Genomic DNA, 71066 nt, shown 5'->3' on the forward strand with positions numbered 1-71066 from the left:
GAGTCGAGGAGGATAAGTATCGGCTTGTGGGTTTTGCTCTCAAGGCCGAGGAATAAGTATCGGCTTAGGGGTTTTGCTCTCAAGGCCGATGAATAAGTATCGGCTTGGGGGTTTTGCTCTCAAGGCCGAGGAATAAGCGCTACCTATGCATTAGATGGTGTCTGTTTGATACAGATCTGAGTTTTCAACCTGATATTTAGTCATAGATTAGCGGATGCTGTGTTTTGGTTGATTTGGTCTGTTGTTGATGATTGTATTTTTAGCTTCGGCTATGATTTACTTCTGAGCTTTTTGCTCTGTTTGTAAGAGCTTTAGGCTCGCAACTTTTATCAATGAATGAGTATGATATGTTTCAAAATTTGACATTATTGGTTAACGATAATAAATATTTGTAGTAAAAGTAATTAATTATAGTAATTAACCTAACAACAAACACATATTAATTTGTAGACTTGAGTTTTTGTAATAAACACTGATTAATTTCAAATGAAGCGTTTGGAACAGAGTACCCAAAAATAAGAAATCAACTTGCAGTTATACACATAAGATCAAGAAATCAACTAATCTATAAGGAATAGAGTACCCAAATCTAAAATTTCATATTAAAATTACATTATTCAATGGAAAGAAAATACCTGGAGGCTGGAATTAGAGTAGGCTGTAGTGCCGCTGTGCCGCAAACCAAGAGAGACGAAGAGACCGAGGAAGAAGGAGAGACCGATAGAGGTAGTGGTAACGCCTCGAACCAAGAGAAAGGGAGAGACTGACGGAGAGAGTCGAGAGACCGAGAGAGAGAGAGACTAAGAGAGTGTGACAGATCGGAGTGAGGGGCTGAGGGCGTGACTGTGTGAGCTGTGAGAGAGTCGAGAGGTGAGGCCGTGAAACCAAAACTATTGCAAACTAGTTTGAGGTCGTGACTCGTGAGGGTGAGGCCGTGAGAGAGTCGAGAGATAGTGAGGTCAGGTGAGGGTGAGCCGGTGAGGTGAGGCGGCCATGAGAGAATGGAGAGGGTAGTGAGTAGTGAATGATGGTAAGTGACGCAAGTGCAAAGTGATGGCTAGGGTTATTGCGTTAGTCTACTTACTTACTACTTATGTGTATTAAAAAAATAATAATAAATACGGGTCAACCCACGGACCCACGAGTTGGACACGACCCAACATGTTTATTAAACGACCCGTTTAGACCTGAACCCGTTTAGACTCAACTCTAACATTACGTGTCGAGTTCGCGAGTCACGGGTTAAATTACCAGCACTAAACAAAAGTTATGAAATGGAAAGGTTGAACATCCTCATTATTTTATATTTAATATTTCCTATTTATCTAAACTTAAATTTAATGTTTGCTTTAACTTCTAATACCAAAACCAAAAGCCATTTATTTTCTAATATTATTTTGATTGTTATATATATATATATATATATATATATATATATATACACACACATATATATTGTGCTAATGAATGAATATTATGTGTTGAAATTTTAGAATCTTCCATAGAGTTGTTCCAGAAAAGCATAAGCTTTTATATTTTACACCAAAAGATTTTTTCAATTTAAATAAGATTTCTACGAAAATTAAATCGGATTTTTAAGTAAATTGATGATTCTACATTTTGCATGTCCACTAGCACCTAGTCTCTTCTCCCTTTATTTTATTTATTTCTTTTCTTTCGTTTCTCTCATAAAAGCTAAAGTTTCACTCCTCTCTCAAAACTCTCTGTACCCCTTTTCCTTCTCTCTTGCAATTTGGAATTGCAAGAATGAGCTTTTTATAATTGAAGCTTGCGGTCACTCTAGCCTCTAGAGCATTCTATTACTCACCAAATTTTCCTAGCTAAATTAGCTACAAATCACATTTATTTATTTTGACTATCAACTTTCTTAAAGCACCGCATGCAACACTATCATTTTAACTATTTACGTTTACTATTCAATTTAAATATTTTTTTTTCATTATTTGTTTATTCTTTCTCTAACATTTATATTTTTAAACATTTGTCTTTTTCAACGTTGCGGAGGAAATGAACAGTTGTGTTTAGCGTGAAAAAGAAATAAAAAAGTCAGAGTGAAAAGAAATTTTATTATTTTTTTGTGAGCAAATAATTGACTCACCAAACAAAAATCATCATTTTGCTAAGGCTATTGGGGAGGGTTTTCTTTTTAATTTTTTATGATTTTTAGGATTTTGGCTCACCAAAAAACTATTTTGCAGAGTTCAATATAAAATATGGCATGTATAAAAAAAAGTTAATGAACAAGCACCTGCGAACCATCAACAAACCTTTATTAGAATGCGAGTAGATTATGGAACAGGATCCTCTCCAGTCCATTATGGACTAGAGAATATTCAGTTCATGGCTAGGATTTCATTTGAGAAATCCTATGGCCACAAATAAAATACATATCCCATTAATAAAAAAAAATATATATATATATATTATTTTAAATAAAAAAAAAATTAAGAAAAAAAAAAAAGAAAAAGATGAAGGGGGTAGCCGGCCACCCCCATTTTGGGCAGGGGGTGGCAAGAGCCTTGGGGGTGGCTCGGCCACCCCCTTTGGGGCAAGGGGTGGCCGAAGCCACCCCATGGCCCTTGGGGGTGGTTCGGCCACCCCGAAGGGCCAACCTTTTTTTTCTTTTTTTTTTTTAACTTGGCCCTTGGGGGTGGTTCGGCCACCCCCTGGCCGGCCATTGGGGGTGGCTCCTACCCCAAATGGGGGTGGCCGGCCACCCCCTATGGTGGCCAGCCACCCCCTTCATCTTTTTTTTTTATTATTAATTTTTTTTTAATTTAATATATATATATATATATATATATATATATAGGGGTGTAAACGAGCCGAGCTTGAGCGAGCTTCCCTTGTTCAGGCTTGGCTCGTTTAAATTTTACTCGAGCTCGAGCTCGAGTCGAGCTTAAGGGCGAGTCAAAAAAATCGAGCTTGAGCTAATAATAAGTCGAGCCGAGCCAGCTCGCGAGCTGGCTCTTATATTTAATGTTTTTGTTTTAAATTTTTTTTTTTAACTTCAAGTACTTTTAAATGGCTTAAGAAGTTAGTTTGCATATGAGCATTTGCTTAACCTGACTAGTCGAGTATGGAGCCTGAGTCAATACAGCAAGGCATTTGGTTTCAAAGAGAGAGGATATGCATCATTTTATAGATAAGCAAACTTAGAGATTGATGTTTTTTTAACAATGTGGGACAAGTTAACATGTTGCATTCAAACTGCATTGGGACAACGCCACTTACAAAAAAATATTTTTTTAACGTTTCTCTCTCAATCCCCCTCACCAGTCACAACGGATCTTCCACCTAAACTCTCATTTCCCACTCTCTCACTCTCACTCACCAAACAGGTAGTGATAGTGTTTGGGTCTGTTTGATTCTTTAATAGTTTATACCTTTCGCAATCTCCCTCAATAGTTTCTGCTTGATTCTTCTTTCCTTTCATTTGGATATGTTCTAATTGAATCAAGGTCTTTTTAATGATTGCTCTCTCTCTTTGATCATGAAAGGTCTAGAATTTTTCATTCTCTAACGCTTAAATATAAATGCAATTTTAAAGTTTTAATAATTATGAGATTTATAATTAATTATTTATTACTTAGTTTATATATATATATATACACACACTCGAGCTCATACGAGCTGTTCACGAGCTTAGCCGAGTCGAGCCAAGCTTGCTTCGTTTAATATTCGAGCTAGGATTTGTGTTCATGAAGTGCTTCATTTAATATTCGAGTCGAGCACGAGCCGAGCTTATGCGAGCCGAGCTCGAGCTTGCTCGCGAGACGCTTCGCTCACTTAACAGCCCTATATATATATATATATATATATATATTATTATTTTTTTATTAATGAGATATGTGTTTTATTTGTGGCCATAAGATTTCTCAGATGAAATCCTAGCCATAAACTAAATATTCTCCAGAAGAGGATCCTGTTCCAGTAGATTACCTACTGGCAAATTAATTATTCATTAACCCCTCCATAATTAGTGCAATAATTTGATAAAACCTGAAAGAAACCCATCACATATCTCTCAATTTCTGAAATCATAAGTATCATAGATTCCACCTTCAGATAATTTAAGCCTTTTTGCAGAAACACTTCGTAGAAATGTGCGTCCATTGACGAATTGCTCTATAATAATAATAATAATAATAATAATAATAAAAACTGCATGTAAACAAGTAATAGTATTGAGTACCAAGTTAAACATATTAGACGTCTTATGTGCCAATTTGCCACATGTCAATTCTTACATAATTGATCTAAAATAAAATATTAAAAAAACCCCCCAAAGAGATCTATGCCGTCCAAGGGTGCATATGAACAAGTTTTCTATGAATTTCTAAAACCAGGCCGCCACAAATACAGGACAATGTGTAATATGTTGGCTTTCCCATAAGCAGATTGAGTAAATCTAGTCCAACTCGGATATTACGCATGCTTTCAACAATTTCCCCAAGTTGCCTACTCTAGGACAACCTATCTGACCAAAATCTTTAGTCCAGAAAACCTTTTGGGCCAATAACTTAAAGAACCGAGAATATAATATGGGTTGTTTTAGAAGAAATTGGAGGGCAAAAAAGAAAAAGAAAAAGAAGTATAGTTCAAACGTCGGTCAAGATTAATGAAGATACAATCACCACATATGCCAGAAAAAAGAAAATGGCTATCTGAATGAAGAACTTCGGATTTTCCCTCATGTTGGGGGATGTAACAGCCCTGTAAACCAGAAAACAATTTGGTTCAGAACAGAATCGAAGGAAATGACTGGTAATTAACTGATGAAATTGAATCTATGCTGCAAATGATGTTACCTGGCAATGCGCTGAGAGAGTCGGTGAAAGGGTAAACTCTGGATGAAGACGATGCCTGGTCCGGTTAGAACAGCTGTTACTAGATTCTCACCCTGCAAGATGGCAAACAAGCTTGGAAATTGGAAACAATTGATGCATTATTAATAAGACAGCTATGGGTATCAGTGAAAACGTAAAGATCAGGTACACTTTGAGACACCATATTCGCTGGGACCAACGATCTTCTCCATTTCAAATGAAATTAATAGTATCTATTTCATTATTAGTAAGACATACTAACATTAACATCATATATATCGTTAGATACATTAATTTTAAATTATGACCATAAAATTGATACTCTCCATTTCATTTGAAATTGAGAATCTTATTCCATTGGGTGGACCCAACCACTGAGATAGCAAGTTTTTGGGGGTGGGGGATAGTAAGTATTGAAGGGCTTGGTCAACCTTATCATTAAAGTCCCCCAGAGCCACCTGAATCTTCATCTTTAGATGCGGCCACATATACATAAGATGCTCATAAAAATCAGACGGCTTCAATTTAGTTTTCTCTCTCTCAACAAAGCAAAGTTGAAATATGAAGATTGATTCGGTTTTTTTTTTTTTTTTTTTTTTTTTGGAAGAGGAAATATCAACTACATCACATAAATGGGTTTTAACGAACCAAAAAATAACAAGGAAAGAAAAAGTAACAAGATGTATAGCAGAAACTCACCCCAAAAACAGCTCTTCTCATAGGACCATTGTACTTGATTTGAACATTGACAGTGGTTGTCAGGGCAACAATGCAAGATACATCAACAGCTAATACCTCACCCACTTCAAGAATTTTCTGTACAACTAGCCAATAGAGAAACCCATGGAGAATTAGTCCAAAGGGCAAATATTGGAGCTCTAATTTTGTTATTTGAACTAATTTTGTAATTTGAATTAGTCCAGGAAGTAGAGTAATCAATCAAGAAATAATAAGGCACAAAGGGAAAAAGGGGGGGGGGGGGGGGGGGGTTGGAAGAAATAAAAAATAGACAAGTTCTAACTTAGCCAAACACATGAGGCACAAGGAAGTACATTTGGGTTCATATACAAATACTAAGGACACGACTAATCTGTTGGAGGGATGAGGGTACAAGCACAGCCTGGTGCTCAATCCACCCAGACATGCCTTGAACTCAGAGCAGGATTAAAGGCCTGCATGTATCCTGTTCCAATTGCTTTCTCTGCGAACTCATGGCAGAGCCAAACTCTAGAAAGGCATTCATAGAAATTTTCTAAGTCTGTATAAATGATTCAGAAAATTCATACCAGATCCACCCGCAACTATGAATGCAAGTCCTTGGCCGGATAGCTTCTGCCTCAGAAATCCCTATAATAAACTTAACATATTATTTACCATTGAAAGAAATATTTAAACGTCTTCCAAATAGGTAAACACATCACAATTGGGAGACCAGTGAAATAATGCAAAGAGATAGGATACTCAAAATAACAAAAGACAAAAAAGAAAAGAAACAAAAAAGAAAAGAAAGGAAAAGAAACAACTCAACTGCTGGAAGGACTGCAAGAGGCCAATTAAAATAACAGAAGAAGAAGAACTCACCTCTGCACCAGTGATGATGTTACGTGCCCTCTGATCAACTGTATTACTGACCTTCACATCATTGATGGAGCAAAGGAATGCATCTGGCTGCAGATCATTTTAACTAAGTCACATAAAAGTACAGCTGACAGAAATAAAGAAAAGGAAAAGGTGATTATATCATAAGACCACCGGAGATTATGTAAAGTTGCTCACTGCCAAACGGTAAAATACCAGGAAAGGATTGCAAACTTAGCAGAGCAAAGAGGCAAGTAAAGCAAATAATTTGGCTCTACCTGACATAAAATTTCTCCACTGAACATTGCCAAATCAATCTGTAGAATAATGCCAGAAACATATGACAAGACTAGAGTTAGCCATAATCTAATAGAAAGAATGAATCTTCAGCATGCTGACTTAAAATGAGTAAGAAATTAAGTATTCACAGAAATGTGGTGTCTAAAAAGCACATACCGGGAGAATTCTCGCAAGAGAAGGTGCGGCAATTCCAACAAACCCATCACTTGGACCAGGATTACGAAAAACTATACTACTCACACTCTTCCCGAAAAGCCATTGCCACATACCTACTTCATTTTCAGGGGCATAAACATTTTCCATTTCAATGGACCCAGACATGAAGCACATGGAACCTACAAATTTTCATATATCAGTTGCTACACAATAAGCCAAGAAAAAATACATTTTATGATCTATAACTCAAATGAGAAAACAAATATAACTTCAGTCAAGAAAAGTTTTGTCAAATTTAATCCATAATCCATTCTAGAAATATAGAAGATAACTACTTGAGATGATAAAAATCGTAAAAGAGTTCCAACAAATAATTTTCAATGAGCTCTCCATGTCTTTGTCCCTATAGCAACAAGCCCCTGCTACATGGCTCCAACCCAGTTGGCTAGATTAAAGATGCAGAAGATGATCTGCTGGACTTTTTGTTCATATGGGATGCAAATATTGCTTAAAGAAAAAACACAACAGACATCTAACACAGCATGTGGACTATTAAGAAGAGCACAAAGAAGCATTGGTAACCAGCAGCCTCTCCTGAACAAGGTTTAGCAGGGGATGGAGATGCAAGTCCAAATAGAAAAAGAATACGGAGCTAAGAAAAACATGGAAACATCTCCTATATTGCCCTACAAAAGTAAGGAGCATTCGCCAATCCTAAAGAACAAACACTAAGGCAGTGCTGTGCATATGGAATATCACAAGGAAGAAATAGATGTTAGCATATATGCATTTAAATGGGGATGGAACTTATATGGCTCGAAGCACACCCAACTAGAGAGCTAAATGACGTAATCGCAAAATCACACAGTGAAAGTAGGAAAAAGGGAGGAGAAAGAAGCTAAAAAGGGGGAGAGAGAAAGAAGTTAAGGGGAGAAAAAGAGAGAAGAAACCAAGGGGGAGAAAGAGAGAAAGGAGAATCAATTCCACATACTTTTTATTCCATCAAAGTCTGCTTCCATTGGAGTACAAAACACTATTAAATAGACCAAAGACTAAAACCCTAATCTAGCGCAATGCCCATTTATTGAATTATCAAAAACATCCTTAACTCTTGAAAATTAAATACAACATAAAGCTAAATACTAATAAGACTAAATTAAGGTATAGACCGGCAACATGTGAAGTTGAGGTGGTCTTGATTTGAAACAAAGACCACCATGAGTCTGATGATGCGACGACTGCATGGGCTGATGGCAAAAATTGAAGGGGAAGGTGGTGTGGGATTTGCAAATTGAGATCCACCAACATCGCATGAAACTAGAGGCCGATACGTTCAACACAAAGCGCACAAAGAGTGGTGACTAGTGGACAGGTATGCGAGTGAGGACACCAAGACTGGTGGGGGGTGCAGCTGAAGGTTGTGACAATAGGACCATGACAGCGGCATTGACAAGATGGTTCCAACATGGGTTTGTCAAAAAGGTTGAGACTTCGAGTTGGATATGGTTTGTTGACCTTGCGAAGGGGATTTTCTAAGCTTTTTTTTTTCCTCTTTGAACTAGGTGGTGGATACCAATTGTTATCTGCCCCCATTGGAGTAACAAAATAGACTTCGAGGTGGTTTGTTGACTTTGCACAATTGTTATGGTAAACAATCGGGTTTGGCTTTGGCTCTGATACCAATTTGACGTAGAACCACATTAATCACAAAATCACATGGTGAAAGTAGGGAAAAGAGTGGAGAAAGAAGCTAAAAAGGGAGAGAAAGAAGAAGAATCAATTCCTTATATTTTTTATTCTATCAAAATCTGCCCCCATTGGAGTGCAAAACAAACTTAAATAGACTAACAACTAAATCCTAATCTAGGGCAACACCCATTTATTGAATTACCAAAAACACCCTTGACTCTAGAAAATTAAATAAAAAATAAATCTAAATACTAATATCCCAGATTTTTTTAAACAAATAATTGATCTAAGTTAAATAAGATTAAATTAACGGAAAATTTGTGTCTTGCCTCTTGCGTCTTTAAAATGAAACTTTAGCAGGATTATTGGTGCCTCCTAAACCCATTTGAAACTCACACGACAGTAGATAAAACATGTCACATCATAAACAGCCACAGAAATATAGATGATGGGAATGAAGGAATGTTATTTGTAAAGATTTTAACACAAGATCACAGAGCAAGCAGAAAGCTGCATGGTTACAGATTGCAAGTCCAAGGAAAGGAAATCCATTTCTGGGCAAGCTGACATGAAATAGCATATAAACGATAAGAATCCTTAGCATATAGGATGCAGAAAGATTAACTGCCAAATTGACAGATCCTATTCCTTTTTATCAGTACCAAAGTATGTAATAACACAAAGTAATGTCAACCAAACAGCTCCAAATTAAAACAGGGCTAGAATGTAAACATAGCCAAACCACGACTCAAGTGAAAACAACATGGTTATTAGAACCATTCTAGTCAGTTAAATGTTCCTGGCATACCTATTTTCAAATGGACAGACAAGCCCCTAATATAGTTTTCCTCACACAGGTGTAACAAAATCGATTGTATACAACTCTATGCACAGCCAAAACCAATGATGAAAGAGCATCACTGGATAAGATTATCCATGTCATCCATCATCAAGGAAAAGAATTATGAATGACTGACAAGATTAATTAATTATGGTCTCCACTCACAACCTTTTAATACCCATAACCAATCTTTCACTATATTATGTTCTTGAAATAAAAAAACAGCACTTCAAACAACAACAAATTGGCATCAAGAACTGACCAAGTCTCCAACACCATACTAGTAAAATCACTTAGAGAACTTCTTGTGACTACTTTAGTATATGAAATTAAATGCTTAAATTTATCCTTTCCTATCATCTTAACTCTAGAACTCCAGAACTCTGGCCAATCTTCTATCAAGCTTCCTCTTGCATTTCAGAACCCGTTGGCTAAAGGTTTTGTTTTTGTGATTGCGTGGTTTAAACAAAGATCAACGAGAGGTTTAAGAATAAGGCTTATATAGACCCCGGGAAAACAAGAAGTTTGAGTGCAAGTCGGATTCTGAAAAAATAACTTTTGGAAGGCGGCGTTCGGATGGATAAATGTCTCATTTGGATGCGGCTAGGGATTCACAGATTCATTGCTGACTGCATTCGAACATAGTCCAACCATACGTTCGACTGGATGATTCCACCGTTTGCGATCCTTCTCCCATTCGTACAGTGTCCGACCATGAGTTCCAATCGAGCAAAACTGTGACATCTTTGATTTTATGCCATTCAACCAACCACCAACCACCAACCATTACTCCAAACAAGCTATTTTGAAATTCACAATTTTACTCACTGAAGACTGACGTTTGAACCCTGTGCGAATGCCACTCCGAACAAATGCTTTTGGATCACTTCATTATGTGTATTGACATATGCCATTCGGACACAGTGTGACCGCCAGTTCAACTGGCCTCTAAAATTTGTTTCCTTTTGAAAGTGCCTTATTCGAACATCTACCAACCGAGACTTCGACCGAGCCATTATGGACCTCAATTTTGACCAAGTGTCTGAATTCCAGTTTACTTACCGACTTAACCTAACAAACATAGACTTACAACCAACTTCGTTTTGACATAGAATTTGCTAATAATCACCAATGGATAAGCATCAGAATTAAAAATTATTAGATAGATCTAAAAGAACAACACCTCCCCCCCAGGAAAGAAATTAGAAAAGAAAAGAAAAAGGAAGAATGATAAGCTAACAGGATGATGTTAGTTCTCTTTGAAATCTAACAACTACATGGAATTGACCATAAATTGAAAACCCATATTGGGCAACTTACCAGGTTTTGCAATGATCCTTTCTTGTGACTTCAACATTATCTGAAAATGTGCAAACCATAATTAAAATGTTTATGAGATAAAGATACAGAAGCAGAGGAATACGAAAAACAAATTTGCAAACTTTGGGATAATCATGCATATACCTGAACCACCTGAGCTTCACCACCCAAAATCTGAAAAGGTATCACAGCATCTTGCGGACTCTACAGTAGTACAATATCACGCATCAGATTATGCAGCATATTGAATATCAGCACACAAGACATCAAGGACCATCAATATTTGCACAATTCATATTAATATGAGAATGCCAGCTCCTTTGATCATGCCAGACTTCAAAAAAAACACAAAATTAAGCTTATATCAGGAGCAACCACCAATATCACATTATACATACAACCAATTTTGTAGCAAAGCATTCAATTCATAGTATATTATAGTTTACTATTGATCAAATTCACAATCTTTTCATAAGAATTAGGGAAAATTACTAAATCACTCCTTAAATTTTGGGCCTCTATCAAATCGGTTCCTGCGTTTCTATTTTTAGGGGTAATTACCTTTTGCCCCATGAACTACAGAGCATTGACACTTTCACCCCATGAACTACTAACTATAACACCTGAACCCATCAAACTACCATCTTATGACAAAAAATCCCATTCCGTCAGTCAAATGAGTTAAAAGTGACGGTCATGTGCCATTTTAAATTTTTTTTCTTCCACTTTTGCCCTCACTTCATTTTATTTACTTTTACAAATAAATAAAAAAAAACAAAATAATTAAAAAATTAAAAAAATCGCAGCCCAAGGTTCATCTTCTTCTCTTCCTCCTCAATCGCAACCCAGCAAACAAGAAATGCAAGAATCCAAGCAAACAAGGAACCCATACAGATTGGTTCCTTCAAATACATGAATGACCATTGCTTTTATCACTAATTACTAAATATATGCAAATGTTTTCATCTTGATTTGGTTTTGTTGTTTGGATTTGGATTTGGGCGGTTGAGTTTTGGAGATGGACATGGAGATTTGGAAGGGGGTTGTGAAATGGGTTTGTCGGCTTTGGGTGGTTGAGTTTTGGAGTGTGATTGCTTGGGAGATTGAGGACTAGTTGTCTCCATAACTCATATGGATTGGTGTTTGGGTTGAAGTGCAGCGAAAGAGAAGCGCAAAGTGGAAGAAAGCTTTGGTGGAGGAAAGGGGGTCTCTGGTTCTTGGGCAGGGGAAGCCATTGATGGTGTTTTGGAGCTTTGATAGAATTTTTTTCTGTTCTTTTTGGCCCTTGGGGGTGGCCTCGAGGGCCAAACGGTGGCCCTTGGGGGGTGGTCCGGCCACCTCTAAAGCCATATCAAAAAAATAATAATAATAATAATATTATATTATTTTAGTTTTTATTTATTTTTAAAATGTTAAATAATATTTTATTAATTTTTTAGAAGTGGGACACGTGGCATCTTGATGGCCCTAGGATGGAGGTTATAAGCGTCATTTTACACATAAAGATATTTTCATGTGTTGGATTACTAGAATGGAGGGTATAAGCGTCATTTTCACAGTCTAAGGTGAGGGCAAAAGTGGAAGAAAAAAATTTAAAAATGGCACATGATTTGCACATGACAGTTGACCGTCAATTTTAACCCGTTTGACTGACAGAATGGGGCTTTTTGTTATAAGATGATAGTTTGATGGGGTCAGGTGTCATAATTGGTAGTTCATTGGAAGAAAGTGTCAAGGCGCTGTAGTTCATGGGGGCAAAAGGTAATTACCCCCTATTTTTATCTTTTAGCTCCTTGAGTTTGTCTCCATTATCAAATCGATCCTTCAGCTCAATTCCACATAGTTTTCGTCAATTTTTCTCATGGAACCTGAATAAAATTAAAAATTATAACAAGTTGAAGAAACATCAAAGTAGGAGCTGTTAAGGGGTGGCTAGCCATGAGCCACCCCCGACCCTTGATAGAGGAGGTGGCTCATGACCACCCCGTAACCCCTCAGAAGCCTTCAAGCCACCCCCTAATTTTTTTGTCTTTCTTTTAGAAAATTGTATACTTGCAATTTTATACGGTTCCATAAAAAAAAAGTTAATGGAATCTATACGGAATTGGATGAAAGGATCGATTTGATAATGGGAACAACTTCAATGGGGCAATTTGATAAAAACCCAAAAACTCAGGAAGAATAATTATATTGGCAAATTGGAAAGTGTGCTTTTAATAAGGATAACCCTACCATCCTTTGATAAAAACATTCTTTTCCATTCTTTTCCAACTAGCCAGCCGACGCTCATCTTTTCAATAACACTGTCCCAAATATACTTGGCCTTATAGGAGGCCCCTAATGGAAGACCAAGATACTTCAAATGCATAGAAAAAAACCCTGCAGCCCATAATGCCCACCAACCCATCCACATTATCCACATTACCCACAAAAATTTAACAATAGCAGAAACCACAAACTATGATCCATCAAGCATAGATGTCTACGCTGATTGAGTGACTGCCAGAGCATGCATATTATCCTAATGAAATGGACAAAATTGACACATTTTGGACAGGGCGTTTAAGGAAAAGATAAGAAGAAAGGTTGTGTGCAACTAGAGTGTTAAATAGATCTTGATGTGGTATTACTTGAATGATTTCACCAAACATATATCAATTTAATACAAACTATAAGGAAGTTTAAGTCAGGGAGGTAAATAGTAATTTACCCAAAAAAAGATATACGCCAATTGATCCAACTTTTCCTTTAAAAAAAACTGACCGGTGATTCACCTTTATCATTCAGGAAATTTCAATTCCCATCATTGAGATCAGCATGTGCCGACTACACATTGACCATTAGACTGAAGCTTTCACAGCATATGCATAGCAAACACCAATTGCTTGGCCTAATTTCTCCTTGTTTGTTAGCATTGATCTCAAAGTACAAGACTTATCGAGCCATGCAGACAGCTATAAAATAATATTTTGCACAGTCCACACTCAACTCCAAAACCCCCATGATCTAAACACACGCGCACACACAAAAGACAGAGACCAAACTTAGCTAATGGTCTTACAAACTTACCTCCACCAAATTAAAACCTAACTAGCAAACTGATTGACAAATCTTCAATAATGCACATAAAGCAAATCGGATCAAACGCCAAAGCCAAAGCAAACCCCTAAATTCACATACAAATTTATAGAACTAGCTCCATTCAGCTACTGCGAGAAAGATTCAAAATAAAAGACATGAAATTCAGAATTTCTTTTCGTTTCCCTAAGTTTTCTCGGCAATCAAACAGAGAACACACCAAAAACAAACAAACAAACAAACCACAGATCGAATCGTGAAGAAACGGAGTGTGAAGAAGTGAATACCTGGTAGACGTAAGGTTGGAAAGGCGTTGAGAAAAACGGTGCAGCCATGGCGAAAAAACAAAGTACAGCTTTGTATTCCGAGAGATCGAACAGAATGAAATCGTTCAATTTCTTTCTCAGATTTCAATATGCTTCCATTTGTGAAATTGAAATCGTTCAATTTCTTGGCTTCTAGTGCAGGGTTTTGGTTGCCTTCGGAAACCAAATGGACACCAAATTACCAAAATAACCTTGACTGTTAAATGGCTTTGGAATTGGAGTTTCCCGGCATTTTACAGATGTTCAGTGGCGTTTTTGTCAAATTGAGTTCATTTTCAGGTTCAGGTTTTGTCTTTTACTATCTTTTTTTTTTTTTTTCCTGTGCTGTCTTTTACTTATTTGATTTAATTTGCAATTTGTTGGACGGAGTACACGTGGTAGTGTTTATGACGTGGCGCATCTCTGTTGATTGTCGCTCAACTATCGACGTGCTTAAAAATAACCCAATTTTTTTTCTTGTTTCTTTTTTCTCTAACCAAACTATATATATATATATATATATATTTTAAGAAAAACAAAAAGATTATGCTACACGTCCTAAAAATTTTCTCCAATTTTTTTTTTTTCCCTCACAATCCTATGTAATATATTCTTTTAAAAAATTTGTTATCATTTCGTAGGATCGTGACACATCATTTTTTAGAGTAAATTTTAAAAAAAATTTGCGAAATGTAGCATTCATCAAACAAATAGTATAAGTGAAACGACTCAATAAAAACCCTGATACAATTTAAAATTGGCCAAAAGGATGGCCTGAGTCGGTGATTCTTGGCATTCTTACCTCACCAGCCAAGAATAATAAGCTAACTTGGAAACCACAACAGGGGAGAGAGCATTTGTGGTGTCCTAATCGGAGCTATTAGAGCGGACGGCATAGGGTATATCGTGCGCATCTGGATATGCAACTAGAATGAAGATCTCCATAAATGAAAGAGGAATACCAACTATGAAGATCTAGGCATGAGAGAGCATTGGAGCCAAAAATATCGCATGGGACTCAAAATAGAGGGGCGGCGCGTGCAGGCAACGCGGGCCGTGGTAACATGTGGGGTGCATGCACAACGAAAGGGTTCGGCAAGTAGATCCATGGTTGATGAAGGAGAGGAAGTGGTGCATTAGGGTTGAGGGAGTGGATGCACAATAAATCTAGCTTTTAAATTGCTAAATTATTAAAAAACAAAAGGGATAACTTCAGAAAACCCCCCTGAAGTTCCAGCCGATTTGAAAAGACCCCCCTGAATTTCCAAAGCTCTCACTTAGACCCCCTGAACTTTGGTTTTCTCTCACTTTGGACCCCTTTAACATTAAACTACGTCGTTTTGGATGTTTTATACCCATTTTACCCTTCCTCAAAACTATGTCGTTTTGTGTCCTAAAATCACAACACATATCCAGTCCAAAACGACGTCGTTTTAAGCATAATTTTTTTTTTAATTAAAAAAAGTAAAATATATATATAATAAAAAATAAAATTAAAAAAAAAAAAAAAAAAAAAAAAACGGGGGTGGCTTCAGCCACCCCCTTGGCCAAAATGGGGTGGCCGGACCACCCCATTTTTGGCCAAGGGGGTGGCTACAGCCACCCCCTGGCCGATCTGGGGGTGGTCGAGCCACCCCCATGGCCAAGGGGGTGGTCCGGCCACCCCCTTGGCCCCAAAAAAAAAAAAAAAAAAAAAGGGATGGGGTGTTTTTGGGGGTGGCCGGACCACCCCCAAGGGGCTGGGGTGGTTTCGGCCACCCCATACCGGCCGTATGGGGTGGCCGAAACCACCCCCAGCCCCTTGGGGGTGGTCCGGCCACCCCATATGCACCCCCCGCCCCCCCGTTTTTTTTTTTTTTTTTTTTTAACCCTTTTGGGGGTGGCCGGACCACCCCCATGGCCAAGGGGGTGGTCCGGCCACCCCCAGACCGTCCAGGGGGTGGCTCTGCCACCCCCTTGGCCAAAAATGGGGTGGTTCGGCCACCCCATTTTGGCCAAAGGGGTGGCTGAAGCCACCCCAGTTTTTTTCTTTTTTTTTTTTTTTTTTTTTTTTTTTTTTTTTTAATTTTTAATTTTTTCTTTTTTTAAAAAAATAAAAATTAATGCCTAAAACGACGTCGTTTTAGGCTGGGTAATTTTAGGACACAAAACGACGTAGTTTTGGGGAAGGGTAAAATGAGTATAAAACATTCAAAACGACGTAGTTTAATGTTAAAAGGGTCCAAAGTGAGAGAAAATGGAAGTTCAGAGGGCTTAAATGAGAGTTTTGGAAATTCAGGGGGGTCTTTTCAAATCGGCTGGAACTTCAGGGGGGTTTTCTGAAGTTATCCCAAAACAAAAAAAAAAAACAAAAAAAAACAAAACAAAATTGAAATGAAAGAAAGAGCAAGGAGGAGATTGAGTTCTTCCTTCTCTCCATCGACACTAATAGAAGAAATCATAGGCTCATGGAAGAAAGTTTACTAGAGAGGGAAGTGGAGCGAGGGCATTCAAATAAATTACTTGCATCATGTTCTTAGTCATTTTTAAATTTACAATCCACTTATTTTTTTTTTCTTTTTTTAAAAAAGAAAAAAGTTTTAGTTTTATTTATTTTTTATTTTTTTTAAAAAAAAATTTATTAAGAATATTTTCATCATTATGCGGACATTATCGTAATTGAAAGTTTACGAATGACATAGTCAATTGAGTTGTAGTTTAATATGTAAAATCGTAATGACAAACGTACTCTTAGGCTCCGTTTGCTTCGACGTAAAACGTTTTTCATATTTTTCGGTATTTGGTATGACCGAAAAATCGTGGTAAAATCGAAAACATTTTAAATTGGGTAGGAAAATGATTTTATTTTTCACTAAACAATAATTTAACTAAAATTATTTTCCACGCAAATTAATACTTTTCCAGGTTTAGTTCTACCAACTACCAAAAAACTAAAAAATAAAACATAAAAGAGCATACAAAGTCAACGACTCTTGCAGACTTAAAAGAAAAAAAAAGTACAAAAATCAGTTTTTCGTTAATTTTAGTAATCGCATACATGAAATGTCATAGAGCTATATATAGGATTACCGTGTCATCCTTCCCATCCTCTCTGTTTCCCTCCATTCAACCTTGCCACCCTCTCTCTGTCTCTCTATCTCTCTATCTCTGTCTCTGTCTCTACCTTTTCCTACAATTCCTACAGTTATAAACTCCGTTGTATCTCTTCGTGTTCGTTGGATGAAGGTATGGTTACTACTATATTATGTTTCATATTTGATTCTGTCATTTATGTTCCTTCGTATTGACTCTTTCTTTGTCTCTTTGCTTTACCTTTTTCCCGTCACAATTTCAGCTTCTACAATACATTCTTTATTTTATTTTTTGGAACTGTGATAGAAACAAGAGGAAGAAAACAAAAAAAAAGAGAGAAAATTTTAGATGGGGGCCTTTTCTTTTTTGGTTAGAGAATAATAAAAACAATTCCATTTATGTGGTAATCAAAAATTTGTAGCCTAGTTTTTCATTGCCTGGATGGGCCAAATTGCTTGATTTGTGGTGAATTGTTGAAAATTTGGATTGAATATCCATTAAAGATATGGTTTTTGAGTATGCTAACAAATTAACTGATGAATAGCTAGCTCTGGAAATGATTACGGGTAATATTGTTCGAAATTCAATGGAAAATGAGGATCATATTTCTTGCAATGGCACCCTAACCCCATTAAACCCTGGAAACTTGATTTTAGTTTGCTGGGTTTGCTAGGGTTATTTCATATGCAATTTGATAGTATTTTGGTTAAAATGTAATAGCTATTGAGTGCTGAAATTAAATATCATATTTGTATGGAAAATGTATAGGTTAAAATACTATTTGATTTTATTGAATGGCTTTCTTTGAATCTCTTTAATGCTTCCACTCAATCTGACAAAGAAATCAAGTAGTTCATAAGCATGGACACAAAATTGGTTATCTTTCTTTCAATTTTTTTCCTTCATATTTCATGAACTTGTACTTTAATACTCTACCTCTCTCTGTTTCCAGTTTTCAGTTTTTTCTTTCATTTATGTCTGTCAGGTATTCCTTTTATGTGCTACCAATCAGATTTTTTCCCTTTGATCATGACAGAAACTTGATGAGGAACTATTTAATTACTGTTGTAATTTTTCTTCTAACATTTTTTTGAAAAGATCTTCAATTTATTTATTTTTTTTGTTTTATGTCTCAGTCTCTTATTGAGAAGCTGGAATTATTAGATTGTGGATTTGACAACTATTGGTGAGATGGAATCGAGTTTAACCTTGTCAAGAACAAAAAGGCATGCCAATTTGATGCAGTCCTTAGAGGCAAATAATGTTTAGAATGATATGCTCATGTTATGATCACTGGGCTCCTTCTTTTTGCTTTTTTATTGATAATGGGCAAGGTTTATCTAGTACAATGAGATGAAAAGATCATTGTGGTGCATTGCCATTATCCTGATGAAGGAACTTATCCGCCGTTGTGTGGGGTACAAAGTTGATTGGAGAACACTGTTTTTGGTTGGGGCCATTTTGACAATAGCTGGTGTTGTGTTTCAGATGTTTAGCCTTCCTTATTCCCTGGAGATATGGTTTCTGTCACCACATGTTACAGTTTCATCATATGAATCTTTGAATAGTACTATTCCATTGAGTGAGACCCTCACTAAGGCAAGGGTTGAAGAGTTTCAGTTTGTTCTAGCTGCCCCTGTTGTTTCAGTGAATTCTTCTATTAAGTTGATCCAATCAATGCCAGTTGAGCCGAAGAGAGTGACTGCTCCCATGAGGAAAAATTCTAAATCTAAATCTATATCTAGAAGAAGGAAAAAGAATATCAAACTAGATGACAAGCCAAAGCTGCTACCTCCTCTCCCTCCTCGTAAAATAGTGCCTTCTCGCTTCCAGGTAGAAGTATTGAGAGTTCTAATTTTGTTTTCCTTTGTAGCATAACAAAGGAAGCTATTAACAATAAATTTACCTCTGTGGCTATATTTTCAGAGATACATTTGGTCCTTGTCACCAAATGAGGCGCTGATGTATGCTAAAAAAGAGATTGAGCATGCTCCAGTAGTTATTGATGATCCTGAGCTATTTTCCCCTTTGTTTCGGAACGTTTCTGTTTTCAAAAGGTATATTTCATAGAACCTTTTCCATGGTTACCCCATCATGCTTCCTGGTGCCTATATGACTTTTATATTGTTTTTTACCACGCTATGCCTTGTGATTGGTCTAATTGTCATTGGGTTGATTGGATTAAATTTATTTTGTCACATATTATGTCACAACCCAAGATCCAAACTGATCCAAATTTCTATGTGTGATGCTTCACTATTTAAAATTTGATTATGTGAGCCGATTTTTGCATAAATTAAGTCTTAAAGAAAGTATAACACATGATCATACATAGTGGTGGCGGACCTTTGGGGCTTGGGCTCGTCTTGTTAGGGGCCCACTAATTTAAGGCCTGCCAACCCAAGGAAGAACCCGAGAGCACCTTGCTCCTACCACACTCACTCCCTTGCCCCTTGCAACCTCAACATCAATCCCCTTTATTCCTGGCATGAGGTTGGGGACCATGAGGCAGGTGAGGGGAGGTGTGGGTTGTTCGGTTATAGGGGATTCGCCAATAGGGAAAGGGCACGTGGTAGACGGTTATGAGACAAACTATTATAAAAAGATGGTTGCATGCGTTAGGTAGGATCATCTTCATCTTTTGCCTTTCTGATCTTTTTAGCCTTATTCCTTTCTCTAAAATCCCCGGCTGGCTTAAGCATGATGCCAAGATAGAAGGTATTCACTAAAAGAATTTCTTCAGGGTGGAAATCGAAGTTAACATCAACAACCCTCTCTCACCGGGTTTCATGCGTAGGTGACAGGATAAACCACTAGTTTGAATTCAGATGAACTATGAGCGGCTTTTGGAATTTTGCTTCCAATGTGGAAGACTCGGTCACACTAGTAGTATCTGTCCATTCCTAGCTAAAAGGTATCTCCCGCCACCATGCCCGGCAAGCTCCTTTTGCTAATTTTTCCTCTCCCTCACAGGGACACACAATCAATACTCTGTCACGTGGTTAAATGTATCAACATATATCATAACTAAATTAATTTTGAATGATATTCACATTAGAAATTAAGCTTAATCAAAATGTTTACAGACCTTAAGGTTTCATAATTACGATATGATGCGTTACAAATCGTAATTTAGCTCCATATGTTAATTGCTTAGCCTTTAACATTTATCTCACTTTCTAGCTTCAATTATTAAGTATTGAAATTGTCTTAGCGAAAATGAATCCCTAGGTTTTCAATATTTTCAATTAGGCATCACTGAGTCATAAATTTTCTTCCATTACATAATTCATTGTGAAATTGCGAGAGAATAATGGAGCTTCATTCTTAATATGTTTGATGTGGAGTGGATTATGCCTAGTCGGGTGATTGATTTGTTGGATTGTTAGGGAGGACAGGTTGGGCGAGGTACAATTACGGAAGTATGGAGGTTTGCTCCATTGTGCGTAATGTTGTGTCTTTGGCGAGAGAGAAATGCCCCGAACTTTAAAGATGTAGAGATTTCAGTGACAGAGTTGCGGGAGTTTGTGATCAACACTTTATATATATACCTGGATATTTGCCCATTATAGTCTGCTTGTTTCTAGTTTTGCAGATTTTTGTAGTTTTTGTTCTTTTTTGTCAGATTAGGGGTTCTTTGTATAATTCATGTGTGGTAGGGTTGCATGCCCCTTTGCGCTTTATCAAATAATGAAATTTCTTATTAAAAAAAAAAGTAATGAGAATTAGTTTATCTACCTTAAGATATGATAGTTTGCAGTGAGTTTTGTCATTCTTCTCTTGTTAAATAAATTGTGTCCTTGAAAATTCATTTCCCTCCCTCAATTTTTTTCTTTGGTTTATCTTTCGGATTGTTCAATCTTTGGCCAATTAATGAATCCTGACCAGAGAACCTGAAATCCTAAGGAATAGTGTGTCAAATGCATATTTCAGAATGATATGGAAGAAGAGATTAGTGATGGGAAAATTTGGGCTCATAATGACTTTTACGTTGAAAATTTTGAGATAAGAAATTCTCGTTCGAACGAAAATGGGTTCGTTCAAACGAGATAATAATAGAATGTCTCGTTCAATGCTCGGTCGTAGTCCATTCAAACGAGGAAGTCACATAATGTCTTGGTTGATAAGGGTTTTCTAGAGAAAGGAGGGTGTTTAAAGTCTAGGTGAAGTGTTAGGTTTTTCAAAGAAAAAGAATCCTAATTAATGAGCATGATGTGTTGCAAACGAGCATGTGATACAGTACAAACCTTAGCAAATGTTTGACCAAAACTTGTAAGTATATCCTCTGACCAACTGAAGTATTAAATGTATTCTTACATGCATAATAAGTAAATATTCTGACCATCTAGATTATTTTTATATGCATTTGTAAGTAAATATGTTCGTCTGCTAGAGAATTTAAATGTGTTTTTACATGCATCTGTAAGTAAATCTCTTTACTAGTAGTGATACTATTTGCATGCATTTACTTGTGTGCCATGATACTAATATTTTGTGGATATGAGCCTGCTCTTGATCATTTACAATTGAGAAAACGGTTTACAAAAGAAATTTATGAAAAGTATACACAATACAAGTATATTTTTAAAGGTTATTTTCAAGAAAAGTTTTATGAATATAGAAAAGTATAAATTTTACTGTACAAAAGTTTACCCAAGGCAAGCCCAGTTTGTTCAGGGATTATACGTTTGAAACCCGGTGTTGAGCGGGGGTAGTACACTCAACATGCCTTAATTGAATGGGGTTAATTTGTTTCCCAAGTCGAGTAGGGTGGTGAACTTGACAAACCTAATGTGTATGTGGTTAATTTATTTTGGTTGAATGGAGGAGGACATTCAACAATCCAATCTGTTTGGGGTCAATCATTCAGAGCCTTAGTTGAGCGGGGTGGTTTTCTTGACCCTATTGGTTGAATGGGGGAGAACATTCAACACTCCCAAGTCGAACATGGTAGTCAGTTCGACACAGGCTAAGGGAAGACTAAGTCACTAACAATATTTATGTTTCATGTTCAGGAAATGTTGAAATCGAAAGTCTCTCCCATTTTTAGACACTCAATAAATAAGGATTTTCTTGCATTAACAAAAAGAGAGAAAATTTTAAAGGGCTCACATACACATAGCATAATTATTTGCATTTACTTACTGAACATGGACTCACAAGTTCCACCTGTAAATTGTTAAAATTTACAGCTGTAGAGGACATAAGCCCAGGAGAGCCCCACTGTTTGGACTACTTTCCTTAGAAGTTGAAGAAGACATAGTATTTTGAAACCCAGACAAAGCTTGACAGAGGTTTGATCAGGTTTGGGTTATAATAGTATCTTTTTTATATGTTTAGGTTTAGGAAGTATGAAACATTTTATTAGTAGAATGCAAGTATAAACAGAGTTGTGTGGTTATGTGTAAATGTTAATGAGGTTTTCAGTTAGTGCTTTGGTATTGTTCTTACAGTTATTATAATTATATTGTTATTCTTAAAGTTAAGTCACAGTAGCAACGCCTCATGGAAAGAAAAAAAAAAGGTGAAAAGTTGGGGTGGTAAACTAATGGAGTCGTAGTTGGTCGGAATACTCAGTGATGGGTGGAGAGTGGAGGCTAAGAGATCTTTGTCTTCGTCCTACAAAGTTGAATATCTAGATTCTTCTGAAAAAAGTGGATCTTAGACGAAGACGAGGTGACTGGTATGCTTCCTCGCTTGACAAAGCATTCCCTCCACACGGATCGGGTAATACTCCAGCTTTGCTGGCTAGCTGACCCCAAAGAATTATTTGCATTCAAGGGAATTCGAACCTTAGACTTGATAAGAATGCCACCAAGACCAAAGCCCTTACCATTTACCACTTGAGCCAACTCCTTGGGGTTAAATTTAAGAGGTTAATTGTTGAAATTGATAATGCAGGGACCAAATTGATACCCGCCTTAAAGTTCAAGGTTGATATTTGTAAGAACCCCGTGACTTGTTGATCATGAAAGGAAATGAGAGAAATTGGTACTTTTAATCAAAGTGTTGGAACTCTGTAGGTGCATCCTTTCCCTCCCCACTTCAAAAGAAAAACAGCAAAGATTGAGAAAAGTCTCAATGATTTAACTAGGCTTGGTAAAATAAGTAATTCTAAAACAGCAAAAGTTCCATGTCTATGTTTCCTTCTTTCTTTTATACAAATTCAGTCCCATGCAATTATCCTGTGTGAGGAGCTCTCACCAATATAAATCACTCTCATATAAGGAGGTGAACGCTCTTGCCCAAATAAAATCATTCTCATATAAGAAGGTGAAGGCAGTAGAGGGGATTGCTTGAAAGATTGATCTATATTGATGCTATGTTAGGTAGGCACTTCAATTCATCAACATGACTTCAATAAAAAAAATATATTAAAAAAAAAAAAGAAAAAAAAAAAAAGAAAAGAAAAGAAAAAAGCCATGCGTCTTGAAAGATGCAAAAGTGTTTGGTGGGTGTGTACCAATTTCAGCATAATGGTTGACAGTTTGTCATGGGATAACAAGGTAGTTGTTGGTAGGTAACAGTGAATAGATGAATAGTCAGAAGAAATAGTTGTTTGTACTTTGAAATCGGATAGTTTTAAGAGTACAATGCAGTGTTTCTTGAGAAATCAAAATCATTTGCATGTCATACATATGAGTAATAAGGTTGATTTTTGCAGCTATGATTAGTATTAGCCAGTAAGTTGTCATTAGTTGTTCCCATATCTGAGACAAGCTGATATAAACATTAGAAACTACATTAATGGCAGAGTTGTTTTGAGATTGTTGACCTTTATGCCATTTCCTTCACTTTTATTCTTTAGTTGATAGGAGTAGTATAAAAGCCGTTGATTTTCCTCATTTGCAGGAGCTACAAATTGATGGAAATGACACTTAAAGTGTTCATTTACCCTGATGGAGCGAGGCCTATATTTCACGAACCTCATCTCAGTGGAATTTATGCTTCTGAAGGATGGTTCATGAAGTTGATAGAGGCAAACAGGCAATTTGTGACGAGAGACCCTGAAAAGGCTCACTTATTTTATTTGCCTTATAGTGCACGCCAGCTGCAAATGACACTCTATGTGCCTGAGTCACATAATATGAGACCGCTGTCAATCTTCCTGAGGGACTATGTGAACATGATTGCTGCCAAGTATCCCTTCTGGAACCGCACACATGGATCAGATCATTTCCTCGCCGCTTGCCACGACTGGGTACAATAGCCTCTTTTGTTTTGGTCATAGAAATGTTATATGTGTGTGTGTCTAATTTTGCTTACTTTGACAATTCCTCAAACATAAGCAATTTTGTTTTCATTTATATCTATATTAGAGATGTTAAGCCTTCATGAACAAAAATCAAAATGTTGCTCTCAGTGCAATTATAGTTTAGAAGTTTCTTTGGGATAAACAGGTGCAACTTATATGTTTGAAGAGTAATTTTAAAAGTCATTCTTATGTCACCTCAAGAATGAGGTGACTTTTAAAATCACCGGTTGATCAAAATTCAATAATAATCAATCACAAGTCCAATGATGATTTTAAAAGCCACAAAATTCTTGGAGTGACATAAGAGAGACTTCTAGCATTACTCATATTTGTAAGGGGAGAAAAAATGATGGGATGGATCTAACTCTACACCACATGCACAACCAACAGAGTTAGGTCCCAGCCATTAAAGTTCAATACAGAATGATGGGACCTTTATAGATATACATAGATAAGGTCCTGTAATTAATGAAGAGGATGTATAATGGTGCATATCATCTTTGACATCGAATTATGCATTACCTATTATGCCATTGGACTATTTTCTGTAAGGAGTGCTTCAACACTTAAGGGCTTCTCTACTTCTCTTTGTATTTTTTGCTATAAAAATTTGTGTTAGCAGCTGTCGTCTTAAAAGTTCCTCTCTCTCTCTCCCTCTCACACACACACACATTATTTAGTATGTGTTCTTAAAGCCTATTTGGGATTACGTTATAAAATAGAGTTTTTGTCTATAGAAAAAGTCTGAAATAGCTTTTTAGAAAAAGCCTAATTTCTAAGCTTTCCCAAAAGCACAGTTTTAGGCTTTTTTTTATCGCAAAAAAGTCAAAAAATGCTTTTTAAGTTTTTTTTTTTTTTTTTTTTGTATTATCAAACATACCTATTTTTGCTTAGCACAGCTTTTCATATACTAAAAGCACTTTTTAAGCTTATTAATACAATCCCAAACAGGCTCTTAGAACACCATTTGCGCCTCGCATAAAATGAAACCCTTTGCAAAATCATTTCATACCAATTTCTAGTTCTGGTTGGAGATGCAGCTATCTCACTTAAAAAGTTAGCAATGGCTGGGACTCCAAAATTTCAAGTTACCTAACATTGAGATAGAGAAAGAGATCCTCCAAAATTTCCTAACTTTTATTCTGTTCACTTCTGGAATTTGAGCATCAGTGTATTATCAATATTAATGTGTCAAGTCTCTGTCGCCATATTTACTCACCTAACTTTTTATATGTTCTATTTCAACCTTGTAGGGCCCTTACACAGTGACTGAACATGAGGAGCTAAGCAGAAACACCATAAAAGCTCTATGCAATGCAGACCAATCAGAAGGAGTTTTTGTGGCTGGAAAGGATGTTTCCCTCCCAGAAACTACCATAAGGACCCCTAGAAGACCTCTTAGAAATGTTGGAGGGAATAGAGTCTCACAGCGCCCTATTCTTGCCTTCTTTGCAGGAAACATGCATGGGAGAGTCCGTCCCACACTGCTCAAGTATTGGAGAGATAAGGATGAAGACATGAGAATCTATGGGCCTCTGCCAGATAGAGTCTCCAGAAAGATGTCTTATGTTCAACACATGAAAAGTAGTAAATACTGTTTGTGCCCAATGGGGTATGAAGTGAACAGCCCTAGGATTGTTGAGGCTATATATTATGAGTGTGTTCCTGTAATTATTGCAGATAATTTTGTGCTTCCTTTCAGTGAAGTGCTGGACTGGAGTGCTTTCTCTGTTATTGTGGCTGAGCAGGATATTCCCAAGCTGAAGGAGATTTTGTTGGCTATTCCTCTCAGAAGATATCTCAACATGCAAACTAATGTCAAGATGGTGCAGAAGCATTTTCTTTGGAACCCTAGACCAATTAGATATGATTTGTTTCATATGATTCTTCATTCAATATGGTTTAACAGGCTGAACCAGATTCAAATCACAAATTCCTAGCCATTTTAATAAGTTCTCCCACAAATGCATTGAATTTGTAAAGGCTGGTTTGAATGTACAGTAATACAAGTGTTTTTTTTTATTCTTGAAGTGACCTGATAAGGATCTTATTCCTAGCAATTTCCTGTTTGAATTACTAGTAATTTAGACAAGTAATATGAGAGGTTTTATATGAGACTTATTTATCCAAATAAATGTTGGGTTGTCTAGCCATTTATCTAGGCATGACAGGTAATTGATGTGGTGTGAAACCTACGTGTCCAAATTGGACTACCTCGACTACCTATTTGACCAGGTGGGTGTCATAAATTTTCGGGATAGATGCAAAATTAGCCCCTATAGTTTGCCTAAATTACAAATCATTCCATGTCGTATAAAAAATAATTTATATGTCCATGTAGTTGGCATAAATTACAAATCACTCCTTGTAGTATAAAAAATAATTTATATGTTTTCAGGGTAGGTCAAAATAACAGTTTACTCCATAAAATCAATTTCCGTTAAATAACTTAACAGAATCTGTTACTTTGTTACAACATACCCTATAAAAACACGAGACATATTATTAATTTCTTACTTTAAAAAATGACAACTAGGGTTTTTCATATCATTTTAGAACACCAGCTAAGATTATACATCAGCTCTCACTTCAAGTCATACAGTAAATTAACGTAATCTTCTCTTCTATCCCCAAAATTTTACTCTATGCGTAATCCTCTCTCATTTTCATTTTCCTCGCCACGATTTGAGAGTATTTTGTGAGAATTTGACGGTCACATCTTCTAACCAATGAAAACAACATTCAAGTTAATAAATTGTGACAAAGTTTTTCCTTCAAATTAAATTGGAGAAAATTATATTACTCTTCTTTATTAAATTGACATTTGTTTTTAGAGAAAAAAAAAAAAAAAATTGATTTCAAGAACTAAAACATTATCTGTTTAAATTATTAAAAATTTCAACGGAAAATAATTATTGTGTGTCCGAATCCATTGAAGGAACATTTGAAAGATGTCCTGTCTCCTGTGGAAGGACTGATTGTTAGCTCCAGTCCCACTTGCCACAAATAATGTACTATAAAATGTGCACCACATTATTGTGTGAATTGAAAATTAGTTCAAAAAGTCGTCTTGTGCTGGTTTAATTAGGATGCCGCCATCAGCCTACCTACATTCAAACCTCAATTATTGCAATTTGCCGTCCTGAAATGAAAATGTACCCTCCGTACGTTTGTTTATTATAAAGTAACCATCAATATCATTCCCCGACTATTACAACTATCAACTGATATTCAACCCAATCTCAGTTCCATAACTATTTCAAAATATTCATATATCCGCGTGAGTCATCAGTACTCACGTTACTCACGTTTGGTGAACAGTATATATGAATATTAAAAAAAAAAACAATTGAAACATTAAATTTGTACATACTATTCGTCCGGCATGAGTAAACAGTATAGTTAAATATCATTACATTCTTATTTAAAACAAATATTTTGTTTTTTAATTAGCTACTTTTAGACAAGCACTATAGCTTACGTATTCTTTTTTAAATAATTTCTCTCTCCTCTCTCAGTGGTTTAAGAAAACAATATATATTAGAATTTATATTGAAAAAGGGAGTAATGATGCAAAGCACGCGGCGTGCGTGGCACGCCCACGCAAGCCAGTGCAAAAAATTTTTTTTTTTTTTTTTTTTTTTTTTAAAAAATAATAAAATAATAATAAAATAATAAAAAAAAAAAATTTTGTGCCTGGCGTGCATCACTGTTGATGCACGCCAGGCGTGCTTTCCATCATTACTCTTGAAAAAGTAGTAGGGAAAGCAAAAAGTTATACTTTTTAATTATTTAAAATGCATAACATTATTTAGAGGATTGCGTTTAAAAAATAGATCGTTTAAGGGCTCGTTTGGGAGTGCGATTTCAATAAGTGCGATTTTAAAAATTGCATTTTTAAAAATTGCGTTTTAAAAATCGCTACTTTTTAAAATCGCATAGGTGTTTGGTAAAACATACTAAAAAATACTTTTTTTTATCAATTGAGTGTTTTGATAACATTAGCATATAATTGTGGTTTCATGACCAAATTACCAATAAGGATGAACAAGACAGAGAGGATGAAGAAAAAAAAAAGAAAAGATAAAATAAGGGTTTTAATATATTTTAGGTGGGTAGTCTTGGTATTTTTTTCATTCTCGTTCTAAAAAAGGTAACTATTGCACCAAATATCTTTTTAATAGAAATTGTGATTTTGTTTTAAATTCGCACTTTTTCAAATAAGCACTCTCTAATCAGCTTATGGAAATCGCAGATTTTTTTGCGATTTTAAAATTTGAGTTTTTAAAATCGCAATCCCAAACACTCTAAAATTGCGATTTGGTTTAAAATCGCAGATTATTTTTTAAAAAACGCACTCCCAAACGCACCCTAAGTCAAAAAGCTTTTTTTGGCAAAAAATGCATTTTGGTTATTTTTATACTTTCTGGATCCTTAAAAACACTTTCAACCTTTTTTTATCAAATAGGTACTTTTTTTTTTCAAACGAATTTTTTTGAGTGTAACGCATTTTTAAGTTCCTTAAACGCACATTTAAACAGACCTTAAGTGACATTCAATATAAAGAGGTTGCTTTTTGCTTAAAAAAAGTTTTAATGTGGTATAAAGGTAAATGTAGTTTTTTTTTTTTTTTTTTGAAAGAAAACTAGATACTCTTCATTCATAGATGAAAAAAGAATACAAGAGCATTCATTAGCTCTATAAAGAAAGAGCATTAAGCTCTAAAAGAACAATATTGGAAATACATGTAGGAGTCTCCTCAATCCACAAATTATCCCTTGATACCCTCGATGCCTCCTTCGCCAAGCCATGAGCCGCTTCATTAGCCTCTCGCTTAATATGGATAATCTTCCATTGACGGAGGGATCTTAGAACTAGCTTGGTATCTTCCACTAAATGCCCATATCGAAGCCAATTTTGTTCTGTCTCCCCAATGGCCTTGACAACCAATAATGAATCGCCTTCCAAAATTACATCAAAAAAACCCAAATCTCGGCATAGTTCGGCTGCGTGTAGAGCTGCCAAAGCTTCCCCAACAGTCGATTCATAAATTGCCCCAAACTTAAAAAAACAAAAATCAAACTAAAAAAACATTATCAAACGAAGCTTTTGATAGTAAAATGCAATTATTGAATTTACAATTATCTCTTATCACTTGTGATGTGGCCATCTGTCTACAGATGGGGATTGATTGTACTACGTACGAACTTTTAATTTATTGCCTGTCCTTTCAATTTACTGGTCCTAGTTCGAGTGTAGCCCAACAGCTATGTTTGCCAAGAGAAGGGTCTGGCACTGTAGCTGGAACTGCACTGTTCCAGCTACAGTGCCAACTGACATGTGGCAACTTTTTCATCTTAAATTTTCTTTTTTTTAAAGCAAAATATTAAAAAAAAAAAAAAAATGAGGGGAAAGATGGGGTGGTACCGTATGGGGTGGCCGAAACCACCCACAGCCCCTTGGGGGTGGTCCGGCCACCCCCAAATGCACCGATCCTTTTTTTTTTTTTTTGGCCAATGGGGTGGCCGGGCCACGGGGGTGGTTCGACCACCCCCAGATCGGCCAGGGGGTGGCAAGAGCCACCCCCTTGGCCAAAAATGGGGTGGTCCGGCCACCCCATTTTGGCCAAGGGGTGGCTGGAACCACCCCATCTTTCCCCTCATATATATATATTTTGCTTTTAAAAAAAAAAAAAATTAAGATGAAAAAGTTGCCACGTGTCAGTTGGCACTGTAGCTGGAACAGTGCTGTTCCAGCTACAGTGTCGAGCCCTTCTCTTGGCAAACATAGCTAACATGTCTTATAATAATATGCTCCATATATATTATATTTATATTAGATTTATGGCATGTTTGAAAGGTTTAAAAATATTTTTTTAGGTTTAAAAAGTTTAAAAATAGTAAAAACGTATTTTTGGTAAAAACTTAAAAATTAAGCTTTTGTCAAAAAGTATTTTTTAACTTAAAAACTCTATTTTTCAAACACAATCTTAAATAAGCTCTTAGTAGCGGAGACTTTTGTTTCGATTAAGGTTATCGATTAAGGTTAAGGTGTTGGTGCCTTCCTCTCTTTGTGTTTTTGTTTCCCATTATGATAGTCTAAAATGCAGTTTCATAGCTAGGGCTTAAATAGGTTTGTCTCTATTTGTTTCTCTTGTGCTTTTGAAATTGCTTTATGTAGTCCCATTGAAAGAACTGAAACACTTATTTTGTACTGTGTTTTTCGTTGTGAGGGCGGATGTTAGGGAGCCTACCTATTATTCGGTGTTTTAGTCCATTCTACCATTTCCTTATTCAATAAGAAAAATATTTATATAAACATGCTCCATAAATTTAAGTTGAAAAATATGGATTTGTTCTAAAAGGTACAAATATTTAATTATGAGAAGTAAAAATTTCAAAATAAATTCTTAAAATTTGAATAAAATTTTCTAAATTTCAAAAACTCTTAATTTAATGTATTCAAGTTTAAAAAGTTTGTAATGTCATCTCTATCATTAGAGTTTAAATTTAAATTAGACGGTAATGGATAAAATGACCCTTATACCCCTAAAAATTTCAAATATTAACTCAATTAAAAAAAAAAAAAAAAAAAAAACCATTGTGACCCACTGTGAAGATAAATCACTTATAATACACCACATTAAAATCGGCGTTAAGGTGACATATTTTTTTTATTCACGTTAAGTTTAACTTATAAGTGATTTCATGATCCTTATTTACTTAGAAGATAAATCACTTATAATACGCCTCGTTAAAATCGGCAGGAGATATATATATTGTTTTTTCGTGTACAAAATATAATCATTGAGGGACACTGGTCGACTTTAGTCTCAAGTCTTCTTTCCTGAATATCACACCCTCCATGGGATTAGATTATTGAGCCCACAGAGATATTGTCTGCCTTATTAATGGAGAATCTCCCCATGAATTGCCTGAAGAGCTAGTTAGATCACAGACTCACAGACTCCACTGTTTTCTGCACGATTAATTTCTTCTCATTATATATAGTGATCTCCCCATGTTGCTCTTTTTAAAAAAATAAATAAAATTAAAAAAAAAAAACTAAATTTTTTTCTAAGAGCATTTTCAACAATGATATGCATTTTTGCTAATTAAAAATCATAGTTTTCTACTTTACATACTACTTTTTCGAATATAAACTATAGCAGATTTTTTATTACGTTCTTTATTTAAAAAAAAAAAAAATTATCAGTATTTTTTTTTGGGAAAATTCACAAGGTCCCTTAAACTTTCACGGGTTTTGAAAAGACCATTCAAAGTTTAAAAATCCTCAATTTCACCCTTCGAATTTTTAATTTGATGCAATTTACCCATCTCCGTTAGGATTCGGCGTTAAACCGACGTTAAAATGGATAAAATAACCTTTATACCCCTAAAACTTTTAGTACCCTTGTGAAGTTACTTTTTTATTTTTTTAAATCACCAAGATAGTAAGAAAATGACTATTCACTATAGCAAAGAAAGAGAGACAAATGATTGAAAAAAAAGAAAAGAAAAGAAAGTACTGCTTGTATAAAAGAAGTTAATCAAAAAGCAAAATATGTGTTTTGATAATTAACGTCAAGACAAACTGCTTGACCTAATCATTTCAGGTCCCTTTTAACTAAATATACACAATATATATAGAGGTTTTATATAAGCTGCTGAGCTGCTCCAATGGAGAAACAAACAGTCCCTTAGAGAAAATGAAGAAACAAAGTCTTAAAGCTAAGAGGATTAGGTTTAATCCAACGTACAGCTGTTAATTTATGTTTTTTTTTTATGCAAAGACGGAAGACTTTTTCATAGACTAAATAAATCCCCCACCTGCTCAGCTGGTTTACAAAAAGCTCATCTTTTACGTTGACTCCATTATCACCTTGAAAACCAAGCTCTCTTGAAATACGTAAAGGAACAACGCCATCTTTTGGTAAATATTTCGCCCCAAACCCAGGAAACTTCCAAGAGATTTCTGCATAAATTAATATAATATCCTTGTCTTTCTTAATTGTTTTCTGCATATTATTACTATAATATTGTTGTCTTTCTTCATTGTTTTCTGCATATAATTACTATATTCATGGCCGTTAACTCGCGCGTACCAGAAATACAACAATGAGCAGAAAAATTTATTCATAGTTTACTGAAGAATCACGCTCTTGTTATTGTAGTCGGTTTTCAAAGGAGAAAACAAATGTTATTTTTATATTACACAATGCTCACCTTTTTTAGTGAGCCAAGAATCCTCGTCAAGTTCAAGAAATTTGTTCACCCAATCTAGACCGTATGATCCTTCAACGGTGAAGTCAAAGAACTCATTTACATCAAAATTTCCCTCAGAAGTCCCACTTACTTTAGCACCCTCCATATCCGTCTTCTGAGGCGTAATCTCGTGTGCAGATGAAGGTTCTCGTGTTTTCTCATTTTGATTTATTTTCTTGCTCAAATGAGAATTCCAATAATTCTTTATCTCGTTGTCGGTTCGTCCCGGAAGTCTCCCAGCAATTAAAGACCACCTACACAGACATGTCCTTTGGTAGTCATGAATAACAGAATTGCAATAATTAAACACTGTAGAATTGAGATGACGTGGCAGTTACCTGTTCCCCAATAGCTTATGAAGCCTAAGTATCAAGTCCTCTTCTGCATCTGATATGTTGCCTCTTTTGATATTGGGTCTCAGATAATTCAACCATCTCAATCTGCAACTCTTCCCACATCGATTTAAACCTGCAGAAAAAAAAAAAAAAAAAAAAAAAACACAGCACATCAAAATTAAAGCAAGAAAAAAAAATATAGCAGCTTTTCTCTTCTTTCTTTCTCTAGATTACTTCTTTTTCTTTTCTTTTTTGTTTAATATGAAGCTAGAGATATGTGGTAATATTAACCTGCTTTGAGTGCAATTGTCTTCCACCTCTTTGCACCATGGATTTCAATGTACTGAGACAATTTTTGATCTTCCTCTGCTGTCCATGCTCCTTTGTTCATTACTTTCTTTGCCGGTCCATCGTTTTTTGGAGCCATTTAATGAGAGAGAGAGAGAGAGAGAGAGAGATGGAGAATGGTTGCTTGCTTGCTTGCTTGGTGATGAAGAGAGCCAAGAGAGGGAGAGAGAAGTGAAGGATTTAAAAACATGGAGGTTTGGGAACTGTTGAAGAAGGAATTGAAGGCTCAGTAAGTCCATCCAGCTACCCTTCCCAGGGAGGGGAAAGAAAACTAGAGGACCTCAACTACCGGTTATAGATTCCTCAGAATGGGAAGTGGAATATGTACCCATTAAAATAGTTACTATAATGATCGATCTGCAAATAAAATAAAGAGTAAAGGTTACCCAAACTTTCCCTTTCCAACCTCCCATTTTAAAAATCTTTTCATTAATTAAGCTGCCATTACCAATGGGGACAAAGATCCACATCAGTTAAATTTCTGAATTCCTTCTGTACAAATAAAATTTGGATAGTCTCGCCATGGATTGAGATCCTTAATTTTTTTTAAAAAAAATTTAAAATTCTTAAATTCATAAATCTTAACCGTTCATTTCATCTAAAAGTCTAAAATAAGCTATATATAGAAACATGACTTATTAAATTCCTTGAGGATAGCTTTCTCATTATATGCTAAAACAAGACTTATTTTAGACGGTTAAATGAGATGAATGACTAAAATTTATGAATTTGAGAATCTCAAATTTAAAAAAAATTATAGGAGATCTCAATCCGTCTTTGAGTATATAGCCTAAATTGATACAGAAGTTTGCAGTAAATTTTTGTATGGTCTCATATGGCCTAAATTGCTAGCAGTTTGGACCAACAGAGTTCATATATGTCTAAATAAATTTTGAACTGTCCGACCACCTATCTGAGCATAAATGTCTCATATGGCCTAAATTGCTAGCAGTTTGGACCGAGAGGGTCTATATATGTCTAAATAAATTTTGAACTGTTAGTCTACTTACCAAAATATGTAGGTTTCATATAAGCTCTTTTATATAAACAGCTAGAATTGCCAACAATTTAGGCAGAAAATTATTGTGTATCCCAATAATATTATGAAAGGATTTCATACTATCTTTTCACGCGCGTGGATGTGGAAGGTCAATTTCCCATCATAAACCTTTACCTCACCTTATGAAAAGAACCCTAAAAATTCAATTGTATCAATATGGATCCTATGACTTTAAAGTGGCTGCAATCCAATAGACAAATATAATTAATATAATAATTGGTAAGTGTCAAAGTGCAGCTCACTTGAACTTCTTATGAATATGCATGAGGGGATATTAGTGTAATTAAAATTTCAAGATCTAATTAATCTTAAACTTAATAATTTACACAAGTCTAATATATATCTATATATTTGATCCAGCAGGCAGCAGACAAAAGAGCAGGAACAACATCCCAACAAATCATGCAAGTTAAATTGTAATCTAGTGCAGAAAGAAGCACGCACTAACCCATATCTCTACAAACAAAGCATCATTAAAAGCTTTTTCCATATAAAGCTATATGGGCCATCTTCGATTGAAAAGTTTAAATTAAAGATTTATTTGATATCATTTTTGTGGAAAAAAGAGAGAGAGAGAGAGAGAGAGAGAGAGAGAAAACTTACCAATGGACCGAAAGGAGAGTGGTTTAATGGTTTCATTAAAAAAGAAAACCTAATTGAAGGTTTGAGAGCTTGTTTGGAATTATGTTCGAGAAATATAGTTTTTAAGTCAAAAAAACATTTTTTGAAAAAAGTTTCATTTTTAAGCTATTGTCAAAAGTGCGTTTTGACTATTTTTAGAGTAAAAAAAAAAAAAAAAACTTTCGAAATTTTTTATCAACAAACCAGCTTTTATTTGACACGATTTTTTAAATACTAAAAGTACGTAATCTCAAACAGGCTCTTTGATCATGTGAGCAAAAATTCATGTAAGTAGGCCACGAAAAAAACCCAACAGCATGTCTCAAAATTAAAATTAAATAAAATTGATGTCGATTCTTGTAATTAGTAGTTTTAAGAACATTTTTAAATACTATATATATATATATATATAGTATATAAAGTAGTCCCTATTAAATTGATCCTAATCATTTCAATTTTATTTAATTAATCATACATAAATAATTTCGTTCACATTTCGTCAACTTAAGTTACTTAGCATATGACCAAAACTAAATTAATAAACAGGAAAAAAACAAGAGGGGTTGGATTTGCTTTTGGCTTTTCTATTAAAAAACTACTAGATTTATGAACTATACAATGAAAATAGTTTTCTTTCATCTTTAATAACTAATCACATGTTACCTGATACAGGCTTTGACAAGTGACAACGTGATGCCTTATTACTTAAATTAATTCATTTAATAGTTATAAATCATATATATATAAAAGATATATATAAAGATACCCTAAAAATTCTAGAATATTTTGATCCCATATTAATTATCACATGCATGGTAACACATGACTTAGAAAAATGAATCAGAATCTTCAACAGATTTTATGATTACTTTGGCAACCATTGTTTACATATCAAATAGTCGGTCGACGGACAAGTTCATATGAAAAACGGTCCTCTTTGTATTCTTGACCATGTAGCCAATCAATAAATGCGCTCTTTCTCACTAATGAATAGATTACTAGACCGACTTAAAAAGAAAAATCACATCTTATTTTAAAAACTTCTAAAAAATTTACTCCAAGAAATGAAAGTAAATTAAAAACTCTCGGTCAATTTCATGAATTTATTTATTTATTTATTTTTTTCTTCTGGGCATAACTATTACATACAAATAATAACTTTTGAATATGAGGTCAAGAAGTTTCTAGAACCAACGTTGGACTCTTCATTCTTTCCCCTCTAGGGGTTTTGAAAGGTTGGTGGAGGATGCCATTATTTACATATTCTCTTCTTTTTCATATACATGTATGATTGGTATCCCCAAAATTTTAAATTTGTAATTGAAACCACATGTAACATGCATACATGATATGCATGTACATATACATATACATATATGATTTATTTGCACAATTGTTATATGCATTTCTTGTGTGTGCCTTTAATACCTTAGAAATCCATGAAGTGATAATCTTTGAGAAATTCTCAGCCATTGTTTTTTTGTATTGCTTCATAGAGATTAGAAAATAACTCTTAAAACGCACCCCTCGAAAAAAATAGAATATGTTTTTTGGGATGTTGACGGGTTGTCCGATAAATTAATTCTACCAACAAAAACAAAAAGATATTGAGAGCTGTTGCTATACGGTTGGGGCAGAAAACATGGGTTTTCTGCCCACCATTCACCACATGACACATCAGCATTTTAAGAAAAATGCAAAAACTTAAAATGGGAACAAAACACCAAAACAAAGAACAAAGGAGGACCATCAGCCCCATCCGGCCACCCCTAGGCCATCTGGGATGGCCGGCGAGCCACTCCCATGGCTTGGGGGTGGCCGTCGCGCCACCCCTAGGCCAAGGGGTGGCTCGCGAGCCACCCTGGTGGTGACTGGGGTGGCCGCGTGCCACCCCATGGGCCGGGGGTGGCTCGCCGGTCACCCCCAGAATGTTCTGGGGTGGCCCGCGCCACCCCACGTGGCCGATGAAGAGATAGAGGGAGAGAGGCGGCGGCGGCTCTGGCAGAGGCAGGGTTGGTTGGGGCTGTGAGGGGATAAAAATCAAGTGCATGTGTTCTCATTTTATTTTCTTGCTTCTAGCTGATTTGGCATTCAGTTATTGGAGGACAAAAAACCCTCCTTGTTTACCACGACTGAAGTAAAGTTATTCCCAAAGATATTTCCACCGCAATCCAAAAAACGTGGAACATCAAATCAAAGGGGTATTTCTACTTCGGGTTGTGAGAGTATGCCAATGCCACTTTGTATTTTTGTTGTTCGTTAAATTAAAAAATGTTTTGCAAAATACTAACTAATTAATTAATTTATTTTTTTTGGTGTTGTTGTGCAAAATACTAATTTAATCGTGGCCTGCAAATAATATTAAAGTCATAATATTTAAAGACTATTTCTCAATCTCGAGAAATATTTATATTTAATTATTTATTTATGACTAACCATGCAAATGTGAGTCACATGTAGCCTATCCTATTTTATTTGCTGTCGCAAAGGGTAGAGTGGTTGCATCAAATCTCACGTGGACCCCCGACAATATAAAATAAATAATTTCACTGCACGTGGAAACAAGCTAACAGCTCCCCCCCACACCCCACTTCGGCTTTGGGAAATGCTTTTTTGCATTCTCCCCACCATCTCCCCACCATCTCTTCTCTCTTTACTTTTTTGTTTTATTTTATTTTATTTTTGAAAAAATCAAAATCCAAGTGAAGAGATGGTGAGTAGATGGTGGGGAGAATGCATTGTAGCATTCCTCCTTCGCTTTTGCCTTTTGGCCGCAAAGCTCTCTCCCTTATCGAATGGGATTTCCGATTTCAATATTTGGAGAGAGCTATTGATTGGTCGGTAGAATAAAGAACCAAGAGAAATGATAGGTTTTTCTAAGATTTTTATTTTTATTTTTTCTTAAAAAATATATATATATGGTTTTAAATTGATGTGTGACAATTTTATATGTGATTTATTTTTGTAGTAAATAAAGGCATAGAGCATGTTTGAGACTGCGTATCAAAATAGAGCTTTTAATTTTTTTTTAAAAAAAAAGTTTTGTTTTTTTTAAAAAACTTTATTTTTAAGTTTTTTTTTTTAAAAAAAAATGTGCGTTTTGACAATTTTTAAAGTAAAAAAAAAATAAAAAAATTAAAGAAATACTTTTAAAGTTTTTTTTTTTTTTTTAACCAAACAAATCAACTTTTTATTTGGCATAACTTTTTCGTACTAAAAGTACTTTTTAAGTTTCCTAACACAATTTCAAACATGTTCATAATGCAATGGTAACACGTTAATTTGGAACCAATTTTTAGGAAGGTCTTGAAAAACCTCTAACGTTCCTTGAGAATTAAATGCTTTTCATTGATGATCCATCCACCTATTATAGGGTGATTGTTAGAGTCTTAAGGTGCTTATGATTAGAGCACTAGAAGTAGATTCTCCACCTATTATAGGGTGATTGTTAGAGTCTTAAGGTGCTTATGATTAGAGCACTAGAGGTAGACTCTCTTAGATTTTTCTTGAATACATGGAATCAAACTACTTTTTATTTTTATTTTTTATTTTTTTTTATTTTTTATACCATTAAATATTGTTCGAAAAAATGATAAAGGAAAGATAAAGTATTTTTATATTAAAATAATGTTAAGGGAAGCACTTTCGCTTCCCTTGGTGCTCCCTAAACCTAGGCAACACCGAGAGAGTCTTTTTAGATGATTTTTTAGGAATTTTTCCTGCATTTAAGGAATATGATTAAATTTAGAGAAGCTGATGGTGGTGCAAAGAAGTTCATCTTTATGTCTATCTTTCAAGTAGATTTGAGTAGCATTTTAGTTGGGTTTGTTGACTGTAGCAAGAGTCTTTTTTAGTTTTAATTATGGTTAAAAGCTTTAAATTTGTTTTACATTAGGATTAATATGGTTGTAAGTCTATTTAAAGATTGTTTGAGTGCCAATAAAAATATAGAAGAAGTTTATTCTTGAACATATGTTTGAAGGAGGTTCGGATTCCTTTTAAAAACCTACCCAAACTATCATATTTCGAACTTAGTTTTTAGGTTCGCAACAATGATATTTTCATTAGTAATAATATGTATTTGGGGAAACTTCAGTTTAACCTACTGAACTTCCAGTCGATTTTACAAATCCCCAAAGACATATTATTACTAATGAAAATATCATTGTTGCGAAAAAAAAAAAAATATATATATATATATATATATATATATATATATATATATATATATATTTATATTTATAATCTTCTTTATGAATTTTAGATTGTAATTTATTTAAGATATGTTTTCGAAGTATTAATTGTAACCATATAATTATTTTTCGCATGCATTCTGCTATTTTATTCACTCTAATATGTATTATATGGTAGTTTGCTTAGTTAATTATAAATTAAATAATTTGAAAAATTTGTCAATAAATCTCAAGGTTAATTATTCTTATTAATTAAATTTCAACCTATAGGGTTAAGTTTTGTTAACATATTTCTAGAGTTGTTGGTTTAGGTATGGAGAAGACAAAATAAGTGTTGAAACAGGAAATCAACCAGAACATGTGAGATCATCTCCGAAATCCCAAGTGTTTTAAGGATCGATCCTAGGTTATTATTTAGCAGATTACTTATGTTGTTGCTATTAGGTTATTATTAGGGTCTTTCATTCTCTGTGTTAGGTGGATTTGTGCATCTATGCTTTTCCATTTTCTTGGTGGGACATGAATTTGGACAAATTGGTCGACAAATTGGTCGACAAATCAACAGATATGACATTTGTTGATTGGGTGGTTTTGCCAGGGTCGTTGAACAACAAAGAAATTTTTTTGGGAAAACCCATTTCATTTATCAAGAATTAATAACTATTCTCCTAGGAATAGCCTATTCGATTATAGGGTTCTATTAATTCCACGTACCAAACGTTCCCTAAAATATTAGGGCACTAGCTATATTTTCAAATCACGGGATTTGAAAAGCCTCACAAATTTCAAAACCTCTCAATTTGGACTCTTAAACTTTCAATTACAGTCAATTTAAACCCCTCCGTCAGATTTAGCCGTTAACTTCCTTGATTTACCCCTAAAAAGACCAAAATATCCATAATTTTTTTTTACATTATTTTTTATTTTATTTTTTAATTTGGAATTAATGGTAAATTTAGAATTTATAAAAAAAATCAGGAGTATAAAATGTCATTGTCTCGCTTTTAAGGGAAAATTACAGTTTATCCCCCCAAAGTTAACAGCGTTTTTTAATTCGAACACCAAAGTTTCAATTTTTGCAATCCACCCCCCAAAAGTTCAAAATTTTTGCAATTTGACCAATTGTATCCAAAACTTCCCATATTGCCCCTAATTTTATTTTATTTTTTTAATAAAAAATTTTAAAAAAAATTCGGGGTGGCTCTTTGGCCATCTGGCCATTTTTGTAGCCCCAAATTTATTTATTTTTTTATAAAAAAATAAAAATTATGGGCAATATGAAAATTTTGGGATAATATTTGTCGAATTGAAAAAAAAAATTGAAACTTTGTGGGGGTAGATTGCAAAAATTGAAACTTTGGTGTTCGAATTGAAAAACGCTGTCAACTTTGGAGGGGTAAACTATAATTTTCCTCGCTTTTAACGTTTAAAATCTGACGAAGAAGTTCAAATTGATTGCAATTGAAAGTTTAGGAAACCAAACTGAGAGGTTTTGAAGTTTGAGAGGCTTCTCAAATCGTTTAATAATTTATGGGTCTAAAACTAAGTTACCTCTATTTTTAACAGTCATTTATTGACATTCTATTAACCTAGGAACTCAAATATTGATTTTTTATAAAAACAAATATGTTAAATAACACTTATCATTTAAGAAAATTTCTTTCAAATCGATTTGGAGGAAATTTGTATCATATTTTATGAATGACCAACTACCCTAACAGAATGTTAGGGGTGGTGCGGCCACCCCTAATAGCACTTAAGGTGGTTGCGGCCATCACCCATGCTCATATTAAAAATTTATTTATTTATTTATATATAAATCTTAAATATTTTAAGAATTTTGATTCAATTCATGTAATCACCAATCAAACGAATATGAATGATATTTCTTTTTCAACTTTTTATATTTCCAATATACCAATTCCTATTCATAAAGAACAAATCATTTCGTGTACTAAATGCCCCTTTACTTCATTTTTTTAAAAAAAAAAAAAATTATAAATACAATTAATTATAATATAATATCATTCAAGTCAATAGGATTAATACGTAGTTTTTCATGGACATTATAAAGATGGAATCACTTAAATCTCTTGTATTTATTTATTTATTTCTCTTTGTTTTCTTCAAATTTAAACTGTCCGCTCCGAAGAAGATGAAAACGTGAAAGTTAAGTAGGTGGACTTGTTAAAAATAAAGGGGGGGGGGGGGGGGGGGGGGGGGGGGGTGGGGCTCCGAAGAAGATGAAAACGTGAAAGTTAAGTAGGTGGACTTGTTAAAAATAAAGGGGGGGGGGGGGGGGGGGGGGGGGGGGGGTGTGTGAAGTTCGTTGAGTTTGGATTGGCGGTATACAATCCGCCGTTATTTTGACAAGAAACTAGAAAGCTGTGGTGTTGTGTTCTCGGGGCATTTTCGGTAATATCTTAGCCAGCTTGGTCGAGGATCACTTATCGCCTTCATCACAAGCAGCGAGTCCCTCTAAAAAAGGATATCGTTTACTCTCACCTCCCTACAGGAGTCCACGGCCTTAGAGTAGCCATTGCTTTGGCTAATATTGGTTCATGAAGTGCCATAACAGGTTGGCTTATCGCTGCAATAGCGTGCCCCATCGCATCTCGTATAATAACCCCCACTCTCATTCGCTTCTCCCCTTGGGCAATAGCAACATCCCAATTTACCTTAAATCGGGTATTAGTTTAGGGGTACATGTATTTTTTTTTTTTTAATAAAAAAAATATATCATTATTTTAATAAAATAGAAAAATAATTTAGATGAGCGGGTGTATGGTGTTTTTTGCAAAGTAATTAGCTAAAATAATAATAAAAAGCCTGAAATAACTATTTTAAATAGAAATTTAAAGAAGTGAATACAAAATGGCTAATTAAGAGGTCTTCAATTAAAACGTGGGATATTAATAATAATTCTTTTCAATCAAAGCGTGGGTTATCAATAATTCAGTGATGTAATCATCTCTCTCCCTTATTATTCAAAGCTACTGTAAAGTACTGCATGATTAAAATGGATTATCAATAATCCTGTGATGTAATCATATCTCTCCCTTATTATTCAAAGCTACTGTAAAGTGCATGATTAAAATATGCATTCTTCTACACACACACACAAAAAAGGTATTGTTGTATCGTTGCAAATATGTATTCTTCAATTTCTTCTACATTAATTAATAGAATTTAATTAATATACAGTTAGACACTGAGGTTTTATTCTGAAAGTAAAATGTTAAGAATATTTGTTATTTGGAACTTACTATGAAAAATCTATCTCATAGTTAACATGTTTTTACACTGATAAAACATGTTTTACATAAGGTTTATAAAAACTCTACATCAACTTTAAATTTTGAAAAAGATATATAAAAGAGAGAAATTTTGGAAATCTCAACCTTTGGATTTGGTTGCCCAGCCCTCAATGTTAAGATATATGTAACATGAAGTTGTCGAGTTGATTCTTAAATGACATGTCATCGTCTCATGAGTTTGTAACATATTTTTTAAAATAATAAATCACATGCAATAATGATACATCATTTGAAAACTAATTTTAAACAGAAAAATTACGAAGCGTAGCGGTTCTCAACTCTCTGGCCATCAGTTTTGGATTGGTGGGTAGAATTGGGTGTTCATGGATGCTAAATCTATTCCTCTTAATCCGCCGCAAATTTGACAAGAGAAAGCTGAGGTGTTGCCAAACCTATGAACCAATAAAAAGGGTTAACAAAAAACATAGGTGTGGAAACATTTTTGAGGTTGTTGAATGTTGAGTACTTATTATTAAGAAAAAAATAATAATAACAAAATTATTTTTTGTTGGGTCTGGGGGTATCCCATCTAGTGAGTAATTATTATTTATTGATTTGCCATTAAGCTTTATAAACAACTTTTTCCATGCATTATTATATATTATATGTTCACAGTCTTCAAAATGGCCGTACACTGAACCTAGCAGCTGCAGGTAAAAGGAGTGGTACCACACGTTAGTGAATGTTAGTTGGCCTTTCTTCCTATTTTTTTCCTTTTTATTTTTGTATTTTTGCAAAACTTTAGAATTTTTTTTTAAAATTTTTACGCATTTTGAAGTTCCTTATTTATTTAAAGTTTAAAAACTTTCAATTAAGATAATCAAATTTTTAATTTTTTCAATTGTCCATTTTCATTAAAAAAATTTTAAGAAATAAAAAAACATTTGTATTTTGGGAATTTACAAGCATTATTAATGTAGTAATTCTACAAATCTTTAATCATTTTGTTGAGCGGGATGTAAATCATTTTTTTTTTCCTGCAATGTGAATGCTCTTGTTTGGTCTAGCTTTTGAAAAAGTAGGGCAAATACATTGTCTCACGGTGTGGTATATATATATATATATAGCACATGTCAATATTAGCAAGGCTTATGATCGATGAGTTATCACAGTTTTTCGGAGGCCGATACAAGATTAATTAGATTTCGGCACATGTTTGCCGGCCGATACAAACAACACAGGGAAAACAGGCAAACCGCAAAGAGATGATCAGTCGAGAGGGTTAGAAAATGTCAAGTGCATCCGCTTCTTTCCTGTGCATTGGTTGACTTATCTACTTGATAACAAAAGGGCCACCAAAACGACGCGTGCGGCGTGCATATGCTTTTGTCGTTCAAGTTCACGTGAGTGGATACGTTGAGTACTGTATGGCTAATCGGGTTGAGATTGGTAGGGTTGTAGTGCTCGAAATTATGACAAGATTTAACGAAAGGAAATGTCTCCAAAATATTATTATAAGTTCTAAAATACCCCTATTATCGAAAAAACCCTACTTGCGAGATTTTTCGTTAAATCTTGTCAAAATTTTCAAGAATAGGGATATTTTTGAAATTTTGACTATAACCCTATAATTAAAATTATGGGTATTTTGAAAATTTTGACAAGATTTAACGACAATTCCCAACGAAAATAAATAATTGAAAGAAATTGAAAATTCTTTACTCTTATTTTAAATTTTAGAAGTAGTGTCAAAATAAGTAAAAATTCAGAAGAATTTTCTAAAATTTTTCCAAAATTTTAAAAAGTGGATGGAAAAGGGCTAAAGATGTCTTTAGCTAAAACGTGGGATATCAATAGTATTATTCTGTTGACCTATTCTAATTTCTCCCTTATAATTCAAAGCTACTGTGAAGTACATGATTAGAATCGAAAGCAAAACAAGAACCTTGGACATGATAGCCAACTGGGAAGGCATTGTACTCATAGGCCCCCACTAGGGAATATACAAATTAAGCAAGAGTGTCAAAATAATACGACAAGATTAGAAAGAAGAATATTAGTGAGGCATCCGATCGAAGCTAAGACAAAAAAAATTCAAGGAAAAAGAAATTAGTCAACAATCTTAACCTGAAAACGTGGTTTAATTAGGTTTTGATCAAATCAATTGGCCTCACGAATTGACCTTGCCACTATGATATCATTATTGTACGACTGTTATTCAACTATAATAATATAATAGTAAAAATTATTTAAGAATTTTTTTTTTCTTTTTTATTTTTTATTTTTATAAGTGCTTATTGATTTAAATACAAATTTTTACTATCACATCAACCCAATTGTATGTAGTTATTGGCGTATGGATCACTACAGCGACTTTAGGCTGTCTTCCATAGAAGAGCTCCATCTAAAAAAAAATATAGAAGAAACCCACCGATCCAAAAAATTAAAAGGATTTCGACGTCCAAGTTAGTACGTAGAGGACGAGAAGGGGAAGCTCTCTCTAGTCAAAATAGTATTAGTGATGGAGTGTGTAGAATATTGAGATTGTGTACCTTACGCTCGTAATTCTTTGGCCATTTATATATTTATCTGGATCGACCTTCTAGTGTCTTTTTGAAGAGGTCATGGCAATTTGACTTTGATAGTTCCAAGCCTACTGGGTCTGGACTGCTCTCTCAGGATTCTACAACAATTTTATAATAGCCTATTATTATTATTAGGGGAAACTTTACTAAAGACTCATAAACTTACACCCGTTTTGAAATATTCCGCTGAACTTCAAAATCTCTCAATTTAGTCCCCTGAACTTTCAATTGCTCTCAATTTGGACCCTTCCGTTAATTTTAGCCGTTAAAAATTCAAAAAAAGACCAAAATATCCCTGATTTTTGTTTTTTTAAAAATTAAAAAAAAAAAGTTTTAGAAGTTTGAATTTTATACAAAAGTCAGGAGTATAAACGTCATGTAACGTTTAAAATCTGACGGAGAGGTCCAAATTGAAAGCAATTGAAAGTTCAGAGGACTAAATTGAGAGATTTTGAAGTTCAAGGGAGGTATTTCAAAACGGGTAGAAGTTTAGGGACCCTAAGTGAAGTTTCCCTTTATTATTATTATTATTGTTATTATTATTGTTATGTACTATTTCTAGGATCACACGCACCCACATCACATGGGTGGTCAGAAGAAGAAGCTTAGCTAGTGCAGACGACCATTAGCTGCAGTCTGTATGGAAGTTTGAATTGCGGTTCCGATTGCATGAAAGTTTGTAGAGTATATATATATATATATATATATATATATATATATATATATATATATGTGCATTATGCATCTTCACGTGCAGTTCCTTTCTCATGATAGTCGCACGTACAAAGATTTGTCCCTTCAAGCAGATGGCCAGTGCCCTTGGCAGGCAGCAGTTTTGGATAGTAGTTGAAGTTTGAATTGTGGTTCCCACTACATTTATAGCCCGCTACCCTCTAGGATGATATTTCTTGGTCCCAATATTATTATATGCACCATAGAGGCTAGAGATCTCTTTCAATTCGTTTTCTCTCTTTAAATATTGCCACTTTACAAAGATTTGTGTTTTAGTAATTTAATATATGTACATTATATTCTATTCAAGATGACTCTACGCTCCACCCAACGGCCATATAATGAGGCTAAAACCAGCTGGAGCGGCGGAGCCATAGCCCTTGGCAGCATTACCCTAGCTGCCTTACAACTAGCAATTGTGGACAGTGGTTGCTACCTGATAAGATGACAGTCAGTTCGGATCGTAACATGACATTACATGAGTAACATGACATGAGTATGGTTAATTTTAAATAAGTTAAAAGTTAAAACTTTTAATCTTAATTTATTAATTTTGTATTGAGTTTGCGGATTATATCAAAATTTACATGTATAGGTTACCGACTATGAACTGGGGTTTCTGTGTGATAATGTCATGAATGCACCTAGACCATATTCAATATAACTTGAAGACTAATTGTATATATAGAATAATATATATGCACATGTATATATATAATCATATGCCCAATGTTCTAATAAAATTTAAAAAATAAACAATTTCAGTAATAAACTGAAAAATATCGTACAAATAAGATTAGGGTATAAACCGTAAGTACTTCTTATGTCAACCACTAAAAATATATATATATATATTTATTTTTTTTAAAAAAAAAAAACCATTTAAATTACGTTTCTTCAACTGGCATGAATTAGTATAATAAATGAGTGTAAAAAGTAGCATTACTCTAAACAGGGGCGAAACTATATGGGGGCTTGGGGGGGCTGATTGTATATATATATCTTTCCCAAAATTTTTTAAAAATTCCCTTAGAATTTTTTTTTTAAAAAAAATTAGAATATGCCCCCCATCCTCCCCTCCCCCAATTTTTATTTATTTTTTAAAAATCTTGTACTTTTGTCCCCTAAACTATAAATGTTAGTTCCACCCCTGATACCAAGCAAATGTGTCTGTGTGTGCATCATGTCCCATGTTTCCTTTTAAGTGATTGCATTTCATTTCATCTCTCTTTATATATCTTCAATTTTGAACCACTCAAGTCGCGTACAACTCCAGACACACGCCTAAGTTGCCGTTGGTCGGGCCTTGAGAGTTAAGACCTTGTGGCCGTAATGCTATATGTTACCCTTCCATATCCATGCAAGAGAGGTACGTGTAGCAATTGGTTTAGTTACGCAATTGGGCACGGCTTTTGGCTACAAAGAAAAGAAACAAACAACCGACAAAATATAGTATTATATTTTTATTCGTCTAAAGCGAGCTGGGCCAGAGTCCTTGGCCTCGTTCGGCCCAGCTAAATCATTATTCTACGTCATAGCAGCTACAACAAACTCGCTTCATGTTTCTAAATTAAGATAAAGAGCCGAGGGAATGCACGGATTTGAAATAATATTTAGGGTAAAGTTCATTTAGCCCCCTCAAATTATCATCCAAATGACAATCTATCCCACAAACTATCAATTGCTACAATTTACCCCTTAAACTACCAAAACAATGACAATGTCACAATGTACCCCAAATTTTTAAAAAATGACGAAATTACCCTTACTAAAATAAAAATAAAAATATTACATTTTAATTTTTTTTTTTAAATTTTTAAGGGTATTTTAGTCTTATTGAAAATTTTATAGGGGTAATTTCATCATTTTGCTAGCATTGGAGAGTACATTGTCATTGTTTTGATAGTTTTGCAAGTAAATTGTCGTAATTGATAGTTTGAGAGATAAATTGTTATTTTGGTGGTAATTTGAGGAGGTTAAGTAGACTTTACTCTAATATTTAAATAATAGAGGGAAATGATAAGAAAAGTTATTGTGAAATTTATTTGAGTAGAAAAGTAAAAAGTAGTTTAGTTCCTTTTAAAAAAAAAATTAAATTAAAAAAAGCTGCTGCTAGAAATTCATTTGGCCTTTTTTCTTGAATTTATAAAGATGTTTTTATCTTATTAAAAGAAATTTAGGTTTTTTTTTTGGTGGCCTTGGATAATATTGAGCAATTGTGTAATCTTATTTCAGTGTTTGTTTCTACTACAGAAAGCTCACCAGAAGCCCAAAAGCGATTTTGTCCTCCCAAAATGCCCCAGTGGGTGTTTGTTTGGTAGCTGAGAAGAAGAAAATAAAAATGATTTCAGTAAAATTTTGTAAATTTCTCCAGCCTGGTGTTCTCTCTTTCTAGGTATATCTAGAAGAAATAATTAGAAGCTTCACAAATATTTGACTACAAGAAGAATTTCTGAAATAGAACAAAATTTGATAGTGTATAGACATTAATAATCAATGATGGCTCTCAACAAAGAGTACATTAACAGCAGCACCAGCAGCAAGAAAGGAGAAGTTGCAAAAACAAAAGCAAAGCATTTATCTTTTCATGGCAAACACGGCCCTGCAGATTTTTTCATGCTGCACATCTCGTACTTACAAGGGGAAAGAAAAGTCAAAGCAGCAAACCTTTTGAGAAAAAGCTTTACATTTTTTCTTTTTTTTCGTTTCTTCTTTTCTCGTCTATACCCTATGAAACAATCCAAGAGCTTTCTTCAGTAAACTAAATACAGCAGACAAAAGCAAAACCATCACAATCTTTTTTGAGGCTAACATCCTAAGGTTCACTCTCAGCCCATGTTTTCTCATTAGCCTCACCACCGCCACACCCAAAATGAGAAGCCAAGAACCAATAGCGCATAACACCACCTTCACTGTCTCTGCCGGCCCGCACACGTTTCCCACATCACCCGACACCTCCACATAAGACCATGCACGCTTGTCTTGGCTGCACTCTGCTTGGTTCAGTCCAAGACTCTCATTCAGCCAAGCAGAAAACTTGACCAGCAGTTTTGCAAGCCATGCAACCTCATCATCAGAGATTGGGCGCTTCATCCAGTCACCCTTGTATTTGATTTCTGAAATTGTGTGGTTCCCAACTCTTCTAGGCTTGAATATATCATAACAGGATTGGGAGCGCTGTTGCGCTTCTGGGGAAAATGACAGCTTCCTTACTGTATTGCCACCAAACAAGCAGCTCACCTGTGTTTTTAATGAATCTATACACTTAAGGTTGTCTGCAAGGTTATCACCAGAAATTGCTTGTAACTCAGCTTCTGCTCGCAATATAAACAACTGCAAACAAAATCATCAAACATTGGATGAGATCCTCTAATGTAGATAGTTATATAATTTTTGTAATAATTAAAAGCATAAGCACATATTGCAATAATAAATAGTAAAAACCTGAAGTAGTTGCCTTCCACCATCTTCCCCGTCACTAAAGAGTCGTAAATCTTTATTCCAGTTCTCATGCAAGAAAGATCCATCAGCATCACTCTCACATAGGCCATCCTCCCAATCCTAGTCTCACGATTAGACAACACAAAAATAATCAATATGATAAGATCTAATGGTACACAAAAAGAACTCTTGCAATACATGAGGGATAGACTCATAGCCTGCCCCCCTCAGCAGACCCATCATAGAAAGACATCAAACATCCAAAAAGATCCAAATAATCAGCTTAAGTTGGAAGAATCAAGGCAATAAAATGGTTTGAGTGCTCATCTGCTTACTCAAAAAGTGAATCAAAATGGCATAACACAGGCATACAGGAGTAAGAGGTGAATCTACCTGCAACTGGTCACGAATTGCAGGAACAAATCTGTATAAGCTATTAAGCATTGATTTGCCTGATCCAGCTTGTTTGGAATGAAAAACAGTATCCACATTCTTTATAAGGTCAGTCAGCTCTTTAGATGACGTCAATATGCTCATAACCTGTAAAAAGAGGCAGATACAAAACAAGATTTATAAGGAAAACATCATCAACAGATATAACTAAGAAGTGTCCACCTTTATTGCAAAAAGGAATATACATTGAAGTCAGTCAGTGCACAAATGCTCTATTCTAATATAAAAATCGTACCATGACTTACAAAATACTGGAATGAAAAAGATTTAATATTGATTCTTAGAAACAACAGCACATGGAAACTGAATTGTCGTAACATGGAGTTCAATACTTGAATGAAAAGATTTAATATCGATTCTTCAAAACAAAAGTACATGGTCACTGGGATTGTCTTAACATGGAGTTTGGAGCTTGGACATTATCTTCTGGCATTAATTTCATGAACATTCTCTGATAAAACAATAACAGATCTTATAGTGATAACCAAACTAAACCTTATCCAAACTATTTGTGGCTATAAACACCCTTCTCTTCCAGCCAAATAACATGTACTTGTTTCTTTAAATATTTCACTCAGAAGCTGTTCGCTTCAATCTGAACTCCAAAGCAATAATCTGAGAACGCAATATTGCATCTCTCCTAGACAGGGAACAGATCCTGGCAGACAGCCAAGACTTCAGGACCATAAGCAGCACACTCTTTTTAAGTAAGCTGGTGTGTAAGACCCAACATGTCTTACAAGTACCACTCAGGATTAAAATATTGGCACACTGTAGGAATCAGTACACATTGATTCTCTCTTTTCCAAATGAGTAACAGGGGATACACAGGGAATTAACACTCCCTTTTGCGAAAGAATTTTCTGCTGTAATAATATAGTACTACTTTCTCTTCAAAACGCCAATACTACCCAAAAAAAATTCCTCAAGCACGACTTTTTACAAACTTGGATTTATACAAATTCGTATGAATTCCGTTTATTCTGAAACACCAAGATTCAAGACTATTCAAATTCAAGTATCAAATTATTTTTTCTACGGACTTTCAGGAGTTGGCAGATAGGTGAAATCCCTGATGCCCAGCACATAACAAATCTTGGTTTCAAGATGAAACTTCAAATGGCCATAACTGTTTATCCAGATCATTTGTCCTTGACAGAAGAACCCTTTCAGACCCCCTTTTGGCCTCAAAACCCCCTTACATCACATATTTCTAGAGCATTTTCCAGCCCCACATTTTTAGGTCTTTCATTTTCAGTTCAGCCCTTTTCTGTTGTCTTTACTAGACTATTTCTGTTAGTTGGAGGGTCCTATGTAATCTTTTTCAATATTTCTAGTCACTAAAAACCTGCTTTCTGTTTGGCATCGCATTTCTAGCCCTTATAAACATGTAATGTTCATAGTTATTCAACAATAAATTATCAATAAAATTTAGCTGTACCAAATTTTCTCATTTAGCGTTCAAAATAGCAAACATTTGGATTCAATATTTAGTTAGGTAAATAGTCTACTATCCCATCTCCAATCATATTTGTCTGACTCTGGGTGCAGTTGTCAACTTTAGGCCATGCCAAGCCACAAGCTGAGCTCTGGTAACCACCAACACAAGCTGAACCTTGAGTTTGAAATTTAAGCTGAAACTTAACCTTGCCCGAAGACAGGGCTCAAGCCACTCAAAGTATGGCTCACATGGTCCTAGCTTAGACAACCCGCTTCCAGATTACCCAATAACAGAATACTTAAGCGATGTTCATAGCCTAGTCAACTCCGCAGCAGTCTAATTAGTATTCCTTTGAAACAATTCTTTATCTCACTAGCATGTAGCCTGATGCCAAATACAGTCCTATCTCAAGCATCACATAAGAACTTCTTGTCAAGGTGTTCACCAAGTCATAAATTTAATGCAAACTGATCCTCAAACATGGAATATAAAATATTAAGCTAGGAAAATTTAATTCACATCTCTTTTTCAAGACTTTGTCCCAATTATCAGAATATCTTACTTAGAAACAAGTTGTTATTGTGTCAAACAAGTTGTTATCTTATTCATTGTCTTGGTTCACCCAACAAAATGCAGATTAAGCACTCCAATAGTTAATATCAAATCTTCGTGACCATAATAGGCAAAATAAAAAATAAAAAATCCAATGCAAGTAAAACTCAATCAACGTTGATTTAAACTAGCCAAAACTTGTGATTAAGAAACGAACCTTCGATACCATCCGGACAACAATTTCGACATCAGTGTGAAGAAACTTGTGAGCAAACCCGATGAAATGCATTACCAATGAACTGTAATACAGGTAATTAGACAACACATAACCCTGCCAAGCAGGGGAGTATCCATATCCACAACCTCGACACCCAGAATCATCCTTCATCTTTCTAGAACCATCCACGATAGTGTCCAGCTCCGAGAAATCATCCCAGCTTATCGTCCAAGGCTCCATATATCTAATCCAAACATCAAACACCTCAGAGGCATTCTTAATCGACGTCCCAACCGGGCAAAACAAAAAAGTCCTCAGTATAAACCGATAGAGCGGCCTCTGAATCCACACGTTCCACGACCCAGCAGGACGCACCGGCACCAGCGCATCCCTCGACTTCGCAGCATCGAGGGAACCCGAATTCGACACCCTCCACCTCGGAGTCCCACAACTTTCGCCGCCACGCTCTTCCGTCCGGTCCACGGAGCTCAAATTCAAGTACTTGATGAACAACTTCACCACCTCCCCCAAACCGGACGACGGCGGCGGGGTGTCCCCAGAGACCAACCGAGGCGGGAAGGAAACGCCAAACGATTTCATCGCGAAAACAGGAAACGGCGAGAAGTCGTTGTCAACCAACCAGAAATGCATAAAAGCGTTCACAACAAACTCCGCGCGCATCGTAAGCGATCCATCGTGCCCGGACGCGTACTGAAGCAAGGAGCTCCGGTAGGGTTGGAGAGCACTGAAATCGTAAATGGGCACAAACGCCCGAAGATACGCGTAGAGAAGTCGGACATAAAGATTGCATTCAATTCGTTGGTCATTTCCGCGCTTAGGATTAGAGAATCCAGGGATGGAGGAAGTCCAATTGTCCAACCTGAATTTTCTAGCTCTTTTGGTGGAAACGGAATCGGAATTCTCGGAATTGGCTTTGCAAACGGGATAGTAAGCGAACCAGAAGAGGTAGTACTCGAAAACATGGAGCTGGAGTTGATGAGAGGAGGGCTTGATTGGGTCTTCTTTGAGCTTGGCTTTGAATAAGGGGCAGAGATCGGAGAGGGCCGGGGCGTCTTTGCCGGAGGAGATGGCAAAGCGGGCCCACTCGGGGAGGCGTTCGAGGGGGAACACGTATTTGACGAGGGAGAGGCGATCGACTTCGGAGATGGAGTGGAGGAGGACGCCGGGGGGGGAGAGGAGAGAGAAGATGGCGTTGGCGGAATCAGGGTCGTTGGATGAGAGGACTGTGTCGATCCAGCCGTTGGACGGGCGGGGCTTGGATGAGGATGAGGTGGCGTCGGGGACGCCGAAGAAGAGCTTGCAGATGAGAGTTGGGAAAGCGAGGGAGAAGAAGTGGCGGGACTGGTCGGGTGAGTGCGAGTGCAGGAAGGACTCGATGGAGGCGCAGGCGGAGGAGATTTGGGACGGAGATGAGGCGGCGAGGATGGCGTCGGCGAGATCCTGGGACTTGGATTGGGAATCAAAGGTGTACGAATGGGGGAGCATCGTCTCGTAAGGGCGGGTGAGGGCGAGGAACTGAAGCAAGCTAGGGCTTTTCGAATTGAGAGAGAGAGAGAGAGAAAGAGAGATATTTTTGAAAGATTTAAAAAAGAAGATGAGATATGGCAAATGGCGCCCTTTTAAGGGGAAACAGGCGGAGTGTGCACGTGGCGAGATACTGGGGCACCTACGCTGGTAGTTGTGGGCCTCACGGAAAACTCGTGGAAATTGGAAGGTTTTTTGTTGAAGTAGGCGGGAAAGCTCATCTTACGCGCCGACAAAAATCATAAAGGGTTATATACTAAACTAGTCCATTGGGTTTCACAATTTTTTTTTTTTTTTTTTTTTTTTAAATTTTTATTACAGAAAGTCCCTATAATTTTGATAATAGATCAAGTTAGTCCTCCGTCAGTTGACCATTAGTTAACTTAACGGAATTCTACGTGGACCAATCAAATGTTGACACGTGGCACATACTTAATTTTTTAAAAAAATGTATTTTCTAAAAAAAAAAAAATAATAAAATAAAAAGATAGAGCCACCCCCAAATGGCCAAGGGGCACCCCAGCCTTTTTTTTTTTTTTTTTAAAAAAAAAAATTTTAAAAAATAATAATAATAAGTATGTGCCACGTGTCAACATTTGATTGGTTCACGTGAAATTTCGTTAAGTCAATTGACGGAAGATTAACTTGGTCTATTATCAAAACCACAGGAATCTCCTGTGATAAAAATGAAACCCTAAAGAAGAAAAAATAAAGTTATAAAACTCTAGAGGAAACTGAAGTATTTAACCCAATCATAAAACGTGTGGGTACGTAAATATATAATATATATGCTTTTGGGAATTTTTATTTAAAAAAAAAAAGTGTGATTTTAATTATTTATTAATGTTTTTTAATTTAAAATAAAAAAGAGAAAACAGGAACGAATGATAACCCACAGGGCCTGGCCGTTGAGACTTGAGAACACGAAGAAGAACAATAAAAGAGTCAAATATTGAGTTGCGTGGGGTTGTAATAATTATGTCTGTTTTTCCATTCAATCCTAGGAATTGATCTTTGGATTCTACCAGTTGGCAGTATATATATATATATATATATATATATATATATATATATAAACAGGCTTAAAATAAGCTTAAACAAGTGGAGCCCATTTTATACGAACTTTATTCACGAGCCGAAATCGAATTAAATTATGTTTATGCGAGTGTGTTTGATATCATCCAAATTTAGTGTTCAAACTCAAACTTTAACTCGACTTGTTTATTAAACTATTTGGACTTGGTCAACTTCAATCCGTTCATAAACAAGTTGATTCATTTACAGACTTTATATGTCACCAAAAAATTAAAATTAAAAAGAAAGAGGTTGCTTTTTTTTCTTTTTTCTTTTTTTAATTTCTCATGTAAAAAATAAATAAATAAAAATTTTGCTTCATCTAACACACCTTTTGATGGAGGTTTGATTATTATTGGATTGGAGTATTGGACCATAGTTTGTAACTTTTAATAATTAAAGTAACATGTCCGTATAATTAAAATGCAAAACTTGTTTTACACTCACACAAATAGGTCGGTGCCACCCTACTGCCTTTTTCGAGAAACATCTTACCAAACACATTTCAAGTCTTGTGAAAAGTCGTCTTGGATTAAGGAGTCAATTGCTACTTGCCTAAACCAAGTAGTTTTCAATGAAACGACACAAACATTTTCTTTAGAATCTATAGTGCAGATAACCTCCCTCCTCTATAGTTTTAGGGTCGGTTTGGGTGTGTATTTGAAGTACCTAAAAGTGTGTTTAATATTCAAAAAGTTTGTTTGAAGAAAAAAAAAAAAAAAAAAACTTGTTTGATAAAAAAAATTGAAAACGCTTTTAAAGGTCAAAAAAAAAAAAAAAAAAAAAAAAGGCAAAAATGCACTTTTGACAAAAGCTTAAAAATGAAACTTTTATCAAAAAACACTTTTGGACTTAAAAGATTTTATTTCTCAAACGTAATCACAAGCATTCTCTTCGTTTTCAATAGAAATTTGACACAACAGGTAAAAATATCAAATATAATTGAGATGAAAAAATCGTATCTTTAATTGAAATCAACTTTTTCATTCACTCTAACCCCAACGCCAACCACCCATCACAGAACCCCCACTCATTTTCGAGCCTTCAACACCGAATTCTCAAAAACCAATCAAGACAGTGACTCATGCCGTTTTATCAATACGTATTTTATCAAGAGAATTAAAATTTTTCTGTGTGAATGATTATATTATTTTTTTGGTACTTCAAGTTGAAGTGTATGCTTCTTATTCTCTTGAATTTATTAGGGTTACTTCAATTTTGTATGCTTGCTTAATTGCTTTGTCTCTTGAATTCTTCTCGCATGGTGGGCTGGGTTTTCCTTGTAATTTTGTGTAGGCCCATATAGCGTAAGGTTTTTCCACTTTGCATTTGAGCACAGCTCACTCTGTCCCAACTGGATGGGCCTAGTCGACTTTTAGGCCATTACCAATCTACGCGGAGCCAACATTTTGGTTTAGAGGGGGGTAGCTTAAAAGGCCGACACTTGATATTATTTTACTTTTTTTTTATAAAAAAAAAAATTGCAAAATCCATTTATGTGATTTACCTGAATAGTAATTAGCTTTATTTATATCAAAATGAACTCAAAGTTCTCTGCGATATACCAAAAAAAAAAAAAAACTCCCCATCATTAAATCACGTTAATTGATTTAACAGATTTCGTTAGTGCGACACGCCATAGCCAATAAAATTGTTTTACGTGTTTTATTTAAGCCAGTGTTATACTTTTGGAATCTGTTAAATTAGTTGACGGAATCTGACTGTAGGTAGTAAATTATTTATTTATTTATTTTTTTTGCATATCTCATGGGACTTTTGAGTTTATTTTGATTCTACAATAAACTAATTGTAAATCAAGTAAAGCACATGGACTGATTTTTCTCTTAAATCTTTTCTAATTTTCTTTTGTGCTCTTTTTTTTTTTTTCCCTTCGTTTTAAACACTTCAATTGTCATGTAACCTCATATTTTTCTTGGGCACGGAAAACATTTTTTTGGCATAATCTTCATGCCCGTCAACATAAAGTGCATAATCCAATCCATACACCTAAGAAGCAATTGTAACATGATCTTTCCATTTTGCAAAGTTGGGTGCATTAAAGAACTAGAATGTTTTCAAATTGGCAGATATGGAAGATGAATTCATCTACCTTGATGCATCAATAATAAATTAAAACAATATAATTATGGACAGAAATTTCCTTCAGTTTCTTCAACCTACTTCGATAGGTGACGAGTGTCATCTCTCATATATATATTTTAAAATATTTTTAAGAGTCATTTATTGTCATTCTACAAATCTAAGAACCTAAACATTAATTTTTTAGAAACCCAAAATAATGTTGAATGACACTTTTCACTTATTGAAATAGGTTAGAGAATTTTTTTTCCAAACTAGTTTGAAGGAATTTGGGTCTTATAATTAATTATTGTCATGCATCTTTAGTCTAATGAAAAGCAATCAACTAGATTACAAGACCAAAAACTGAAATAAAATATTACGCCTTTTAAATTTTCATAATGGGCCTTGATGAGGACCTAGCACATCAATAATTGCAACATGTAAGTGGTCTTCTCTAATTAAGGCTAGTTAATATTAATAATATAAAAGAGTAGGGTCGGCAATTTTGACACGACCCGCGAATCCAGCACGAACACGACACGAAGTTACCGGGTTTGGGTTTACTCTTAATGGGTTTGGGTCATAAACAGTATGAGCTGTTTATTTTTTTTCCAGGTGGGTCAACCCGTGGGTGACCCGTTACACCCGTTTAAATTATTATTATTTTTTTAAAAAAAAGCCCACATGTGCAGCCTTTAGATTAAAAGCCCACTTTAACTCGAGCTAAGTAGCCCATAAAAAGCTTCCTCCTTATTCTTTTACTCTCAAAACTGCACATTTTGTACCTTGATACAGCTATTAAGCGTTATATCAATAATGCTTGCCAGTTGATTTTACCCCATGCAATGTGCTCCATGTGTCGAACTTTATTGAATAAGCTGCAGATCTATTTTCACTTCATCGAGAATGTTCATGCCTTTCTCTTTTTGCAAACCAACCCTAGCTGCTTCTTCCTTTCTTCTCACCCTAATTCCTTCTCTTAGGTTTAACTCCTCATATTATACCCTAACACGCCGCCGCTTGCATCTCTCACTCTCTCTCTCGCGCGCTTGCGCGCGGCCCCCGCATCCCTCTCTCAGCTCGTGTCTCTTTCTCCCTCTCACTCCGTCTCCAATATCTCTTTCTCTCTCTAGCTCTAATTTTGCCTCCGGGTTGATGGGTTGACATGGTAACCCACTAAGTTTGGCATGTCATGTTCGGGTTGGAGATTTCCATCCATTTAGCTAAACGAATCGTGTTTGGGTGGAGGCTAATCGGGTGGCGGGTCATTACGGGTCAACCCGTTTTGCCAACCCTATAAAAGAGTATAGACCATCTTTTTATCCTCTCAAAGTTGATGTGACTTTTAAAATTACCACTGAATTTGGAATTAATCACTATTAAATTTTGGTCCAACGATACTTTTAAAAACTAAATCAAACTTAAAAGAAAATAAAAAAAGATAGTATAAGCATTACTCAATATAAAAACAAGCCATATGCAATTCATAAAGATTTTACCTTATTCCCCAAGTTCTAGGTGGGAATTTCCAAAGGATACCTCAACAATAATGGATGATAGAATAGAAACATGCTAAGATATCCTTTAAGGAAACACAATTTTTTTTTTTTTTAATTATTATTTTTGCTATTAAAGTGGGCAGGCCCTATGGGTTTTAGACCATACTTGAAAGGCCCAAGACTTAAAGGCAATGACCTACTATTTCTTTAATGGATATCTCATATTTGCCCAATGGCCTAGCTTTGTTACTCTATGTGATGATACTAAGCTCTAATACCATTTATTGGATTTTTTTTAAAAAAAAATCCTTAAACTAGGACCGTAAGCGTAACCATTAACGCATGAGGTGTACATGCAACCATGGATGAGGCAATGTGAGCGGTTATTCGTCTTCCACGTCCAAAACTCTTCGCTTGTCTTCTTTAACGTATCTTACGCAATGATGAGGTGTATACGAGTGAATGCTACGGTTTGGAGTGGGTCATAAAAAAACCAAAATGTTATCTTAGCGTGTCATAATAAAATGGATCCATTAAATACGTGTTTCTAGAGACGCGTCAATGACTCGGTCATATTACACTTAAATGAGTTTTACCAACACCACTCATACGGGACCATACGGTAATGCTTGGAGGAAGCAAAAGTTAAACCTGAATAAAGATTGAACTGGAATAAGGCACCATTTATGGAAGCACAAATCCTAAAATGCTCATTTTATGCTCTCCAATGATTTCCCTATTTTTGGGAAAATTTTGTGGAGCATGAACTATTTACTCCTCAAATCATAAAAAAAAAAATTAAAAATTTGACTTTCTCTCTCCTCACAAGTTTAACATTTTCTTTTCTCATAATAATAAATAAATGGAAAAAAGTGCACACAACCTCTTCAAACTACCACTCAATTGACAATGTCCTCCCCCCAAACTTTTAATTGTGACAATATGTTCCTCTTAAACTACCAAACAATTGACAATGTCTCACTAAGGCTAGTAAAAAGACAAAAGTGACTTAATTTTTTTTTTAATAAGACAAAAAAACTCCAATAAATTCAAAAAAAAAAAAGATTTTTTTTTCTCAAAATTTTCACACCCTGAATTTTTATTTTTATTTTTTAAAAACTTGTTTTGTTTTATTTTATTAAGGGTATTTTCGTCATTGTGGGACATTGTCCCACAATAACATTGTCAATTTTTTGTAGTTTGGTGGAGACATTGTCAATTGTTGAGTCACTTGAGTGACAGTTTGAGGAGGTATGTGGACTTTCCCTTAAATAAATAGTTTTTTTTTTTTTTTTTTTTTTGAAAATAAAAAATTAAATGGAAGAGTGAAAAGTAGATTCTTAGTTTAGAATGTCATATGTAGGTGCTTTGAAGAAGTGAGTAGCTAAAATAAAAATGTAATTTTTTAATTAAAATAAAAAAATAAATTTAGAGAACCAAATGAAGATGCTCTTACTAATTAAAAGTCATATTTAAAAGGTCCATCAGTTTGTAGCTATTGGGTGCCTCTCTTCTAGGAACTGCCTATATGTGCTATGCATAACTATCTAGTATCTGCTATCTACATGTAATTAGCAAAAACTACTATTCGCATATGTGGATGCAGATAGCGATAAAGAGGATGCAGATGTAGTTATTAACAATTTAACAAATTCACCAAAATAACTTTGCTTTAGTGTTTAATATCAAAATGACGTTGTTTTGGATCATGTATAGGTTATGTTTAGATTGTTTTCAAAAGTAATGTGAAATCAATATGTTTTCAAAACATTAGGGCTTGAAAAATTAAAACAATCTCAAAACACTAAAATCCAACCTAAAATATTTTTAAAATCGTTTAAAATAGGCCATAATAAAAACCCAAAGAAGGCTAAAAAGATTAAAATAGGCACAAAAAGCTTATTACCTAATATGCAAATAGCAGATAATAATCGCAATAACCGCGTAAATGCGGTTAGTAAAAACGTGATGCAGATGCAAATGTGGATATAAAAAAATGATATCCGTATTTTGCGAATGCGACTATAGATATTACAAATAATCGCATCGACAACATACAATTGGAGTAATGTTATAAAAATGATTAGATTCTTCATTGAGTCCTCACAACTGTAATGTAGTTTTTAAAATCACCATTAAATTTGAGATAATCATTATTAAATTTTAATCTATTGACGATTTTAAAAGTCACATCATATTTGAGAAGGTTCGAAGAGAACTATAATTCTCCTTATAACATTACCCGTACAACCCTACTCTCGTAGGGGAGTGCTAGGGAGCCCAACATTTGGATCCCGAAAATTGCCCAAATTGAGGTGGCAATATTTTTTTGTTTGTGAATAAAGGAGAGAGAGAGAGAGAGAGAGAGAGCAAATTTTTGTGAATAAAAAAATATTGCTACCTCAGTTTGGGCAATTTTCGGGAGCCAAATGTCGAGCTCCCAAGCACTCCCCACTCTCGTATTGGTGTTTTTTTTTTTCTTGACAGGTTCACACAAGGAGAAAAAAAACAAAAGAAGAGAAAAATTTGATCTAGAAACTTCTCGCTACAAAAATTTCGACATTTAATGACTCAAAGATAATGACGTCTTTGGCTAAAAAAATGTTATTATTAAGTTAGTGACGTTCAAATAGTGACTTTTTTTCAAAATGACAAAAAGTGTATATACTCGAATTTGGGCTAATATTGTTTAAACAATGAAAACCTACATGTTCAAACGACAAAAAATTGTGCCATTTTTAGCAAAACGCACATTTTAGAAAGTGAGGTGTGAACAGTACAAAACACCCTAAGCATTACTAATTTCGAGGCATTACTTCCACCCGATAACCTCTTCTTTGTCTTTGTGAGGGAGCGAGAGAGAGAAGGGGTTCCTAAACGGCATATATAACGTTAAAACTAATTAGGGATGCTGGAATTATTCCATTCAATTAATACAGTAGATGGTCCCATTACTTGATTACGTAGTCATAGGTAATCTGGTGGTCCCATTTTCGCAACGTTGTTGGCTGTTGGATTCCGTATTCAATGAATTGAATAAGATCATGTGTGGCTTTAAAATATTAATGTCCAAGCTCACTCGAGTCTACATAGACAGTGACGTCACACCTACAACATTATAAGATCCTCTATGCCACATGCTTTCGGATCGTTATCCTCCCCACACATACATACACACACATTTTAGAATGAGTGTCGTTGAAACCTTTAAATTTTTATTCGATTTGATAAATTCTTTTTCAAACTTTAAAATCTCTCGATTTAGTCTTTTAAACTTTCAATTATAATCAATTTAGACTACTTTGTCAGATTTTAAATGTTAAATGACATTTGTACTCTTGACTTTTTTATAAAATTTCAACTTTACACTTAATTCTAAAATGTTTTTTTATTTAAAAAAAATGAAAATCAAGGATATTTTAGTCTTTTTTGATATTTCCAACAGCTAAATTTGACGGAGGGGTTCAAATTAGGAGCAATTGAAAGTTTAGGAGACTAAATTGAGAGATTTTGAAGTTTGGGAGGAGAGTTTATCAAATCGAGTGAAAGTTCAGGGGTCTTCAATGAAGTTACCCCTTTAGAATATGAAATTCTCGCATTCTAAAATTTGAACCTTCTATTTTATTTAGCGATCTAAATAAATACAAAAGTTTGTGTGTTATCGAAGTAATTAATTTTAATTTTTAATCTGTCAAATTAACTTGCCTATGTAACATAAACTTTTGCATTTATTTAAACCGTTAAATAAAATAGATGGCTCAAATTTTAGAATATAAAAATCTCATATTTTAGAAAATACGAGGGAAATCCAAATCGATGCTTTTGCTACTTAATGGGAATCAGAGGGAAAAAACTATATGCCTTTGCAATTGTTATATCGTTAATTTACTACTACGAGGTTATTATAAGCATAGCAAATGCCTTTATTGAAAGGGGTGAAAGATTTATTTTTTTCCTGCTTTTTGAGGTTTCAATTACCTTTAGTTGGTTTATAACTTATAAGGTTTTATTTACATGAAATCCTCATAGTAGTGGTTTTAGATTTTCAATTTATCTTTCGTTTTTCTTGCTTATTCTTTTTTGGAAACAAATAACTCACTAATGACAAAGGAATTATCATACATGTAGAAGATTTTGTTATGGATGGTAGAGAAAGTGAAGGGAATTGCGCTTGAGAATGTGCTTTGTAGTAGAAATGGAAAAGAAAGGAAATCATTAATGTCTATTTAAAAAAGTTCTGATGAATCGAGCAATGGAAAAAGACGTTATAGTAGGGCACAAATAGACTGTATCAAATATAGGCATGACTTGCAATATAATCATATAATATGTATACTTGTGCATCAATGTAAGTTTCTGCCTTTTCAATATTGTGAAATACTGCTACATGTGTGATTTTAACTCATGTTTTAAAATAAATGGATCTACTGAATAATTGTATTTTACGCGTGATCTACTCACAAAGTCATGAACTTATAGTTTCAATATTTTTTTTACCTATAAAACAAATCCGTATGACAGAAAAGGTTAGTCCTAGGGCTTGTGCAGGACAACCTAAGAAGATGTTGTAGAAACTTGGTACCTAGTACCCTTTGGAAGAGTAGCAGGTTTATGTATATATTATGTTATAACCATGTAGTCTCAAGTATAACTTAAACTTCACTATATTAAGGATTAATGAGGTGTAATGATTTCAATAAATTTTGTGATGATGTTTATATTAGATGCTCTAGTTGTAATAGTTTTGGTATATGTATATGTATACCAAATTCTGCTGCTTCTGATTAAGATTTGGTTGTAACATTATGAGTTAATTAATTTCGATGGCGCTACTAGGTACAAAACGGTATTGGCTGTGAATTGGAAGCGCAACCCTTTCAAGGACATTTACGTAAAGGTGTGGTCCATTACTTTGCCAAGCTAAGTGCACCTAGAAGTTATTTAACTAGCCCAAAAGTCACGTCTAGAGCCATAAGTACTGTTGCCACGGTCACAAGGATTAACCGTGTGCAATAGCTCATATTAAGAGAAAAAGTATTAAGTAGTTAAATTTTATAAAAAGTAAAGAAATGAATTGTTGGAAAGTATTTCAAAGAATAAATGCTTTAAGCAAAATGAATTTTAACTCAACTATATATTTTCTTAATTGAGAATTTAGCTTACTAAACATTCTCACTCTCCCTTTTTTTGTTTTGTTTTTGGGTCATGTTCAACTTGAGCTATATATAGGTAGCCGGGATATATGGGAGTCATTAGGAGTTCATCCACATGAAATTTTTTTAATAAGAGAATAGCGTGAAACGCAAAAACTAATTAAGACGAAAACACTAGATGATAGTTTTTCTCTACAACATATCGAATCGTTGACGAGAATCCCTCATTCTCCGGATCCCATTTCAGTGAATCGAATGCCACAAGCCTTCCAGGTGGAGAATTTTGGATTCGATTCTCCCAAATGGGAGAAATGCCCCCGCGGGGGGGGGGGGGGGGGGGGGGGGTGGTTGTCGATGAATCGACATGTTTGTTTTTGTGCTCCACATTGATGCGTCCGTCTTTTGTTGGAGGGTATGAACAACCGGATTTGTGCCATATCATGTCTCTATAGAAGTTATTTGCTTTTATTAAACAAGTGTTAAACGCACAATGAATGTTTTAAATACATCATGTTATTTATTAAGAATTTTACAAAATAAAGAAAACAAACACACGGCCAGTTGTCTCTACCACGCAATGAGAGCACATGAGTGTCTCCCTCAGGGCGAACCAGCTTGTAGCATTGAAGATAGATTTAGATAGTCTGATACTAAATCTGGCAACTCCTTGGAGAAAGGAAAACCACTCATATATTGAACATCTAGAGTAACTATGTACTTGGGTCAATTATTGCACTTTTATGGTGTTTTGCTAAATTTTGATGCTGTATATGTCACACTCATCGTGTCGATTCCTTGGTCTATTCATACACCATAATTGCACATCTTTATCTTTTTCCAACATAGTTATATATTCTTGGGAGAACGGTAGAAAAATGCATATGCTCTCTTAATCCCATTTGAGTCATAATTTGAGTTAGACGTGTGTGGTAATTTTCATTACGGGATTCGAATCCATTAAACCACTATTAATGATGGTGATTAATTGTTGCTTTATTTCAACTAACCTTTTTCTATCGGCCTCGCCAACTCGATTCCATGAAAATAAAGTTAAAGGTTCTCTTTCTTTTGTATTTTTGTGGTAGATATATATATGGTCCTCTCTCTTTCATAGGGTGTGATTGCGCAATGATGAGATCGATCTAAAAAAGTAAACAGTCTATCTTATGCATGCATCACGTTAAGAGAACTTTATCATCAATTAATATATATATTTGTGTATAGTTCACTTGTGACACTAGAAAAAATCTTATGCATGCAACATGGGTACGTATGATTACAGTTATTGAATATATATATTTGAAAATTAAAAATAAATAAATAAATTGCAATCATGAGTTAGAGAGGTGAGGGGAAATTAGCTCGATCTCCTTATGTCTTCTCTAATATGACGTGACTTTTAAAATTATTATTGAATTTAAGATGATTATTATTAAATTTTAATCTATTAATAATGATTTTAAAAATTACATTACATTTAGGATGACACAAAGAAGACGGGATCTTTCTAATTAACACTACTATCTTATTATTGGGTTTATGAGGTGTCATGCTTTTTAACTATAAAAGATTAAGGGCCTTGAGATTGGTACATTTAGAGAAAAATAAAGTAAAATAACATGAAAGAAAAACTAGAAATTCATCTTAAAGAAAAAAGAACACGAACTTCATCAAATCTCAGATTTTTCAATTCCAAAAATAGTAATTGAAGATTAATAGAACGAAATGGATTTGGTTTAAGTGCCGCAAAAAATAAAGAAAAAAAAAATCATGTAATTAATTTTTTCAACAATTTAAAATTAAATACATTCCCTCTCCCATATATATATATATATATATATATATATAAATCATGAATCATTTAAAAAATTACAAAAAACCATTTATAATTTTTTTACCGCACCTAAGTCAAATTTGAGCGAAATATTATATTCCTAGACATAATCATGATGCTGATTATGCCTTTGTCAACAGCATCAACCAAAGAAAAATAACATACGAGAGAGAGACAGAGAGAGGGGAGGAACAAAAACAGAAAAGTCGAAAAGAGAAGATAAGAAAAGAGTGACTATCGTTTGAGATGACACCTTGGCAAAGAAAATGGCATGCAAACGCTCCACATGTGCTTGAGATGTATATTAACTTACGACACAATTATTTTGTATACAGTTGGTTTTGTAGCTTTCCCTATGTAAGAAGCACAAGACAAATTATTGAAATTGCTGAAAAGGACTTCATTGGAACTCGAAAAATGTTTTGAAATTGAAATGAATTTATCCCACATTATTCTCCTTGTGGAGCAGGTTGCTTCTATTACTTTGAGGATATACTTTCATTCATTGGTCATCTACGTCCACCACTAACGAAGAACTAAATAAGACTGTATTTTCGTTTTTATTGCTTGATTACTTTACATTACAGTTTTCAATGAGTAACTCAATCGGCTAAAGACTACACCTCATTAAGCGGAAGTCACTAAATCAAATCTCTCTCCCCATTTTTTTCTTCTTGTGTGGACGTGTCAAAAAAAAAAATTTACATTACAAATCACTTAAATTTATAATAGAATTGGGGCAGATGAAGATGATATAAGTATAGTAAGTGGACATAATATCAAATAAGATTTTATTAAAATTAAAGAGAAATGCTAAAAGATAGGAGACCATATATAATTAGAATGATTTGATTACAATAGTGTATTCTAACAATATTATAATTAGCATGCTTAAGTAGCCAAGTTCCTTAATGTGGTTTGTGATTGACTAATGAGATGCAAACTACTTAGCACTTTTGTATGTACGCGACCTATTTTAAAGATAAGTAATGTAATATACTCAACTCTCCTGTCACTCTTATTTCATTAAGTTGATGTGACATTACCTAGCAACCTTTAGATTAGCTTTTATTAAAACATGAAAAAAAATCATGGGTTGATGGACACTGCCATATATATATATATATCAATCCAGTAAAATAGGAGTAAAAAAATGAAAGTTGAGTACTTAGAATTACTTTTTATTAAGGTTTGTTGTTGTTTTTTTTAAGCGAAAATGGCAGGAGGGTGCGACCAACTGTGGTTACTCTACAAAAACATTACCATGGTAACACGTACTCACTAGGAATTGCTTAAGAGGGGCCTAGACGGCGGGAACCGCAGGCGTTCCTTCAATACCAATTGAGTTATAGCCTGATTCAGCTTTACCAGGACATCAGTAAATTTTCAAAGCGATTAATACTAATCAGGCTTGTGTGAATAATTCTCCATTACGGAGGTTTGAAATCACATCCTATATATTACATGCCTAAACCTTATGCAGATTATTTTGAGACCACTAAACCACCATCACTACCGGGAGTGTTATAGTTTGTTCTTACCTGGTAAATTTTAGGACAAAATACACTATTTATTTCAACATTTACTGCCGTACAAGAATAATAGTGAATGATGGTGAAATGCAGCTTTTGTTGGCTAAAACAAGAAAACGGAGACAGGACAAGCAAGTGGTGGTCAGTTATAGTAATTTTATGGTATAAAATGACAATAGTTGCTACAGATAACTGTCAGAGACAACCATGGAGGGAAGTGATTCATAGCTTTCATCTTTTCTTTCTTTTTTTAAGTCCGCCTGCTGGGATAAAGTTTCTATTTATCAAAGAATCTATCTCTCTTTTCTCTTGAAAGAAGTTGGACTAGAAAAGAGGAGCTTCATATGCATGGAAAGCAAATAAGTACCTCAATCATTTAGATCAAAAGCATTACATTCAATTGTGTCCAACTCAAAAGAAAAAAGATGGTTTCCCATTTCTAGTCTATTTCATTTAGACTTTGTGAGGGCCATTATGTATGTGTCTCTCATGTGAACCCAAAAAAAAAAAAAAAGAAATTCACAAAACTCCTTTTGAATTCTACTTGTTTTGACATTATTTTCAAAGTTTAAAAACTCTCAATTAAGGGTATCAAACTTTTAATTTCTTTCAATTACCTCCATTTTGTTAGGATTTTTCATTAATTTTTGTCAAAATTCTCAAAATACCTTCTTTTTTTTGCGAACATTTTGTTATGAAAAAAAAAAAATTGCGAACATTTTTTTTAAAATAAAAAAAATAAACGCATGGATCTTTACAATTTTTTATTTTATTTTTTTCTAATAAAAAATATTTAATGAAAAATTCAAATGGAATGGGATAATTGAAAGTTCAATGATACACTTAATCGAGAGTTTTTGAACTTTGGGAAGTACTTTCAAAACGTATGGAAGTTCAGAACGGTTTTGTGAAGTTTCCTCTCCTTTTTTTTTTTTTTTTGGGTGTTCTAAACACTAGTATTAAAGTATTGATTATAGGATTAAATTTACCATTTTTCCTATTATTTAAGCGTTTAGAATAATTTGTAGTTTAACATAGTACCAGGAGTTCAAGCCCGGTTTCCTCCATCCTATCAACTTACGTTTAAATGGGGATTTAACAGTTAGATCCGCTTTGGTCGGACGAAAATTCAAGAAAAATTAAATATCTAATAGTCTACCGTGCCATAGTATTTTGTTAGAATGGTCCATCTTCAATATTCCTATATAATTTTAAGCAAATTTGTTTTCATTGGGGTCGGACAAAAAAAATCCCATTAAGCTATGATTGCTTATTCTTAATCAATTATGAAAAACAAAATTACCTATAGGATGATAGCAACGTACGGGCACCAAGCATAATTAAAGAACCTTCAATGGTGTATATATCATCATTGAGTCATCTTTTTGGTCGGATCAATTAGTGATTTTCCTTTGCATTTTAATTTAATAAGACACTATTACCATCCAAGTTTCACTGGTCATGCATAATTAATACTTTCTCAAACTTAATGTGTGTTTGAGATTCTGATTTCGCAAGAATAATTTATGTTTTTAAAAGATATCACAAAATGTAAGGTGTTTGACATTGTGATTTAAAAATCACTTATTTTAAAATAGGAAAAAAAAATCTACGATTTCTATAGAGATGTGTTTATTTGAAAAAATGTGAATTTAAACCAAAATCACGATTTCACATAACAAATATTTGATAAAAAAATATCTTTTAACATGTTTTACAAAACGGCTTTGCAATTTTAAAAAAATACGCAATTTTTAAAATCGTTTTTATTGAAACCGCAATCTTAAACGGAGCCTTAGGCTGCGTTTGATATTGCGATTTTACAAATAAAAAGTGCAATGTTAAACCAAAATGTAGAAAATAAATTGTTGGGTTTATGTTTTTAAAAAACTACGATTTGAAAACACAGAAAATCTATTTTTTCAAATCGCAAATAAGGATGTGCTTTTTTTGAAAAAAAAAAAAAAAAAAAAAAAAAAAAAAACTAATTTTAAAAAGGCTAAACTAGGCTCTTAAAGGTCAAGCCGTGATTTTGTCAAATGCTTAACTGCATTTTTAAAAATCATGTTTTCAAATCGCACATTTTAAAATTGTTATTTTTACATTGCACTTTTTGAAATCGATAACCCAAATGGACTCTTAATTTATGAGTTATTCATAAAAATTTTAAGCTTTTGGGTGAGATCCATTAATTAGTTTTAATCATATAAAAAATATTAAAAATTCCTTAAACCCTAATTAATCAAACATATCGTTGTTATAGTGTTCATTTTGTGACATAGGATGCTCCATCACCATTATCCCTTTTATAGTGCTCGACATCTTTTACATGTAACACGTTTCAGTTTTGTTGGAAATATTATATGTATATGGTGTTGACGTTGTCCTTTAGCCTTTGTCAAGTCTTAGAATCTTTAAGCTTGTACACTTATTGGTGGGATTGTAAATAACGTGAGAACAACATAGAAGCTTTTTCTTTTAATCGAAAAAGAAAGGAGAGGGGTTATATTCTATGAGCGTGACTATAATAGCACTTATTACTTAAAATTGATGATTGAAAAGGCCTAAACGGTAAAAATTGCATGCACTCTTTTAAGCCCGGCTGACTCATAACTTAACCTAATCCATCAAGACATCATGAGTGGGTTCTAACGTTGTTTACATTAATTAGCACGAGACCACTAAACCACCACCGTTTGTGGTAGAATGTTAAATTGCTATTTGTCTTCAAAAGTTTAAGCTAGTAAAAAGATGTAAATTTAATCATTTAATCAAAACGTTATAAATCCTTCTCGCGTGTAGACTCAAATTTCCTTTTAATATGTGAGACCGAACGCGTGAAATATTTAATTGAAATAATGGGTGAATGAACGGCATAAGGTAGCCTAAAAAAAATAATATATTTTTTAAAATATATGTATTTTTTATAAAATAAACCTTTAAAAAATAATTTTTGTGGCCCAAATTTTTTTTATTTTTTATTTTTAAATTTCACCTAACCCCCAAAAAAATTAAAAGTTCTAGTTCCGCCCCATAATGTTAAGTACTTAAGCATTTTGGACAAGTGATGATTTAATATGATACCAGAGTCAGAGATCCTGAGTTCTAACCATGACTTCGTTTATTCATCCTATATTTCAATTAAATATTCTACGTGTTGGATCTCACCTATTAAAAGAAAATTTGAGTCCACATGTAAGAAAAATGTTAAAACTTTGATTAAATGATTACATTTATACTTTCCTAGCGTCTTAAGCTTTTGAATACAAAGTGGTAATTTAACATATAACAACATATAAAGTTATAAAGCCTAAAATAATGTTGGGAAGAATATGACTAATTAGTTCATAGTTAACTTGCTAATTAACATTATGCTAACTGAATTAATTGGTCATTCCAAAACTTGGAAAACATCTTCTGTAATATCAACGTCGACATGTGGTCCACAAAGTTTGATTTTTAGCCTTGTCAATTTATTGCATATGTGATGCAATACAACACAAATTTCTTTCAATTAGTCCAAAGTAATTTGGACAAAGTTCATAAATGATAAGTGTCATATCTCACATGCTTTTTTTTTTTTTTTTTGTAACAGTTATACAATTGTTTATCATACAATTATAAATTTTATATTTCAAAATATTGTCAATTAACCTTTAACTCTAGATGAATTGAGATCCCTTCTAATTAAGGAGAAATTAGAAATTTTCAAATTGTTAATCGTGGCCCTTCATTTTAAATTTAATGATTTATAAAATACATGCTGCTTTTGTATAACCGAGACATTAAATACTAACTTTTATTTTACTAAAATTTAAATAATTTTATAGGCCATTAAATTTAAAATAAAAAATCACAATTAATAATTAAAGAATCTGTAATTTTTCTCGGATCAAAAGAGATTCGGATCCGCTGGAGATTGTGCAAGCTAGCCACATTTTTTACTAGTTTTAGTGTGTTGGTAAATACGAAGGAAATGACAAGATAAAAAGGACAAGGAATATGATTGATCTTGGGTACTGTGTACTCTAGGTCGATCTGTATTAAAATTTATGGCAGTGTTTGCCTAGACTCTAGAGGCTGGACCAAGCTTATTCCTCAAATCCAAAAAAAATATGTATCTTTCACCTTAAAATTAATTTTAATATTTCTACTTTTTATATCAGATTAATTATTTTTTATTATTATTTAAATAAAAAATTACTACAAAATAAATTTTTTTTATATTTTTTATATAAAATATATATTTTTTTAATTTTTTTTTTACAAAATATTTTCACTAAAACCAATCAAATGCATATTCTTAAAAAGACACTACAATGCCAGCCCTGAGTCCAGCCTCTTGATAAACACAGCCTATAATAATTACATATCGTAATTGCTTTTAATATAAACAAAATTTAT

At 34.4% G+C, this 71066-nt stretch overlaps 4 protein-coding genes across 4 annotated transcripts; 1 reads left to right on the forward strand and 3 right to left on the reverse strand.

The window, feature by feature from the left end:
• Window positions 1–4192: 4192 nt before the first annotated feature.
• LOC132174839 (uncharacterized) lies at window positions 4193–14355 on the reverse strand. The gene is made up of 10 exons (XM_059586535.2): window positions 14100–14355; window positions 10879–10938; window positions 10735–10774; window positions 6885–7063; window positions 6707–6745; window positions 6432–6518; window positions 6137–6197; window positions 5550–5674; window positions 4833–4924; window positions 4193–4737 (listed from the first exon to the last, which is right to left on the reverse strand). The coding sequence occupies exons 1-10, from the start codon at window positions 14145–14147 to the stop codon at window positions 4623–4625; spliced, it is 846 nt and encodes a 281-aa protein (XP_059442518.1). The 5' UTR covers window positions 14148–14355; the 3' UTR covers window positions 4193–4622.
• Window positions 14356–17222: 2867 nt separating this feature from the next.
• Window positions 17223–26482, forward strand: LOC132173309 (Exostosin family protein). The gene is made up of 5 exons (XM_059584766.2): window positions 17223–17342; window positions 18326–19022; window positions 19116–19246; window positions 24042–24390; window positions 25698–26482. The coding sequence occupies exons 2-5, from the start codon at window positions 18543–18545 to the stop codon at window positions 26382–26384; spliced, it is 1647 nt and encodes a 548-aa protein (XP_059440749.2). The 5' UTR covers window positions 17223–17342; window positions 18326–18542; the 3' UTR covers window positions 26385–26482.
• Window positions 26483–32554: 6072 nt separating this feature from the next.
• Window positions 32555–33659, reverse strand: LOC132175768 (transcription factor MYB114). Its single transcript, XM_059587815.2, has 3 exons — window positions 33335–33659; window positions 33047–33176; window positions 32555–32962 (listed from the first exon to the last, which is right to left on the reverse strand). The coding sequence occupies exons 1-3, from the start codon at window positions 33468–33470 to the stop codon at window positions 32650–32652; spliced, it is 579 nt and encodes a 192-aa protein (XP_059443798.1). The 5' UTR covers window positions 33471–33659; the 3' UTR covers window positions 32555–32649.
• A 14638-nt stretch (window positions 33660–48297) lies between these two features.
• Window positions 48298–53526, reverse strand: LOC132175366 (sphingomyelin phosphodiesterase). Its single transcript, XM_059587298.2, has 4 exons — window positions 51944–53526; window positions 49674–49820; window positions 49284–49400; window positions 48298–49172 (listed from the first exon to the last, which is right to left on the reverse strand). Exons 1-4 carry the CDS (start codon window positions 53447–53449, stop codon window positions 48561–48563), a joined length of 2382 nt encoding a protein of 793 aa, XP_059443281.2. The 5' UTR covers window positions 53450–53526; the 3' UTR covers window positions 48298–48560.
• Between the last annotated feature and the right edge of the window lie 17540 nt (window positions 53527–71066).

Source organism: Corylus avellana, chromosome 3 (assembly GCF_965113065.1).
Source record: "Corylus avellana chromosome 3, dhCorAvel1.hap1.2, whole genome shotgun sequence".
NCBI lineage: Eukaryota > Viridiplantae > Streptophyta > Magnoliopsida > Fagales > Betulaceae > Corylus > Corylus avellana.

Excerpts from the sequence above, each read along its gene's own strand:
- LOC132173309 (XM_059584766.2), top strand. The coding sequence starts at position 18,543 with ATGAAAAGATCATTGTGGTGCATTGCCATTATCCTGATGAAGGAACTT. Across the intron at positions 19,023-19,115 it reads TAGTGCCTTCTCGCTTCCAG|AGATACATTTGGTCCTTGTC; the intron begins GTAGAAGTATTG and ends CTATATTTTCAG. Across the intron at positions 24,391-25,697 it reads TCGCCGCTTGCCACGACTGG|GGCCCTTACACAGTGACTGA; the intron begins GTACAATAGCCT and ends TCAACCTTGTAG.
- LOC132175768 (XM_059587815.2), bottom strand. The coding sequence starts at position 33,470 with ATGGCTCCAAAAAACGATGGACCGGCAAAGAAAGTAATGAACAAAGGA. Across the intron at positions 33,177-33,334 it reads GACAATTGCACTCAAAGCAG|GTTTAAATCGATGTGGGAAG; the intron begins GTTAATATTACC and ends TTTTTTCTGCAG. Across the intron at positions 32,963-33,046 it reads CATAAGCTATTGGGGAACAG|GTGGTCTTTAATTGCTGGGA; the intron begins GTAACTGCCACG and ends ATGTCTGTGTAG.
- LOC132174839 (XM_059586535.2), bottom strand. The coding sequence starts at position 14,147 with ATGGCTGCACCGTTTTTCTCAACGCCTTTCCAACCTTACGTCTACCAG. Across the intron at positions 6,519-6,706 it reads GTGGAGAAATTTTATGTCAG|CCAGATGCATTCCTTTGCTC; the intron begins GTAGAGCCAAAT and ends AATGATCTGCAG. Across the intron at positions 5,675-6,136 it reads CATAGTTGCGGGTGGATCTG|TTGTACAGAAAATTCTTGAA; the intron begins GTATGAATTTTC and ends TCTATTGGCTAG.
- LOC132175366 (XM_059587298.2), bottom strand. The coding sequence starts at position 53,449 with ATGCTCCCCCATTCGTACACCTTTGATTCCCAATCCAAGTCCCAGGAT. Across the intron at positions 49,401-49,673 it reads CAATTCGTGACCAGTTGCAG|GATTGGGAGGATGGCCTATG; the intron begins GTAGATTCACCT and ends TCGTGAGACTAG. Across the intron at positions 49,173-49,283 it reads GTGGAAGGCAACTACTTCAG|TTGTTTATATTGCGAGCAGA; the intron begins GTTTTTACTATT and ends TTTTGTTTGCAG.